We start from the raw sequence: 72,089 nt of genomic DNA on the forward strand, positions 1-72,089 counted from the left end.
GTACTATTTCTTCAAGTAGTTGGGAAAGGATGTACAAGATCTCCCTAGGAGTGGCTCATGGGATTGAATATCTCCATCAAGGTTGTGATATGCAAATTCTACATTTTGATATCAAGCCTCACAATGTTCTTTTGGATGAAGATTTTAATCCAAAAATTTCGGATTTTGGGCTAGCCAAACTCTATCCAACAAATGAGAATACTGTTCCTCTCACTGCTGCAAGGGGAACAATAAGATACATAGCTCCAGAACTGTTCTACAAAAGCATGGGAGGTGTCTCTCATAAGGCTGATGTTTATAGTTTTGGAATGTTGCTAACGGACATGGTAGGGAGAAGGAAGAATGTGAATCCCTTTGCAGATGCTTCGAGTCAATTTTACTTCCCATCATGGATATATGACAAACTAAATCAAGGAGAAGACATGGAAATGGAAGATGCAACAGAGTATGACAAAATAATAGCAAGAAAGTTGATCATAGTCGCATTATCTTGCATACAAATGAAACCTATTGATCGCCCTTCTATGAGCAAAGTCATTGAAATGTTAGAATCCCCCATGGAGCTTCTACAAATGCCACCAAGGCCTTCTCTAGCATCACCATTTGAAAGAGTGGAAGGCGGTCATACAATTATAGAGTCATCATCCATATCCGAATCATCAAGTAATTCATTGTCATACAATTCGGTGATTCAATCAAATTAAATATAATCCTTTAGATAGATTGTAATAAGATGAGAGATTAAATAAACATTATATTATTTTGGTAAAGTGCTTCAGTCCCACATCAGAAAACTACAAGAGTTATAAATGGTATTTATTATATTATCTTCTTTATCTCTTAAGTTAAATCGAAAAAGAGAGACATTCTACAGTGTATATGCGAGGACGACATAGCCGTCCAAGCACGCACGCGCACGCGCGGCGTGGGCAGTGGGCTGTAGAGGTGTTAGTAGCGTACACACGCACTTAGCACTTAGCATCGCATTGCAAGCGATCTGATCTGGTACGTTGATTTTTTGACATGATCAGATCCGTCGGATTAGAAGATCCTACGGTCACGTTTGATATGATATGACTATTGTAGTTCCATCTCTGGTTTAATCTGGACCGTTACATTGGATGAAAATCGATCTAATGGCTTAAATACAAAGTGAACAGATACATCTGTTCAGAAGAGGTGCTTCACTTCTATAAATTAGAAGTGCAGTGTTCAAACGAAATATCTCTCTCTCTCTTGCAATCAGTGTCTCTCAAAGAAATTCTGTGTTTCATTTTTTTTAATTGCTTTGTTGAGTCCTGAAGGTGATTTTTGTAGTGTGGGGGCAAATATCTCCTTTGAGATAGCTGGTACGCATTCAAAGCAGACTACAATTTCCTTCTTGATTTGATTTTTTCCAACATAATCTGCTATAAATTAATTATTTGGTTTCTAATGAAGGAATAATTTGCCTGTTGTAATCAAACAGAAAAAGCAATTCCCTTGATTATGTACATATGGGGATCGTAGGGAGATCATTTATGATCAAACTAAACCGGACCGTAGAGAAATGACTTGATTCTCATTTCATAGGTTTTCTTCCCGATTCAGTTTGGTTTAGAATCGAAATAACTGATGCTTCTAGACTGAATAAGAACTGATAAAACGGAACTGAATAGAAACCGGTGAAACCGAAGTTAATAAACTCAATTTTCTGTACTACCTTATGTTCAAAAAAGTGTTGGTTCTATTTCTAAGGGACTATATTTCTAAGGTGGCTTTTTATGATGTTAGAATGTGTAGTAAGAGAATTCACAATATATATTGCGATGGTAAGCTTTAGTTATTCTAAATTTATCTGTTATGCTCTCAAATTAGGTGTAAAAGGAATCAAATTAAAGGAGACAAGGGTGAAACCAAAAGTGAACCAGTACTATAAGCTGCATATAAACAGGATGTGGAACTAGATAATGAAAAACTGAATAGAAAATAGTAAAACCAGACCGAATACAATTCTACTTTTGGCTGATTCTTATCCTGTTTAATTTTGTTTTTGACCTTGTAAAAATATAAACCGGACCAAGTGACACTCTTATTCAAAAACATCAAAGACCCCGTTTGGATTGCACTAGGAAAACCAATCCAGGCAACGTATTAATAAATAATTGGCTAATTTTCAAGTCGTTGTCGATGACCTGTATTGGACCGGTCCGGATTAGACCGTACCGTGCCTGCAGTTTTATTCCCATTTCTTCTTCATGCTTATCTGCTACTTCTATCAACAACGATCTCACCAACAACGGTGAAACCCCTTAATAGGAGCTTTCAGATGTAATTGATTCCTTAATTTTCATTTTTCTTCAAAATATGCAATTTCATCTTTCGATTGAATAGTTTGTTGGGTTAGTTCTTCTGTTTGAAGATTCAAGTTCTTCCCAGTTTATCCGAGTAGTAGTAATTGATTTCATTGAAGGTTTTTTACTTTTGAAACATTTAGGCTATGTTTGGTATGCGTTCTTAGAAAGTATTGTGGGATTAGAATGCATTTTGGAACACCAAGAACACAGTTTGTTATGCATTCTCGTTCTACAATCTTGGAATGTTCTTAGGAACGGACTTCGTTCGGAAACGAGATACAGTCTTGGAATGTTCTTAGATGTATCTGGAGCCACGGCATCGGTTAGACGGAATGGCAGTGATTGTAATTGGCGCTTCTTCTGGTCTTGATCTTGAATTCTGCTTGGATCTTGCTAATGCTGGTTGCAACATCATCGCCTCTAATCATAAGAAAGACAGATTGGTGTCTCTCTGCAATTAGATGAATCAATTGATTTCAATTTGGAGTTCTTCATCTTTGGATTCCAATACTGAGCCTTGTCCCAATAGAGCTGTTGTTGTAGAGTTCGATGTGAGAGCCAAGGAACTTGAAATTGATGTGTATGTGCATAGAACCTACACTGGAGTTAGAGGTGATGGGTACCCCAAAATGTATAGATCAATATGGGGTTAGATGTATCATTTGAATTTTATTGGATTGCAGAAGTCTGACATTCCATCGAGTAGTGAAAATTTTGCCTACGAGTTGTTTGTTAAAATGTTTAAATAGCCTTTTGTTTCCAGTTTGTACCTTTATTGATCTTTTATACCGTATTGAATGTATATAGCACATAGTAGTAACCGCTATTAATCCATAAAATGATATTTGGGAAGAGCCTGAATGATGATAATTGTTTATCAAACCTGATTTTTAAGGAGCTAGCTTGGATTTCATGACTGCAAATTCCTTTATTTTGGTTCGAAGGTAGTTTGTTCAGTTGTTCGCTTGAGGGAGGAATGCATTTTTCTTTGTTTAATTATCTGTTTAAGGTGGTAACTCGCCCTCTTATACTCTGCATGCTTTGTTGAAAAAAGAGGAATCATTTGATCATATGGACGGTATATAAGGAGGCAGCAAGCTTGGTTTCCTAGTAAGGTTGGAATGTCTGCAGAACAGAAGTGTTGGGGTGATCATGTCATAGCATAAGATTGTCAATTCATATGTTCAAATTTTTATATTTTTATTTGTGAGATAAAGATGTCTAGGATTTTAACCGAAGAGATTTCACCAATGACGTATTTGATGAAATGGTTGCGTACTCTACAATCAAGAATGCATTTTAAACAAACATTTATCCAAACAATGTTCTCATTCTTAGTTAAGAAAACATTCTATATTATAAAAATGGGAGTACATTCTATATCAAGAATACATTATGGACTGTAAAAAATGCAATTTGCTAAACATTCTATTCTCAAATTCCTGGAATGCGGTTAAGAATGCAGCCTATTCTAGAATTCCCAGTCTCCAGCTCGAGCCACTTCGGATTCTCAATATTAACTGCCCTAAAACGAGTAGAGATTCACAAATGGATACTCAAGCCGATTTCATTCCTATTACCCTATTCTCCGAACTTTCTCTTGTACTGACGAGTTTCATTCCTATTAGTCTCTTTCCTTGTTCTCCTTCACCTCGTAGGATTTTTTCTTCTCTCCTCGCTCATCCATGACTTCGGATCTCTCTCTTGTGTAGGGTTGTACTTCGATTCATGCTATTTTGAGGTCTGATCCGATGGAAAGCAGTGGTCCCCTACGATTCTCTTACTTTGGAGTATTTAATTTTTTTACTAAGATGAGTACGAGATTATTCTTCTTGTGAAGCAATGGATTACGTTTGGTGAATAAGGGCTTGAAGAATCGTTAGGGATGGATTTGCTGACTCTCTCAAAATCAGTTTTTGTTTGAATTTCTCACAAAGAAACGAGAAAATAAAAGGAGTTGTTCTTCTCCCTTTCAAGTATTCAGTCACAGGATTCATGACTCACGATTATGTAGTTCAGCAGATAGTCTTTGTGAGGTTAGGGTACTCGACAAATTGGTGAAAAAGAAGACTAATTAAGTTGCCATGATATTCCTGAAGCTTTGGTTGTGACCTACGACTTGAGGGATCACCAATATTCCCCGACTGCAAAACTGAGAGAAGGCATTATTGAATTTTAAGACAATAGATTGAATGAATGAATTCACAATGAATATATTTTCAACTAAAAAACAAAATTAAATGGTGTTGATCAGATCAAGTTGCCTGGCTTTGATCCGATAAGGTTGCCAAGCTATAAAGATCGTGAAGATAAGATTAGGTTGGCAGATTGTGATTTTCTTGTTATGAAAGAAAATAATCCCTATATGGTAGGAGATAAATTAGTGATTCACAAGAACCATGATCACAACAATCGTGTTAATATAAGTCTCTATTGTAAAACCTATTTAAACTCAATGAACTCACCCTAAGACGATAAGCAAAACTAGGGTTTTCTTCATAGAGTAGGCAACAAGGGCCGAACCACGTTAACTTTATTTGCCATTTGTGTGTGTGAGAATTATGAACATGGTATCAGATATTCATTGAATCTACGAATGACAGAATTTTTTGAATCTGTATTCACATCCTTGCTCCTTTCCTAAAAGTTTTCTTGGTGCTTGGTGCGGTCTCCTTCTATGATCTCTTTGTGCTATGCATTCTCGGTGCTGAGGTGTGTGCTACAAGTGAGTGCTCTTGGTGTGTTGTTGTGCACTATTGTTGTACAATCTGGATTCCTCATACTGATTCGGTGCATCCTTGGTGTCATTGGTTGTACTTCGGTGCATTCTCTGTGCTATCGTTTTTGCTTCCTTTCTCAGATAAGTTTCTGTTTCACCTTCTCTTTTATTATCATGAGTGATTGAAGTACTGGTTCAGATGTTAATGGTAAAAACGGTGGGACTGAAATGCATAATCGTCTCACGTCTGTTTTGTTGAATGGTTTGAATTATCTACCGCGAGGTAGATCAAAATTGGGGTATGTTAATGGTCAAATAAAGGCCCTTGATAGTGGTAACACTAAATATGTTGAATGGCTTGCCACTGACAGCATGGTTATGTCATGGTTTTTTAATTCTATGGAACCCCAAATATATGAAATATTTGCATACGCTGAGACATCTAAATCCCTATGGGATCATTAAATGACATGTATGGCCATGCTGATAATGATGTCCGCATCTTAGATATCAAGCAAGCACCAAATCAAACTTTCACTGAACATTTTGGTAACCCAAAGAAAAAATGAGATAAATTTTGGCTGTATAAGCCACCTGCCCAATCTGTAGACACCTATACTCAGCGTGAAGAACAGGACAAAAATTTTCAACTATTTGTCAGCATTGGGCCTGAGTATGAAGACCTTAAAGGAAGATCTTATGAGTCCTATTCTTTCAAATTTTATTACTATTTGTGCCACCATACAGAGAGAAGAAACTAGACGCAGGGTAATGCACTCTGAATCCATAAGTGGAGGAGGAACTGTAGAAAACACTGCACATGTTGCCAATAGTAATTCTCACATTGACAATGGTGGGCGATCTCAGTCTACAAGAGGCAAGGAGATAGGACGTGGATCCGGTTCTCGTGTTCCTTATCATTGTAATAAGGATGGCCACACCAAAGATAGGTGCTGGATCTTGTTTTCACATCTTTGTCTCAACAAAGATAAAGGAGCAGAATCCACCAAAGATGCTGCATAAGCTAGTGTGACCGATTTCCAGGATTCTCAGGGAAAAATTGCACACCAACATCAACAACTCTTACAACATAACAGTACTTCCCAGCCAATTTCTGATTCCGGCAGTATTGTTCAGACATCTGGTAATACGTTTGCCCTCTCTGCATTATCTCAAAATTATTTTATTGTTGATTCAGGTGCCACAGATCACATGTGCTATTCTAAAAATTACCTGCTTGATATCATAATTGATCATACTCGACCTCCCATTACCGTGGCTAATGGCAATCGAGTAGCGGTTAAGGGAATTGAATTGAAAAACTTACAGTTTTTCTGCCATTACTGATGTCTTATTTGTTCCCTCTCTTGCATCAAATTTATTGTTTGTTAGTAACCTTACTAAAGACTTAAAGTGTAATGTCAATTTTTTGCCAAATAAGGTAATCTTTCAGGATAGAATCACTGAGAGGACGATTGGTGAAGGTCATTTTTATCAAGGGCTTTACTTGTTGGATCTGTCAGAAGGAGCCTTTGTTGCTCAACAAGATAAACTTGAGAAGGCTCACTTATGGCAATGACAAATGGGACATCCCTCTGATCAAGTGCCTCACACTATTAATGTAATGCCCCAAAACCCACCCTAAGAGTATGGGTCTGTAATGTATTTCTTGAGTAATGAGATGTGAAAGACATCATATACTCCGGCTAAAGTTGGAGGTAGTGCAAGTTGGTAAGTTACTAGTCCGACCCTCTGTAAAATCTCAAAAGGACCAATGAATCTAGGGCTAAGCTTCCCTTTCTTGCCAAAGCTTACTATGCCCTTCATTGGTGCAATCTTCAAAAAAACACTGTCTCCCACATTGAATTCCAACTCCTTCCTTTTTGTGTTGGCGTAACTCATTTGTCTGTCTTGTGCTGCCTTGATTCTTTTCTCTATGAGCTATGTCTTCCCCTGAGCTTCGTGTATCAATTTTGGTCCCATAACTTTTCGTTCACCAACCTCATTCCAGTGAAGAGGAGATCGGCATTTCCTGCCATATAATGCTTCATATGGGGCCATACCAATGGTCGCCAGAAAACTGTTGTTGTATGGAAATTCAACTAGAGGCAAGTGTTTCTCCCAGTTTCCTTTCAAGTCTAAAGCACAGGCTCTTGACATGTCTTCAAGTATCTGGATCACCCTCTCTGACTGTCCATCTGTCTATGGGTGAAAAGCTGTACTAATCTTTAGTCTTGTCCTCAAGGATTCATGTAGGCTCTTCCAAAATCTGGATATGAACCTTAGGTCTTTGTCTGACACTATTGACATTAGCACTCCATGAAGTTTGACTATCACATCAATATACAACTGACTCAACTTCTCCAAAGAATACTTCATAGAGTAAGCAATGAAATGTGCCAACTTGGTTAGACGGTCTACCACTACCAAAACTGAATCATGTCCCTTAGGGGTCTTCGGTAGTGTAGTGACAAAGTCCATGCTTATATGTTTCCATTTCCACTATGGAATTTTCAATCGATGCAACAATCTTGATGGTCTCTGATGCTCAGCTTTCACTTGTTGATAAATCAAACATTTTTCCACATACAGAGCAATTTCTCTATTTATATTGTTCCGCCAATAATGTTCCTTTAAATCCCGGTACATCTTGGTACCTCTCGGATGAATGGTGTAAGGAGAATAATGGGCCTCCTTCAAAATTAACTCCCTCAGCTTAGTGTCATCTGGTATACACAAGCGAGTGCCATACATCACAACTTTGTCCTCTATTAATTGGAACAATCTTTGTTTCCCTGCCTGGATTTCACCTCTGATCTTCACTATGTAAGGGTCTGTAGTCTGAGCTAATTCAATCTGGTCAATCAATGATGGTTGGATGGTGAATTTGGAAAATAATGCTGCAGGACAACTAACAATCAAATCTAGTTCCAGGCTCCTGATGTCCTCCTGAAGACGTATCTGCTCAGTCAAAATGACTGCTGTAAGTCCTTGTGATTTTCTGCTCAATGCATCTGCAACCACATTCGCCTTCCCTGGGTGGTAGTGAATGTCACTATCATAGTCCTTTATTAGCTCTAACCACCATCTCTGTCTCATATTTAGTTCTTTCTGGGTGAAGAAGTACTTCAAGCTCTTGTGATCTGTGTAAATCTCACACTTCTCACCATACAAGTAATGCCGCCAAATTTTGAGGAACAGCACCGCTGCCAATTCTAAATCATATGTGGGATAGTTCTTCTCATGATCTTTCAACTGCCTCAAAGCGTAGGCTACCACCCTACCATTTTGCATAAGCACGCAGCCCAAACCTTTGTCTAAAGCATCACTGTAAATAACCATCCCTCTAGTTCCTACTGGTATAGTTAATACTAGTGTCGTCATCAATCTGTGCTTCAGTTCTTAAAAAATTTTCTCGTATTCCTCTAACCAATTAAATTTCACACCCTTCCTGGTAAGTCTGGTTAAAGGTATAGCAATATTGGATAAGCCTTCAATAAATCTTCTGTAATAACCAACCAAGCCCAAAAAGCTTCTGATCTCAGACACTGTGGTCGGTCTGGCCCAATCTGTAATCGTCTTGACTTTAGTAGGATCAACTGAAATCCCACTAGATGATATAACATGACCTAGACATACAACTTGGTTAAGCCAAAAATCACACTTGCTCAACTTGGCATATAATTGCTTTTCTCTGAGTCTCTACAGTACAACCCTTAAATGTTCCTCATGATCTTCTTTATTCTTGGAATATATTAAGTTATCATCTATAAATACAATAACAAATTTATCCAAGAAGTCATGGAATACCCTATTCATCAAATCCATAAATGCAGCTGGTGCGTTAGTCAATCCAAATGGCATAACGACAAACTCAAAGTGGCCATAACGAGTTCTGAATGCAGTCTTTGGTATGTCTTCTCCTTTGATCTTTAACTGATGGTACCCAGATCTCAAGTCAATTTTAGAAAAGACACTTGCACCCTGCAACTGATCGAACAAGTCATTGATCCTGAGTAAAGGGTATCTGTTCTTGATGGCCACCTTGTTCAGTTCTCTATAGTCAATGCACAATCTCAAGGTTCCATCTTTTTTCTTAACAAGTGACACTGGTGCTCCCCAAGAAGACACACTAGGTCTGATATACCCTTTCTCTAATAACTCTTGTAGTTGGTCTTTCAACTTTTTCAGTTCTAATGGTGTCATTTAGTATGGTGCCTTAGAGATCAGCGCCGTACCAGGTTAGATCAATGGCAAACTCTAATTCCCTATCGGGTGGAAACCCAACAAGGTCATCAGGAAACACATCTGGGAAGTCTCTGACGATATGGATATCCTTCAATTGTTGCTCTTCATCCTTGAAATCAACTAGAGAAGCCAAAAAGCCATGGCAATCTTGAGCGAGTAACTTCCTTGCACGTACTGCTAATATCAAAGGGGATGCATGTTTACCCGTCCTCAACCCAATAAACTTGAATTCATTATCATCCTTAGGTCTAAAAACTATCTCCTTCTCATAGCATTATATTCTAGCATGAAAAGTAGATAACCAATCCATGCCAATTATGACATCAAAGTCTGCCATGTCAAGAAGAATTAAGTTTACTGGTATATCTCTACCCTCTATCTAAACCAAACAGGACTCGAAAATAGTGTTTGCAATCAAATTTTCTCCAGATGGTAAGGTCACCAATAGGGAAGGTCTTAACGGTTTAGGGTCAACACTAATCTTCTTAGAAAATGATTTAGATAGAAATGAATGTGTTGACCCGAGTCAAATAATACATTGACAGATATGGTGGAAAGGTTCAATGTTCCTGAAATATGTTCTAGGTTCTAGTTTTCATTTCCCAGTTCTGGATGCAATTCATCAATCAATCAAATTAATCATCAACTTATATAATAAATCAAGTCCTCAAAACTAGGCTTACCTGTAACCACTGTGGGTGAAGCCTCAGCATCCTCTATCGTCAGAGCAAAAACTCTAGGTCTTCTGTGCCTGGCCCACCTGTGCAGTCTGGTGTATCTACTTCTGTTGCTGCCTCAGGGGCTGCTGCTATCTCTGATGAGTAGGCTGCCCCTAGTAAGATGGCCTATGAAATGTCATTTGCAGCCTGGGTACCTGAGCAGTCTGGTTTTCATTTTGTGGCACATTCTGAGCTGGAGGTGTAGCACAATTTTTGGCTATATGGCCCTTTCCTCCATATCTAAAGCAATGCTCTACTCCCTGTCTGTATGGTCCACTATGGTACTTGCCACAATTCGGACAAGTAGTCTGAGGTGTTTGCTAATGTTACGTCTTCTGATGCCTTTGGGGTCTGTAATCTCTAGAGTGTTGTATCTCCATGAGCCTCTTCCCTTGTACCTTGCTAGTACTACCCTGAGTGGTGTCCCTCAGACTCTCCTCTAGGATAAGTGCTTTGTGTAGTACCTCAATATATGATCTCAACTCCAGTACTATGATCGCTCCCTTCAATTGGGGCTTTAATCCTCTCAAAAATTTCTTTACCTTTTTGGCATCAGTATCTATGTGGTCTGGTGCAAACCATGCCAATTCTTCAAATTTTTTTTTGTAAGCCATCACTGAGTCTGACCCCTGGGTCAAATGTAAGAATTCCACTTCTTTTCTCTCTCTTAGGCTTTCAGGGAAGTAGTTCTTGTAGAAAACCTCTACAAACCTTGCCCAAGTAATCACCGGGTTCTCAGCTATTAAAATCTGTTTGGTAGTCTTCCACTAGTTATAAGCTTCCTCCCTCAACATGAAAGTAGCACACATAACTTTTTGAGGATCTATGCATTCCATAACATAAAAAATTTTCTCCATCTCTTCAACCCAAACAGATGGCCATACAGGGTCGGGTCCCACTCCCTTGAAAGCAAGTGGCCCCAGCTTCTTAAATCGTTCCATGACCCTTCCAATCTAATCTTCTCTTCATGCATTTTGTTGAAGTTGTTGCATCTAATTACCTCCAGTTGCGGCCTGTTGCTGCAAAAAGTTCATAAATGTCATGAATGCTCCCATAAAATCTTGCTGAGTAACCCCAGCTGCCAAAGGTGGTGGTGGTGGTAGGGCATCTTGAAGTGCTGTAGCATTCTCAGCTGGTGGTGATGGAGGCGGTTGTCTATGGGGAGGCATTGTACCTAACAATAATAGGTGCACATTAGTTTGAAACATTAAATCATCTCCATACCAAAATTCTAATACATAGAAAGTCAAGACAAACTTTCCTAGGGTTAATAGTTCAATCCTAGGTGTAATGTCTCTAAGTTCTCAAAATCCTATGTCACCAGTTTCTATGTTTAAGATTAACTAAACCAATCTCCAATAATTCTCATGTGGTTTTATAGATCAAAGTTCAACCCCAAACCACTACTCTGATACCAAAGCTATAACGCCCCAAAACCCACCCTAGGAGTATGGGTCATCACCAAGATCGAAATACGGGTTATGATCGTGAACAATGATAAACCACCAATCATCTCAAAAGATCATCTCACATCATCAAGTCTTAGAATAAATACAACGGAAGTCTTAATTAATAATAAATCTCATTAGGATCTAAAAATCTATGGTTCAGTGTGCTGGTGGTACCACAAGTAAAGATAAAAGTAACTAATAAGTCTCTATTATAACCCTTGAAAATTCAAAACTAAAAATTAGTATCATCTTAAAACTCCAAATACTGCCAAATTTCAATCTATGCAAACTAAAATAAATAAGATGTCAACTGTTCTGTGCTTCTTCGTTATGAATGGTAACCCCTATTTTGTTGTTTCTGTGCCATGATAGGACATGATGAGAAGAGATGTACCCATCTGTTCGATGAAACACTCCAGCATATGCAGATGCACGATTGCAATGAGCACAACCAATGCAATGCCTTACCACAGGCCAAATGTCATGCAGACATCCGTGCAACTCCCCCGGATGAAAGGCTTCTCTGGAAAGCTACTGTTCTGTCCTGTGCTCAGAGGATGACACCTTCAAGCTCACCAAACTCGGAAGGGATGGCCACCAACTCCGGTAACATACAGGACATCATCGGAGAAGAAGATGATACTGGTCTCTCTGGGCTTAGCAGTGGGCCAATTGACATGCGGCCTGGCCGTACCAGGCTTACTCTGCCATTACCCTAGTTGGACGATGACAGAGCCGTGATAGGAGATTTGTCCCCCACCACGCAGAATTCCACTGAGAGGGGCCCCACAATGATAGCTCTTGCGTAGGGTTTGTCGACACCAGGGCTTCCTTCTAGTAATCAACCAACTCCTCACCTTTTGTCCCATTCTCTGGCCAATATGTTACCACTCCCTCTCCCTATCCCTGATTTCCTGCAAAAGTGCCCTGAACACTCTTCTGTAATCCTCTCTCTCCTAAACTATATGGCGGGTATTAACCTAACCAATCCGAAAGCTGATACCCATGGGGAGTCTCCCACTAACTTGGCACTTTGTGCCCCGTCACCACCTCAGAGCCCAACACCACCCCAAACCCAATATATGGCCCACCCCATCATTTGCAGCACCCCAGACCATTCATCTAGTACACCACACCCATATAGCCACTTCTCCGAATCCTTTGGACAGTAACAATGCTCCTACTCAACGGGCAACTACAACGGATGCTCAATTGTAGAACCCAACCAATCAGGCCCCTGAAACCTTTACACCTATGCCTTCTTGCCTCCATCTACAACCCTTTGTACCTCCTCCAGACACCTTAACTGCCTCCTCACGGGTTACCAGAAGCCAACGCCTATCTCAGTACCCCAAAGCCAACCATACGCTCACCATCTCGGTGCCTTCAAGGAAGCCGACAAAGGTTAAGAGGGCTCGCTATGGCAAGAAAACTACAGACACTCAGCAAATGCTGGAGACCTCAGCCAGTAAGGAATTTGCTGATGGTCATTTTTTACTACTTGGACCCATGGAGACTGGGGTTTATCAGTCCCACGGGGAATCATGAGGGTTCTCAGCTGGAACTATCAAGAGTTGGGGAGCCCTCGATCAGTTCGTGCACTGAAACAAATCTCCAAGTCGGAAAAACCAGACCTATTCTTTCTCGTAGAAACGAAAGCTCAGGAAACACGGATACAAGTGCTCCAGTGTCAATTGGGTTACGCCCACTATGTGGCTGTCAATGCGAATGGAGCACCAGGGGGTCTTGCTATTCTGTGGAGGGACAATATACAGGTAAAGATCCGGGTAGCTGATGATAGGATTATCGATGCCGAGGTTGTTTCTGATCAGGGTAATTTTTGGATCACCTGCGTCTATGGTGATCCAGTTAGAAGCAATAGACATATTGTCTGGAACCGTATCTGCTCTTATGGGGCTAGCCATTCTGATCCATGGATGTGCATCAGAGATTTCAACTCGTTCCTTGGGTGGCATGAGAAAGTTGGTGGTGTTCAGAGAGGGAACCATGACATTAGTCAATTTTGGGATATGCTCGATAAATGTGGGCTTATGGACCTTGGCTCCAAAGGGCCAGCGTTCACTTGGAACAATAGGAGATCAGGGTCTACCAACATCCGCATTAAGCTCGATCGAGCGGTCGCTAATGCAGTGTGCAGACTGTGTTTTGATAATGCTTCAGTGCAAATAAGGCCTACGTTTAGCTCTGACTACAATCCAGTGCTTGTGGACACTATTGGCAAAGTATATTATGGCATATGGCCTTTTCGGTTCGAAGCCATGTGGGCTCATGATCCAAGTTGCAAAAGCATCATTGCTCAGTCTTGGGGCTCCTAAGTTATCACTCCAGATCCTCACCCCTTCAGTCAAAAAGCTGGCTTCTGTAAGCAGGCACTCCAAACCTGGAATAAAAACGTATTTGGACATGTTCAAACCAAAATCCAGGACCTCAAACGGCGGTTAGAAGAACTTCAAGGCAGGCCTCAGACCTTGTTCAACTAAGAAGAGGAAAATGAACTACTTCAACAAATGGAGGAGCAACTCTTGAGGGAGGAAGTCTTGTGGCATCAAAAATCACATATAAAGTGGTTACGTTGTGGTGACCGCAACACCTCTTTTTTTCATGCTTCAATGGCACAGAAAAGGCACTGGAACCGCATTGTCAAGCGCAAAAATTCTAGAGAAGAGTGGTCCAACTCTAAGGAAGAATTACACTCAATCCTGCTATAGCACTTTAGTGAGACTATGTCCTCCCAAGGAATCGACCATGATGCCTTGCTTCAATGCCCCCAGCAATTCCTTCAGAGGTCAATGAGGCTCTTTGTGAGATCCCAACGATGGAAGAAATTTTGTCTGCTCTTTCAGCTATGGGCCCTTTGAAGTCCCCGGGCCCAAACGCTTTTCCCCCATTATTCTTTCAGAAATTTGGGGAGATTACTAAAGGTGATCTGGTTTAGTTCGTGACTGATTTCTTCACCACGGGGATCATCCCTAAGGAAGCAAACCGCACTTACATTTGTTTGATCCCCAAGGTCCCTAACCTGGAGTTGGCTGAGCAGTTTCGACCTATAAGTCTTTGTGGAGTGGCAGTAAAGGTTAGTTCAAAAATCTTTTCTAATCGGCTCAGAGGCTCCTTGCAAGGTATTATCTCCCCCCACCAAGGTGTTTTTGTCCCTGATAGATTGATTTTCGATAATGTTTTTATTGCACATGAGCTATTTCATTATATCAAGCATAAAAAAAAGGAAAAAATAGATTCTTGGGGTTGAAATTGGACATGAGGAAGGCTTATGATAGGTTAGAGTGGCCTTTTATCAAGGCTACCCTGGCTCGTATGGGCTTTTGTAACCATTGGGTAAGTCTTGTTATGGAATGCATATCCTTAGTTTCTTACATTTTGCTTGTAAATGGCATTGAGAGGGGTTCTTTTCTCCCAACAAGGGGTATCCGACAAGGAGACCCCCTCTCTCCCTATATTTTTATTCTATGTTCTCAGGTTCTCAGTTCCATCATCGGTGAAGCCGACCGCAGCAATCTCATCAAGGGGATCAGTGTTCATGGCAAGGCCCCTCACATCTCTCATTTGCTCTTTGCTGATGATTGTTTACTATTCTCAGAAGTTAAAAGCCAAGAGATTACTCATTTGAAAGCTTGCTTATTAGTGTACTGCAAAGCTAGTGGCCAGGAGGTAAATCTCAACAAATCTTGCATCTTCAGTCCAAACACCCCTGATGGATGTAGGAAACAGTTCTCTCGCATTCTTGGGGTAAAGTAAGGTGCGGGTCCTTCAAAGTATTTAGGCCTCCCCTCTGAGATTGGGGTGCACAAGGCGGAGATCTTTAGGGAGCTGGGAGAGAAGGTCTCTAAGCGAGTTCAGGGCTGGAAACAAAGGTTGTTATCCTCGGCTGGGCGAGAAACTCTCATCAAATCGGTGGCTAGCTCCATGTCTTGCTACGCGGCTTCTCACTTTGCACTTCCAGCTTCACATCATGATTCTATCTGGAAGACCCTCTCTAATTTTTATTGGGGGGGAAAAGGAGGAGGAACGAAAGCTTCATTGGATCTCTTGGACTCGCCTCTGCAGATTGAAAGAGAGAGGTGGTTTAGGCTTCAGGGATTTGACCCTTCACAGCCGTGCTATGCTAGCAAAGGTTACTTGGAGACTTTGGAACAACTCGGATACGCTATGGAGCAGGTTTATGCGGGCCATTTATTTCCCACGATCGAATTTTTTAGGAGCTAAGGAAGGAAACAAGGCGTCGTGGGTGTGGAAGTGTCAAACCCCGCACCCGATCGGTTGGACTTTTGATTAAAGGGCAGGAACCCCGACAGGTAACGGAACACCGTGGAGTATCACCCACCAATGAGATCAATGAGAAAACTTTGTACGGTTCCCTACATACTGTCAGAAGATGGATAGCAGACCCCTGCACTTGCACAGCTCATAGCATTATGTATGGCCTGGACCCCGGGTAATCTCTCTCCTCCCCATAATAATGGGACCCACCTCTGAAAAAGTGTGCAAAAACCTCTAAAGGGCATGTGGGAATAATACCCTGACCAAGGGTCAAACCTCTGTGCAAACCCCACTGAGATTCAGCTTGCCGAAATCTCTGGGCGATGGCACTGGGTGATGCAGAGAAGGCCCAGAGACATCGCCCAGTGAGTGAAATAGTATATTTTAATGGACTTTAATTGAGGGGACCACCCAACATAGACATGGGCACCCTCCATAGATAGAGGGGAGTCTGATGGACCACCTCATACCCCTAGTTCAGTGTGGACCACACCAGTGTGCCCAGAATCACTTAGAATCAGTTTAAAAACTCATTTTTAAAATGGGCCTTTATAGCCAAACAGGCCTCAGTGAGGGCTAGGCCTATAAATAGGAAGGTCTTGGGCTCATTTAGAGCCCTTAGCACTGTTGGAATCGTGAGGAGAGAAAGGAGAGAAAGAAGAGAGGAAGAGGAAGGAGAAAGGAAGAAGGAAGGAGGAGAGCAGCTCCTAGCACCTAGGCTTGATTTTCGTGGCATCCAAGCACATCTCAGGTATAAACATATATACATATACCTACTGCCTCCATCATACCTCTGTGTTTTACTTGATTTTAACTCTCTGGCAGCCCAGAATGGCTGGGAAGTGCTAGGAATGGCTCCAGTTCTTCCATGCAAGCATAGAGCATGGGAGATCTATAATTTTTATTAAATTTTATAATTCTGGTTTGCTGTTTGTGAGAGCCGAATCTGGTTGTGCATGGCTGCACTGCCCAGATCCACTGCTGGCTTGTTGTTTGGAAGCTTGGATGCAAGCTAAGGTTGCACAGACCTAACCCTAGGTAATTGCAGCCATAAACCACCATATTATATCTGTTTCCAGCCTTGCATGTGGCTGAAACTAAGATTCATGTTTGGGAAAACCCCTGTGGATCATCTGGGCAGCCTCTGGCAACCAAATGGTGGGCCTGATGGAGGATCCATTTGGGACCAAAATGGAGATCATCCCTAGGGCTACCTAACCCCCTAACATGCAAAGGGATCAGATTTGAACATTGCCTTTGAAGCCCAACCTTGGAAACTTAGCCCTTTGTCGATTTGAGGGCACTAGGTGACGCACCCAATGCCCAGAGACATCGCCCAGTGAAGGTTTTGTTGCTGTTCTTGAAATCTAACCTGGGAAATCTCACCCAATAGCCATGGGACAGTGTAGGAAGGTGGGAAATGACATAAATGCCCTTCCTCACATCTGCCCTTATGAAGGAAATGCTTTGGAACCCAAGTGGGCCCCGTAGGTGAAGGAAACCCTGCCTGTGGTTGGTCTTATAGCACAGACAAGCTATGGACAGCACTGGGAATCTAGTCTGACCTAGAATCAAGTACAGCCACTAATAATGACCATTTTACCCCCATGCCACTGACTCTGGATGATGCACCGGGACATGGACCTAAGGCCTAGTACAAGTCCCAGAGGATTCCAAGTGAGAACCAACTGAACAACTAGGTCAACCTAGTAAGCTTAGGTTAACCCTAGACCTACCAGAGATAGACTTGAAACCTAACATGACAATTTTTGATCTATAACTAGGATTTGATCCCGCGCTCGAGGTCAACAACCAGACTACTTTTGGAATTGAGTTTATGACCGAGGTCTTAGAACCCAACTCAGGTGAGTGAAGTGTTATCATATGTGTACATGTAATCTGTGATGTTGTGCCGGCAATTAAATTCAAATATTAATGCTGTGATTATTAAATTCAGTTCAATTATTCAAACTATTATACATTGATTGTCTGTTGATCAACTCTGTGAATTTTATCTGATGAATGTGTATGTTAGAATAGATGCCGTAGTCGGCTTGGAAATGAGGCCTATGGTAGCCCATAGTATGGGATGCGATTGACACCACCTGACTTATACGATGCCATATAGACATGGGGTTAGAGTTTCATCACCCATGCTACGCACCCTTACCAACAGGGGTTAAGGTGTTGGATGCCTGTGGGGGCGACCATATGTATATGAGAAAAAAGAAAAGAAGTGAAAAGAATGCCGGAATGGTGAATATGGGCTACGAGCCAGAAAAGAAAAGAAAAGAGAAAGGAAATGGATTGTCCCACGGGTTAATCACAGAGGGCTGGTTGGGCTGACCTTGGTGAACGAATGCGGGAGCTGACTGATCCTCTCCGACAACTCAATGGGTGTATCGTGGGAAGAGGTAACCAAGCCTACACTAGAGATACATGTATTGGGGATTGTAGTAGCACTGACCTGACTTAGTTGTATTACTAGGTGCCTAATAATAGACTGGACTTGCATATCATATAGGATCATGTGGATTGTGATTGCAAGTGCATGCATGATAATGTTTTGCTCACGAGCTCAGTGGGGCTCACACTCTGTTATACATGTTTTTTTCTTTAGATGATTTTGTAGATTGATGCCGCTGTGGCATGGAGGCTTACGAGGAGGAGAGCCTTGGTTATTATGATGATCTTGGTATGGACCCCGACAGAGGTCATGCCGATGATGCGTGCATTCTTGGTGGTCATTGATGAAGACCGTTGAAGAGTGCATTTGATGCTTTTTGTCTTGGGGACTCCTTTTTGTTCTGCCTAGGAGTTTATCCCTGTTTTGTTTAAGGTTCAGTTGTAGTTTTTCCAGTTTTCTTTTTTGGGGTTGAGTCTACTCACCCTGTATATTTACGTATGTAGTAACTTTAGCTTTGAACTTTATCAACTTTGTTTTTAAGTTATGGGTTGTGGGGAAATGTATCAAGACAAACTTATCTATGTATATATTATTATCATTTTCCATATTGCTACGCTTTCTATTTTGTTATTACAAATGTAGTATATCTGTAGCACTTTGATCTTGCCTTTGGTAAGGTGAATGAATGTGGTTCCATGAATGTATTAACTGCTTATAGATCCGTGGGATTTGGCGGATTGTCGTTACACAATTCGGATCACCTACCTAATCCTCCCAAGTGGTGGTTTGGGGTGTAATAGAGCTTGGTATCAGAGCGTGAGGCTCTTCTTACATTCATGGAATGCAGATTAGGGTTAATAAACTACCAAAATTAAAACAAGTAATAATTAAAGGCTACAAGGGAGGTAGATGTAATTAAATAAAAGTGCATAATTTTCATTAAATTAAAGGAAACTGGGGCTAAGCCACTACATAAGTTTTAATTGCATGAACTGCAATTCAATAATTACATAAGCTAAAAAAAAAAAAACAACACACTAAACTAAATACATCTCAAGGAAAGAAAAGTACATAAGCAAAGAAAAACAAAAAAAAAGACAGTCATAACCACGTAGCATGAACCAATAAGAGCTGATTAGGAACTACTTGGTAGGAGGTAAGTCGCTAGGAGGAGGTTGTGTCTGGCGGGAGTCAACCCTGTAGAATCTATCCCAAAAATCCAGACGCTACTCGACAGATCCCACCCTGCTCTCCAAGGAAGTAAAGCCCCGATCCATCCTAGTCGCCATATCTGAAAGCTGGGTACCGAGGCTCTGAAAATGTGTCATCATCTGCGTCCACTAGGATGGCACGGGAATCTGAGAACTGGTGGCACCCGTCACCTTATAGGCAGGTAAGTCAGTGTATCGAGTGTCAACACCCTCAAAGTCACCCTGACCCACATCCTCTGCACCAATATCCTGCCTCTCTCCGTGCATGCCCTCGATGTCACCCTTCTCTACTCCATGCATCTCCTCATCATTCACATCATCACCCTGCTCCTCCGCATCCAATCCCTCATCTCCCTGCTGCATCTCAATCTGCTCCTCACCCTCTGGTGGATCCTCTCCTGGCACCTTCATCTTTAATATGAAAGTCTTATCTATGGGCCTGGACCTTTCCTTCTCTATGTACTCCCCCTCCAAAGGAACCCCAAAGTACTGAAAGATAAGGGTAAGGAATTTCCCATAAGGAAGATTCCCATCACCAGGATTCTGCACATGATACAACATATCCTGGAGCAAAAGATATGGGAGGTTGATGACTGGACCCCCTCTGTCGGCTCCCAGGAGACAGTAAGTGATGTAGGCTCTCATCATGGATATGCTACCCCGATTCCCGCCCTTGGGGTAGATATTGTAGGTAACACACCTACTAATCACTCTAGCACTAGGCTTGTAGGAAGCCTCAGATTTAGGTGTGCTCTGTGACCCTGTCAGTGCTTTGAAGACTGTCCTCCTAGTCTCCAAAGAAAACATCTCCGAGATGTCCATGCGAGGTTTATAGTAACACCTCTCCCCAGTATTGGGCAAACTCAAAATCTCTGCTAGTGAAGCAGTAGTCAAATGTATGTCCACTCCCTTCACCCTACTCAATAGTCCAAACTCTTGTGCTCCAGATGGCACCAAGTTGCAATAGAAGTACAGAACCAAGTTGGGATAACAAGGCTCGTTAGGAGACAACATAGAAGCCTAACCTAGGGCATTGAACCTAGCATAGAGACTATAGTGGTGAAAGTCTTCTACCCAGACCACTCGGCCATTTACAATCTTTAGGGATTTAAAAATTTTCCAATCCCTAGAATGCTCGTACCTAGAAAAGAGGAACTAGTCGAACTCGGGCTCCTTCAAAGAAGAAGAATCGTCTCTTGCAACCAAATGGTGGGTTTGATGGAGGATCCATTTGGACCAAAATGGAGATCAGATTTGAACACTGCCTTTGAAGCCCAACCTTGGAAACTCAGCCCTTTGTCGATTTGAGGGCACTGGGTGATGCACCCAACAAACGCCTAGATACATCGCCCAGTGAAGGTTTTGCTGCTGTTTCTAAAATCTGACTTGGGAAATCTCACCCAATGGCCATGAGACAGTGTGGGAAGGTGGGAAATGACATAAATGCCCTTCCCCATAGCTGCCCTTATGAAGGAAATGCTTTCGAACCCAAGTGGGCCCCGCAGGTGAAGGAAACCCTGCCTGTGCTTGGTCCTACAGCACAAGCAAGCTATGGACAGCACTGGGAATCTAGTCTGACCTAGAATCAGGTACAACCACTGATAATGATCATTTTACCCCTGTGCCACTGACTCTGGATGATTCGCCAGGACATTGACCTAATGCCCAGTGCAAGTCCCAAAGGATTCCATGTGAGAACCAACTGAACAACCGGGTCAACCCAGTAAGCTTAGGTTAACCCTAGACCTACCAGAGATAGACTGGAAACCTAACATTACAATTTTTTATCTATAACTAGGATTTGATCCCGCACTCGAGGTCAACAACCAGACTGCTTTTGGAACTGAGTTTACGACCGAGGTCTTAGAACCCAACTCAGGTGAGTGAAGTGTTATCATGTGTACATGTAATCTGTGATGCTGTGCCGGCAATTAAATTCAAATATTAATGCTGTGATTATTAAATTCAGTTCAATTATTCAAACTATTATACATTGATTATCTGTTGATCAACTCTGTGAATTTTATTTGATGAATGTGTATGTTAGAATAGATGTCGTAGTCGGCTTGGAAATGAGGTCTATGGTAGCCCGTAGTATGGGATGCGGTTGACACCACCTGACTCATACGATGCCATATAGACATGGGGTTAGAGTTTTATCACCCGTGCTATGCACCCTTGCCAACAGAGGTTAAGGTGTTGGATGCCTGTTGGGGTGACCATATGTATATGAGAAAAGAGAAAAGAAGTGAAAAGAACACTGGAATGGTGAATATGGGCTACAAGCCAGAAAAGAAAAGAAAAGAGAAAGGAAATGGATTGTCCCACGGGTTAAAAATAGAGGGTTGGTCGGGCTGACCTTGGTGAACGAATGTGGGCACTGAATGGTCCTCTCCGGCAACTCAATGGGTGTATCGCGGGAAGATGTAACCAAGTCTACACCAAGGATACATGTATTGGGGATTGTAGTAGCACTGACCTGACTTAGTTGTATTACTAGGTGCCTAATAATAAACTGGACTTGCATATCATATAGGATCATGTGGATTGTGATTGCAAGTGCATGCATGATAATGTTTTGCTCACGAGCTCAGTGGGGCTCACACTCTGTTATACATGTTTTTTTCTTTAGATGATTTTGTAGATTGATGCCGCTGTGGCATGGAGGCTCATTACGAGGAGGAGAGCCCTGGTTATTATGATGATCTTGGTATGGACCCCGGCAGAGGTCGTACCTATGATGCGTGCATTCTCAGTGGTCATTGATGAAGACCGTTGAAGAGTGCATTTGATGCTTTTTATCTTGGGGACTCCTTTTTGTTCTGCCTAGGAGTTTGTCCCCGTTCTGTTTAAGGTTTAGTTGTAGTTTTTCCTGTTTTCTTTTTTGGGGTTGAGTCTACTCACCCTGTATATTTACGTACATAGTAACTTTAGCTTTGAACTTTATCAGCTTTGTTCTTAAGTTATGGGTTGTGGGGAAATGTATCAAGACAAACTTATCTATGGATATATTATCATCATTTCCTGTATCGCTACGCTTTCTATTTTGTTATTGCAAATGTAGTATATCTGTAGCACTCTGATCTTACATTTGGTAAGGTGAATGAATGTGGTTCCATGAATGTATTAACTGCTTCTAGATACGTGGGATTTGGCGGGTTGTCGTTACACAATTTGGGTCACCTACCTAATCCTCTAAGGGGGTGGTTTGGGGTGTGACAGGAAGAGTATCCTCGTGGGTAGGCAAGCTTTGGAGAGTGGTCTTTTAAGGATCATTGGGGATGGGGCTGAGGTTGACATCTTGCACTCTAATTGGATCCCCACAGCTCCCAATTTCAAGATTCAAAGCTGGAAACCCCTGAGATGTCAGTACCATAAGGTTCAAGACCTGATTAATCCTGAGCATAGAACATGGAAGACTGAAGTGCTTGACCAGTTGTTTACTCAAGCTGAGAAATAAGCCATTTTGGAGATTAAACTTAGTATGTTCCCTCGAGCAGATCACTTATGTTGGGGAGCCGAGAAGCATGGGATCTTCTCCGTCAAGTCGGCTTACCGTTTACTATCCAATCTTAGGGATCAAGTGCAACTGCGTGCCTCTTTGTCTAGAAGCCATAGCTGGGAGGAGATACCCCCATCAGTCTGGAAACGAATATGGGGCTATAAGACTCTGCCTAAGATTAAGTCCTTCTTATGGAAATGTTGTGCCCAGGGTGTTCCTACAAGAGATAATCTCACTAAGAGGCAAATCCATGTTGACCCAGGTTGTATTCGATGTGGAGGATCAGCGGAGACCATTGATCACTTACTGCTTGACTGCCCTTTTGCTAGAGCCACCTGGTTCGACAGTAATCTGTCCTTCATAGTGCCTTCCCATACTTCGCTCAAGCTCTCTCACATTCTATGGATTTGGAAGGAGTATAACTTCCCTTCCAAGAAGGATGAAGAGGAAACGTTGGCTTTGTTCTTTTTCGTCTGCTGGTATCTGTGGTTGGCGCGTAATGAATTAGTGTTTCACCAGAATGCCCAGGAAGCACAAGATGTTTTCCTTCGTGCTCACCGGGCTTTTGCAGAATTCCAGCAGGCTAGTTGGGCTGTGACTCCACCTGAGCCCACCAACACTCCAACTGTTCAACCACAGGTCCCTCCCCCTCCAGGAGCTCTGAAGCTTAACTACGATTTCTCTGCTACTCAAAATTCCAAGGGAGTTATAGGCTTCATCATCAGAACTGCGGAAGGAACCCCCATAATGGGTGTTTCGGAACCAGTTACTTCTCCTTCAATTTTATGGGGCGAGGCCCAAGCAGTTCTCAGTGGTCTTCAAGCATGTGTGGATGCTCATTTAGACAATATTATGTTGGAAACGGATAATGCCACACTGGCATGTATCATTAATGACCCATCCACCCCCATTCCCCTTGACTTGATTGGAATGGTGGATGACATTAGAGTTGTCTTAACCCGGTTCTCTAATTGTACTATGTCTTACATCCCTAGGGAGTTGTATCATGTTGCCGATTCTCTAGCCAGGAAGGCCCTGTCTCAAGCAAGAAAGACAGTTTGGCCCATATCCACTCCTTGGCTCCTCGATGGTTGTAATATGGATGTCTGCGCTCCTCTTGCCTTTCTCTTCAATAAAATGGCTACTTACCAAAAAAAAAAAAAATGCTAAATCAAAGTCTTGTGTGGTGCTCTCATGGTGGAGGAGGAAAAAGGCATGTGTGGTGCTCTAAAAAATATGGCTAGCGTTGGTCATACTAGTGCCATACCACCTTTGGATGGAACGAAATAGGTAGAGGTTCGAGAATGTGCAACGCAATCAAACAGCAGTGTTAAAAGGTATTTGGAAGGACTTAATCGATGTTTCAACTTTGGAACCAGTGCAAATATCTACGGTGGCTAACCTACTGCTATCAAGGAAACTTTCTCTCAAGGTTAATCGACAACCTCGAAGGCTGATTACCGAACTTTTTTGGCAGCCTCTAGCTCAGGGATGGGTCAAACTTAACATAGATGGGTGCTCTCTTGGAAATCCAGGGCGATTAGGAGTTGGAGGAATTCTAAGAGATCACAATGGGCGATCTAGATGCTGCTTCGCTTATTACATAGGTGTAGGATCAAACTTCAGGGCGGAAATTGAGGGTCTGCTCAATGGCATACAACAGGCGATACGGCTGCAGGTGAAGTATTTGTGGATTGAAAGCGATTCGGCTGCGTTGGTGAGTTATGTGGACAATAATTCGCTTCCTTGGGAATTTCAGCAGAGATGGAGGTTTTACAGTGGCTACCTTGCAAAGGTGGTGTGGAGGATAACCCATTGTTTCTGAGAGATTAATGGGATAGCAGATATGTTAGCGAAGAGGGCTGCTTTAACAAGGATATCTAGTACAAGGATGTCACGTTTTAAAGCCCACAACAAGGGATGCAAGTTTAAACCTGATGCCTGAGCGTGCCCTGACACCCCCTTGAGCCCGAACAGGACCTGGCTTGAGATAGCTTGGCCCTAGGGTGGATTAGGTTTAGGAATTTCTGGCCCTGAGTTAAGGCCTGGCTAGTCCGGGTTAGGGTTGAGGCTTCGAACCGAGCTCGGCTCGGCTCAACTCGACTCCGTCTCCTTCATGTTATTTCTTCTCATTCTTTCATTTTTTTTTCTTTTGGGTAAATGACACTTAAGGTCCCTGACGTTTCAAGAAATTACAGTTAAGGTTCTCAACGTTTCAAATATTATGTTTGGGATGCCTAAAATCTAGATAACCCTGAACTAGTTAATTAAGTTTTTTTTTTTTTTATTTCCATTTTTTACCTTTATACATCAAATTAAACCTACCTTCCCTATAAACCTCTCACACACACAATCCACACTTACCAAAAAAAAAAAAACTCTACTCCCACCTCTCATCTTCCTCGAATCCACAACTCCCTCCCCCATCTCCCACCTCTCTCATCCCTTGTTCCCGCTCCCTCTCCCACCTTTCACCTCTCATCTCTTGTTCACGCTCCATCTCCCGCCTCTCTCAATTAATTGTTATTGCAATTTTTGGATCTTTCATTTTAAGCAACATTGTCATTGCATCTATTCCTCTTGGCAATTTAATAATTCATCATCTAAAAAATCCAATTTGAATATATGCAGGACACTATAGAGACCTGAGCAAAGCAAGATGGGTGTTTGGAGTTTTGAGTAATAGACTTTTTGTTTTGGTTGAACTTGATAATATTATCACAAATAATTATATAGAAGCAAAAGCTAGAGGGCTTCTACAAAGCTTAATTTTTGTTATTTCTCATGGATACTCTGATTTACTGATTTCCAAGAACAAATTCTGTTTACTCCTTTTTTTCCCCATTTTCAGATACTCGTTTAGCCAAGTAATTTTTGTTTTGCTTTTCTTAGCCCACATGTAATGTCTACCACATTTTTCTCTAGACTCCAAAATAGTTTCATGACTCATCAATCTTTCCATGTTTAAATTATTCTTTAATCACCATGATCATAAGCATCACTTTTTTTTTTCTTTTTTTTTGGTAAATACTATAAGCATCACTTCAACATCCAGCAAAACATTATTTAAGATACAGCTTTAAATTCTCAAGTCAGAATTAGTAAATCTTGATACATGGATTTTTTTTTTTAATTAAATTTCTTGAGAGAAAAAATTGTTAAAAAAAAAATCAAATGGTAGTGGATGTTTCTTACGCCTTATATTCATAGAGACTTTTCCCTTCTCAAAATTATCAATTTAGAGCTGCCTACCTTATGGGTCTAGAAAAAATTGATTATTAAGAAATTAGAACATTTTTCTAGAATTTATGAAGGTATGTCTTGTCTCATGTTGGAAATTTTGTTACCTTAGCTGGATCTCATAAGGCTTATATATTTGTGTGCTCTATGTGAATACATTGTTTTTATAATATTATGGGTGGCCTAATTCAATTTTGGGATAATGGCATATTATGTAATTATCTTAAATAAACTTACGATGTAAAATAAATAAAAAACAAACATGGGAAATTTTACATGGAAATTTTTCGGCATAAAATCTTACTTATGAAAATTTTACATTGAAACAAATAGAGCGTCAAGAAAAAGATGGTTAATTGGTGAGGTTTTATCCCCTCCAGTTCCCTGCACGGCCAGTTCTCCAGTTCCTCCAACAAGGGGGCTGGAATGACCACCCTACCCTTGCCCAAACACTCTACTTGGGTGGGGTCCACCACCCCCTATTAGAGGAACTAGGGAACTGGGCCGGGTAGGGAACTGGAGGAGATAATTTTCTGAGAATAAATGCCACAAATAGTATAAAGTAGGAGACGATGCCCTTCTGAATGAAGGTTGGAGCTTCACTGTTTAGAAATTGTTTCCTCATGGGTAAGCACCGAATTAAGAATCTGTGGTGCTTGGTGGTGTGTTCATTGGCCATATGCCATCTCTGCAGAGAATCACCCTGTCCTCTAGGCATGGCAAAAGAGAAAGGCATGTCTCTCCACAACCAAGTTCACCGAATGAAACCAAAATCAGTAGAAAGTTGGTTTATAAATTATATGGGCTCATGTTCTCTGTGCCGTAGTGCAGGCTGTGCCCAGACACATGTGCCTGCCACTCAGGGGGCAGGGTGGTCATGGCACCCACCCCCATGTGTCTGGGCGCAACCTGCGCCCCCGGCACAGAGAACATTTTTCCAAATTATATAAAGGAGTTCCGGAATTGGGATGTGAGAAAGGTAGGAAGGGGATGAAGGGGGCGGGGAAGGAAAGAGAAAAAATGAAGGGGGTAAGAAAACTGCTTGATAGATGTCAGAAGAAGGGGAGTCTTTGGAGAAGGAGGCGGTGGTGCTTGTCAGCGAGATGTAGAGAGGAAGGGAAGCTCCGTCATGGGCGGTGGTTGAGGAGGTTTCAATTCTGAAACAAAGATGGCAAGGGGGAGGGGAGGAGAATGGGTACGAAATGACAAAAATGACCTCATTAAAAATGCTGCAAGTGATATGACCAAGGGAACAAAGTCAATCTATCTACTCCTTTTGAAGTGCCAGTCTACTTTGATATGCTTTGTTTTGTCAGGTTGAGCAATGCTTATAACTATTCTGTTATCACAGCAGAGCCGCATAAGTCCTTCAATGTCAAACCCCAACTATTGGATCAATCGTCTCAAATATACCTAGTTTTGTATAAAATTCTGCAATCCTAACAGTCGATCTTTTGAGTATTGGCATGTGGTTTGTGTATTTAACAATGTCAAAAAAGAGAAAAGGTGTTACAAGTGTATGTTGTAACTGCCAGTTTGGATACAAACAGTTTAATCTCATTTATTTAGAAGTAATATGGTGCGAATTGCAAACCGAAATTGTTTATTGAAATCAAATCGAATCGTTTCAATCAAAAGTTCAAAACCAGAAAATTGTTTATTAAACAGTTCAATTTTGGTATTAAGAAATGAAGCAATTTATTAAATGGTTCAATCTTGGTTTTAAGTGAAACCGTTTAACCACCGGTTTTGAACTGACTAAAACCTATTAGACCCAGTATGCTATTGAACCAATTATCATACTAAACTGATAAAAAAAAACAATAATTGGTTTATCTTTGCATTCTACATATACTCTCAAAATGTTTTTGCAGTTGATTGAAATTAAGTAAATTACTTTAAATTGTTTTATTTCTCAAGTCACAATTTGAGCAAAACTAGCTGAATTGCAGGGACAAAATCCTATTAAAAGGATAGTATAATTCAATCAAATGAGTTGGAGTTGCCACTAAAAAGTTTTTACAGGACAAAAAAAATCCAAAACTCAATATGTATGTCAAGGGGATAGAAACTCTAGATTTTATCAAGTAGTAGCAAAATCTAATCTCCTATATAATAGGTTATTGAAAATGAACGCTAACCGGTCATGTGGTTCTTGCACCCAAACGTAAGATCACACAAAATTACCACTCAGCCCCCAATGAACTAAAAAATCACATTCAGTCAGATGCTCCTGCAATCACTCTTATTGGCCCATGCACTGGTTCAGATGCTTCACGACTAGATAGATCTTTTGCCCAATAGGTTATTAGACATCAAGAATGCAGAATTGCAGATGATAGAGTGATAGACTAGTGACTGAAAGGCCTTATAAATTGCAATATTGCTTTCTCAACATCTTTGACAAATATATACTTCTCACAACCAATTGGTCCCATAAGTACCTGAATCTCTATTTACTCCAGTAATTATCTCTGAAGATAATTATGTACTCACATCTACAACATCTCATGAGGAGATCAGAGAGAGATGGTCTTCAACCTCTGAAGTCCTTTCAAAGCGCCCGATTGTGATAGCTTACCAACCTTCTTCTATCATATAACGGATTTTATCATCCATCTAGTTACAAATTTCTTTGGAAGGAAAAAAAAAATATATTAGGCGAGTTAATCGTATTCTTCTAACTCGAGGCTAAAAATTAAAAAATAAATGTTTCAGAAAAGGGAGATTCCCCAGTGATAACCATGTGAGATTTTCAGCAGTTACTGTCCCTTGTATGTATAACTATTGAATGTTCACCTACCTCAGTTGCAGTATATCAGGGGAAACAGAGACCATTAAATCAAACCATCATCAGCATCTGCAAGGAAACGGAGAAGTTCCAATTTAGTCACTCTGGGTCATTTACATGGCCAAACAGCTCATTCCAATGATCTGAAGCTTCTTCAGGTGTCCGAAAAGTCCAGATGTGAGGTTTAGTTTTCTCACGAGTTTCCAAAATTTCCTGAGAAAAGCAAAAAGTCATACTGTTAAGAAAGAATTACGCATCAACTGTAAATGACGAGGACCAATAAAAAACTGCAAATATGAAATCATAGCAACAAAACATAAGGGAAGGAGAGCACAATTAAGGGAAATGTGATGATGCAGATATATAGCAGCCTCACCGAAATACTCAAACCTGCGTCAACCTTCTTTCTGTTCTCCTCTCCTTTAGACTATGTTTGTATGCAAGAAAAGAAAAGGTGAAGAGAAAAAAACATAACGAGACAAAAATCATAATGATGTAATGATTGATTTATGTGTCCATCTCTCCTCAAATTCAAATTTTTTATTATCTTATTTTTTCTATTCTTTTCTTATCTTGAGATCCAAACATTAGCTTAATATATCTGTCCCATATTTTAAGCAAGAAGAATCTGCATCTTACCAGGGTCGGTCAAAATGGCCAAGTCAGATAATTCAAATCAAAAGCAAAACTCTTAAATTGCTGTGTCATGACCATGTATAATGGGATTACCCAGTGGCAAAACCAAACATTTCCATGGCATACTTAATAAGTTGGTACAATTCCTTTTGCAATATATTACCATAAACCTGGGTTTGCATCTTCATCAACTAACCTACCAGCCCCCAAAATGCTCACCTAATAAGAAAGACGCTTGTCCCTGACATCTTAAAATAGAGAAGTGTTTGCCACGGCAGAATTCAGAAAATGAACTGCCCTTATTGTACAGAACACAAATCTAATACATGCAGCAAGTTGCCCACCATACTCTTTGCCTTGCTCCCATTACCAGCCTATTGGATGATCGAGGTATACATCTTCCTTAAGTTCTGTTTTGGGATTTTCTCCTTTGAATTCCCTTGGATGCATTACCCACAATCATAATAGGGGATTTTCACTCCCTTGCCCACTTCACCAACATCCCAAAAGGCATATTAGTTATCCTTCAAAGATATTTGGATCCCTGCTATGAGACTAAGGTTCTGCTTGTTTGTAGCTTACCTTTACAGCAAAAAAATTCTGGCAAAGTCAAATCATCATCATCATTGTTACTATCTTTCCCACACTCCAACATGACAAAGAAACATATTTGGGCATGGTTGACCGAGGAAAAGAATCCAGCCATATGACCGGGGGGGTCCAAGGGTGGCACTTGTATCATGGACCTAGATGCCAGCATTATTTTTGGAAGGCTTAAACTTAGTGTCACAAAGCATTGTGAATTGACGCCTGTAACAAAGACAACATACACCCCTCACACTCAAAATATCCTCAGCCTCACCCCTTGCCAACGATTCCCTTCTTCAATTTTTCAACCCCATCTCTGCAACTATGGTGGGGGATGAACTATGGGCAGCAAGCAACTCTAGTCCCGACGACCAGTGACTTGTCTGAAGCTCCAATGCCAGCAATATTTCGTTTCTAGAAGTTCCCTCCTCCCCCCTATCACCATCAAGTATCTCACCCTTTTTTACTTGTCTCCAACAAACTGATGTAGCCCTGATGATGAGTATATAATGTCCACTTCACTTTCTCCCTCCCTTCCAATGTCTTTCTCAAGCAACGACTCTTTTCCAAATGCACTCTTTCCAAAACGTTTACAACGAATCTTTTCCAACAGCTATTTCTCTTACCCTAGGATTTGAATCTGAAAAAAATTGGGAAAATTGCCAAAAACCTGAGTGAAACGTATTGAAATTGGAAAAATATTTATGTTTCCACAGGGATAAAAATAACTTCACGAGTCGAGTTTCAGAAATTAACTTCATCTACAATGTCCTTTGCTTTCATGGACTATCAGATTGCTGCTGACTGACATAATTCCAATCTGTAAATAATTTCTTTGTCCCTTCCAGTTCCATTGCTTCTTATTGCTTTGCTTCCTTGTCACCTTCTTTAAAAATTCCAGAAGTAGCATTCTCAGAATCAACAAATACAATCCTGGATTTTGAATTTGTTCTTTTAGCCACTTCAGCAAAAAGCCTATTCATAGAGCTTGCCCTTTATTTTTTCCAGGTAATAAGAAGAAGGCTTCCAGGTTTGTGAAATAGACAGTTTAAATTGAGAAATCTAAAAAACTGGACAATTCAAATCTGTATGCAACATAAGGCATGTCACAAATCGTTGTTAGACTGGTCAACCCTTTTTCAAGAACAATATTAGAAAAAAAAAAAACTGGAAGTTGTTTTCCAAATTTTTGTATTACAGTCAGTAAAATAATTTCTTATCTCTTTAGGCCTATATAATTTCCTTTTGCTTTTAAGACAGTTCTTGTAAAATATTTCATTGAATCAACTAAAGCCTAAGTCAGCATAAAACACATTAGGCGTAGGAGGATCTCCGTTGGCAAAACCATCAAAATAGAAAATATCTTGATGATACAAACACAAAAAGAAGTGGATCAAAAGTAAGTATAGAAAAGATTTTGATGATACAAACACGAAAAGAAGTGGATCAAAAGTACTTAGCCTAACATACTAGGTGGTCCCATTATGGAGGCAAAAATAAACATGTTGCATGAACCTCAATATGACAAATAGAATCAGTTATTACTCACCTTCATCTCAGAAGATCGTTTTGTTTTCAGACTCAAACAGTCAAATAGAGCATTCCACTTCTCAGAACAGTTGTCAAGTACTCCAAGCCTGTAATATTGCTGCATCTGGTGAACTGGAGCTGACAAGACATGAATTTCCTTCAGTTCAACAGCCTAATGCTAAATACAAAAGTATAAACAAATATGAAAATATATTCATGTAATTAAAACATCACCTAAAAATTAATTCAACTCAACTTTGTTCAGGAGTCAAAAAAAATCAGCTAGAAATTAAGTCAGCTCAACTTTGTTCAAAGAGTGAAAAAGGACGGGAGAATGATAACAAGAAAGTTACACAGCAGGTTAGAGCTGAAGTAGTAAGCTAATGCTTAATCAGAGAAATTTTAAGATTCCAGTATCACACATCAATTATACATGTGTATCTCTTTTTTGTTTTCTCTTCTGTTTATCATTTTTGATTGGTACAAAACAAAGTGCAACTTATCAAGCCTACTATGAAATTTTACTCTAAATCACTCCACTACTTGTAGCCCATTTCTTCCATTTGGAAGTCATCAAATCTTTGGTAATGCAGGCTCAATCCAGTTGACGAGGTCAAACTTCAGAGGTTGCAAGTAATGAATCCATATTAGGAGACATTTTTGAAGAGGATTGATGTGAAGCCAATTAGTATCAAATTCCATAATACAAAAACACATATTTCTGTCCAATAAATTAAACTACCATTTCTTCCATACATCTTCTTTTCTTTGGTTTCTCGATAAATCAAAAATGTTTTCTAATAAAGAAAGAAAAGACCCCCAAATCTTTACAAGGTCCAAATGGACTAGACAAAAATATGCTGGAACCCTAGGTGGGTTGTCTTCCATATCCTCAATTTGTCTATCTTCTTTTCTCTTCTTTATTCTCTATTTTATCCTTATTTCTTATAATAATTCCTAAATGGGTATTCTTTTCCAGCTATTATATTGAATCAGATTGTTCTGACTCTAAATTCTGAAAACCTTATTTCCAAATCCTAGAAACTCTATTCCTTAAACTCCAATGGAAACTACAGATCCAACTATTGTCAACATTTGATCACCTAACAAAATAAAAACCAAAAAGTAAATGCCCCAATTCAAGCCCTTAGAAAATCTTCATCATTTCCCACCACCTTTTCATTTTGGTACAGTCTTACAGCAGCATTTTATCCAAGGCCTTAAAGAGACTCCTTAACTTATCAAAACCCCTAGTACACAATAAGTCTCTAAATTATTAAATTTGAAATTCCATCTAAGTTAGGGATCCAATTAAACCAAGAACTTCCCAATAATAAAAAGAGATTGCCAAGGGAAAAGCTTTTAACCACCTCTGATTTTTTTTTTTTTTTTTTTTTTTTTGGGGGGGGGGTGGGATAACATATGCACATTGGTTCTTCACTTCCAATAAGACCTCTAAACTCCCTCCAGCCAACACCTTCAGCCTATATAGTGACTCTTATTCTTTGATCTTCCAGCCCATTTGGTCAAATATTCAAGTGCAATAAGATCAATGCCACTAACAGTTTGCCCATTACACCACATTCAGCATTTATGAAACGTTCCCTGTTCCATAAATTCTTGAACAAGCAAGGTTTAAGATTCAAAAAGAGACAACTCATTCAATTAAGATTGTTTTCCTACCATGGGAACCCCTGGAGAGGGAAGGGGCAGAAGGTTGTATAAATAAAAGATAAAAAGGAAAAGTTTTTTTTCATGTTTTTTGGGTGCAAATAGAAAGGAAAAGTTCAAAACAGTAATATTCAAAAGGGTGAACGCAGGTAACAAAACGAAAAGCAGAGGATTCTAAGCATTTAGAGATGAATCAAACCGAGTTTCATGGTAGAGAAGGCAAGTGTGCGTACAATAGCAAAACGAGAGAGCATCGAAGCAAATGGTGCAGGATAAGCGCGATCCAGAACTGGAGGACTCTGACTTTTTACCCATTGATCTTTGAGAAGAAAGCCCCTGTATCAAGCTTCTGTTAATTTGTGTGTCCACGTCACAATTCCTACTTATTTGAGCAGAACCAATCAAGAAAAATCCTCCCTCTCTCTCAGATTAATTTGCAAAGGACTGCGATCATGAGCAGTGTCAACAAATCTCACTTATAATCAACTGGAACGATCGCTCTTCAAGAAATTGGAATGTAGCAGAAGAGTAGTGAGCTATCGATCGCCCCTTCTCCCTCCCCCTCTCCCACGCAGTCGCGCGGAATGGAAAACAATCAACGGAATATATTAATGGGAGAATTTCCTCAAATTTGGATTTCTGGATGGTTGCCCGAATTTCCATCCTTTTCCAATCCTCTCCCTCTTTTTTCTTTTCAATTACCACATTACCCTTTTTACCGAAAAATTGAGCTAAATGCATGGATCTTTATCACGTCCCTGCCCGGTCCAATTCCCCAATTCCTCTAATAAGGGGGGAGTTGAATGACCACCTTATCCCTACCCAAACACTCTACCTAGGTGGGGTCCGTCACCCCCTATTAGAGGAACTGGGGAACTGGGCCGGGCAGAAAACTGGAGGAGATAATTTTGCCTTTAAACTGGAACAGTGGACAATAGTCAAAAACCCATTTTGAATGTTCACGTACATGAACAACTCATAGTCGTCCAGATGGAACATTCCCACGGAATAGATTCTATTTGAACAGTTGTGAGTTGTTCACGAGCACTCACATATGTGAAATTCCCTGCACTTTCAAAAATGTACTCTGGCTCCGTTTGTTTCAGCGTAAAATAGGTGAAAACTAAAATTTTGTAATCAAATTTAATTTTTCGCTATTTGTTTTGCTCTTTGTAAAATTTATAACAAGGAAAATTTTAACAGAATTCATACATTCTCCGTTTGTTTCGGCATGAAAAATTTTACATGTTGAAAAGTTTTCCAATGTTTGTTTTTCTTCAGGTAAAATTTTATGTCGAAACAATCGAAGCTCCAAAAAGGAAGCAGAAAAATTTTACTCTCTAATAAACGAATTTTCACTCGACTGGAGAAAATAAAGTTTTTGTCCCATCGTTCACGATCACGATAGAGTCCTTCACAAGTTCTTTCTAAGGACCACCTGCAACTCCATTTCGTGCTTCTTTTGCGATCAATGGAGAAGATCATCATCTGTTCAATTCAACTGATGTACATCTCGGCCTTTGGGCATCCCGAGCTTCCTGAGGATCCCCTGCAACTCTAGGGGCAGAGATAGAGTTGTTGTCGTCCTTGTCAAACACATTAAAGGCCTCCATCAGATCTCCCTCCTCCTGTGACGACGATGATTCATGGGTACTGGAGTGCCACTCCAAATGCAATTGATGGTTGATTAGCGGATTTCGTCGGATTGTGGGGGCTGCAGTACTTCTTTGCTTCTCACACTCTTACGAAAAACATCTTTCCTACCATTATTCTCCCCGTTTTAATCTTTCCACCTTTTGTAAATTAGGGGAGTTGTGGCAGAAAATTTTCTTGGCACAAGGGCGGCACGATGCATGCGACCAAGTAGTGTTCTCTTTCCCAATAAAATATTGTAAATTATCATAATCAAATGCGGGGTATGACATAACTCAATGGTAAAAACAAATTCAACTAAAAAAAAATGATTAAGACCCTAGGCTAGGGATGATATGATGGAAAATGAAAAGTGTCAGAATGAAAATGTAATTTAAGAGCCAAATTTATGAAAGTGCCCCTCTAGAGGGCCAACATGTGTACAAAGGCATAAAATCACATTTAAATGTTACAAATGCTGGAAACATGACTAAATAACATTAGAGCCATGCATGTGAATTATTAAGAATACTTACAAGGCAAAAACGTGCAGAGTGGTTAAAAATACAAAAATGCCCTTATTAGGGGAAAAATGCAAATATGCATGAAAACCTGATGAAAATGCAAATGTATGCTTGAAACATGTCTATAAAGGTTAATTAGCATATTCAAAGAGAATGATAAGAGCCTTCCGGAGCCCAAAACATGATTTGATCGTAAATGACCAAAATACCCCTAAAGAGAAAAATGGTAATACTGTCGGGATGTGTAATTTTAAGTCATTTCTGGAACTTCAAATGATATTAAACATCCAAAAATGACCAAATGTGCCAAGTTATGGTGGTGGAAAGTCATCTTGGGATTGCACTTGTTAAATTACCAAAATGGCCCCGAAGAGCAAGAGTGCCTTTTTATGCATGGCTGACATATGATGATCATGTATGCACATAGAAATTTTCTAAAATTACTTGAAACAAAATGGAATGCATGAAAAATATTTTTTATGATATTTTTTTAATTTTATCATGTTTTTGAGATTTTCATTTATAAAATTATCATTACCCCTAGAATGATTAATAAGGTAGGGAAAATATTTTTAATCACAAGGGAGGGCATATGATTAATAAGGTAGACCACAATCTCAAAGGCAAAATGTTAATAAGTTTGAAGCACAGAACTTTGGCCAAGTAAAGTGAGTCGTGTGTCTACAATGTGGCGATGACGCAGTTCAATAAAGCCTTGTTGCTAATGGGTGTGAGTATAGGCTAACTGATGAGCGATTCCTAGGTAAACAAAATATTAAGGAAGAGTACGAAACTCGCCCTAGTCAGTTTGGACTGACCTAATTTTTCGATTAAAATAGCGCTCAACTAAAGTCTAAAAATGTCTGCTTCGCCGAAGAAGCCTTTTACGAAATGGCTTTGAAACCAGATGTTGCCATCTAAAATTGGTTTTTTTACTTGGCAAGTGCTTTGCGGCTCGATCTCAACGGATGTTGTAATTATGGCGATGGGCATTCCCCTTGTTTCTAAATGCTTATTTTGTGGATCTCCTGTCCGGGAGTCGGCAACATACTGTTTGGTGGTAAGAGGAACGACTAACAGGGTATGGGTTTTTTTCTCAAAACTGGTTGACATAGAACTGGTGCCCACCCAGGATGTGAGATGTAGAGTTTTGTTCTGGCAAGGTCATGCTCATGGAAGGGGTCTCGGTGGTGTGATCATTGTTTTGCTTTCCTTTTTTGTTGTTTGGGAATTGTGGAAAGAGAGGAACAATCGTAGGCATGGGGAAAGAGCACATTCGGCCAGTCACATTGTGGAGGTAATCTGTAATTGGGTGAGAGAGGTTCCTTTTTTTCCTGCATTTCGTAAGCATTCAAATCCCCAGGACTCTATGATTCTCCAATTTTTTGGGATTGCTCAAAAATTGATTGTCCGACGTCCTCCTATCCCCGTGTTCTGGTGCTCTCCTTTCACTATGGTGGAGCTCAATATCGATGGTGCTTGCAGGGGAAATCCGTGGGAGGGTGGTAGTGGGGGGCATAATCAGAGACAAGAATGGTCATGTAATTGCTGCTTTCGCTAATCACTATGGTGCTTGTACAAATAACATTGGAGAACTGAGAGCGTTGAGGGATGGTTTGAGCCTTTGTGCAAATTTGGGGTTTGTGGGAACTCATGTTAACTCTGACTCGGAGGTGACTATCAAGTGTGTATAAAAAAGAAGGTATAGTCTTTGGAAGGGTTGGTATTGGTTCCAGGAGATTATGGATCTCATCGAGTCTATTAGGCCGTTGATCTCCTTCACCTATGGAGAGGGGAACAGGGCAGTAGACTGACTGGCCAATTTAGCTTGTGATTTGACATCTGATAATTATTTTTGTGGGGAGATGAATCTCCCTCTGGAGCTTCGGCGGATTACCAGACACGATTTTTCCTGTGTTAAGGAAATAGGTTTTTTGCTTGGGGTTGCTTGTAAGGGCTGTGAGCTTTTCTTGAATACGATGGTTTAATATCTGTTCGATTGGGGTAAGGCTGGTATGTCCCTCCCCTTGTATTCTTTCATACTCTTTGATTGATCTTTTAATAAAATCGTAGGGGTTGGCCAGGGTCCCAGATAATTTTTGGGTTAAAAAAAAAGTTTAAACATTTGAAAATAAAAAAGCACTGAGGAGATAGTACCAAATATATTTAGTATAGTCATCAACAAAAATAACAAAATACCAATGGCCATCAATTGAAGAATAAAAAAAAGGTCCCGAAACATCTGAAAAAAATAACAACTATGTATATGAGTTTCTTGTAAAGATAAACGGCTTGCCTTGCCCAATTGGTAGGAAAGATAAAGAGAACACTTTTGAAAAGAACTACAAGGTAAACTATGTGTGTGGATAATTTTATGCAACACTTGGTCCTGAGAGCAAGGTATGCCTAGTTTTTTGATCCTTCATAAGAATAAAGGTTGAAATTCAAAAAGGCCGCTATTATCACTTGCAAACTATTGAACAAAAATTAAGGATTTTGTAATAGATGGAACATCCAAAATTTTTGATAAATTAAAAGAACGGGATTGAGAAAATAGAACTATAGAACCAATATTAGAAATTGACAACCCCTTACCATTACCAACTTGGAACTGATCCGGACCAATTTATGCCTTCAACGAGGAGAAATGATGAAGATCAGGATTCACATAATCTGTTGCTCCACTGTCTGGAAACCAGGTGGTGGAGTTGGAAGGATATATGGGTTGGATGTGGTATAATTGGCCATCAGGTAAGGGTGTGGTGGCGGGTAAGAGGGGTATAAGGGGGTGGGGGACGGGTGTGTATGATAGACAGTGGATGGCGGGTAGGAGGCAAGGTTAGGGTTTTGTTGACAGTAGACCCTCTTGATGATAAGACCTAAAACCCTAGATTTGGGTAATAGTTCTAACTAAAATTGCATGGTATAGCCCCATAATACACATATTTGAGCCATGAAACCAAAGCCCCAAGCCTAGGATTCAATATGAACCTATAAATGTAAAAAGGTAGATGCATTCGGGTGAAAATGGTAGGAGCAGCCCAGGTGCCTTCCTACCTTTTCAGACATGCCTTCGTACCTTTTTCTCTCTGCCTAAAAACGGTAGAAAGAAAATGGTAGAAACAAAATGGTAGGAAGAAAATGGTAGGAACAACCCAGAAGCCTTCCTACCGTTTTCAAAAATTGTTCTTACCATTTTTCTGACCTTTACCCACTGTTTTGACCATAACGTGGTCGATACACACTCAATCGATGTGATTAAAATTGCGTTGTAAACTAGACTTGAAGAGATACATTTCATATGAAGATACCTTTAGCCAAATCTAAGGGGAAGACCCTTTAAGTTGGGTTCAAAGATGACTAATGTGCATTGACAACTTTACCACAATCGAATTTACTTCAGTGACCTTGCCTACTTCGACAATGTTTAAGAAGGGGTTTTGAGGGATTTTAATAAGGTTTATCTATAACTATCAATACCTTTTAAAAAATATTAAATTAGGTAACTACAACCGTCCGGAGGAGCCGTACGGGTACACGCAAGAATTGGAATTTTGATTGAATCATCGATTTGAAGAACAAGGCGAAGAATTCGGATAACCGACCCTATTTTGGAATGTTATATATCTCGTTGTGTGATTGCCATACATGTATCTATTTGTTTAATGGTCTAGAGTGTATGACTAATAATGCCTATTTTGTTAAAGATAATTTGGTAAATTCTTCCATGTTTAATGTAGATGCTAGGATGTATTTTATATTCGAATTACTATTGTGATGAGATTTTGAATGAGAACATAGTTGTGTGACGAGACTGAGAATGCGAATGTGATTGAATGATGAGATGGACATGTGTGATGAGAATGGTTATGGTTATATATGTTGAGATTGAATATGGTTATGTGTGTTGAGAACGGATATGGCCATGTGTTGGAATATGAGAATATGTGGTGAATGCAAAATATGTGAGATTGATGTGATCCAAGTGCCGTAGTGTGTGCCGGACTTGGGATCTGAGATATGAGAATGTGTGATGAGTACGAGATGTGTGAGATTGATGTGATCTAGGTGCCGTAGTGTGCACCGGATTTGGGATAAGAGATTGGAAATAACTATATGTGCACGTGTAAACTAGAGGGGGCGAGAGGATCGTGAGCTAAATGTGGAGGGACTATGGACTCAACCTCTGGCCTATACGTATGCATGCACCTTTACTCATTTAGAACCATATGGTTAGGATCACACTTCCCCAGTGCTACACCCCTTACCAATAGGGGGTAAGGTGTTGGGTAACCGGTGGTGACTTCCGACGGACTGGGGTACTATTCTCAACAGATTGGTTCTGTAGTGGGCGTCGGGACTGGGTGAGAGCTAGGGTTATATCGAGGGCTTGCCGTACAGGACGTACACGTGTATGGCAAGCTTCCAACCGCAACTGGGGTTGACATCGCTGGATAGGCCATCCGAGTGTGAGAGATAGAGGGTCGGGGATGCTACCTAGGGTGTTGCAGTAGCACTAGACCCGACTTAGGCATTTCTTTGGTAGGTGGATAATGTGCACGTGTAAGTTAGAGGGCGTGAGAGGATAGCGAGCCCGATGTGGAGGGACTATGGACTCGACCTCTGGCCTACGTGTGTACGTATCTTAATATGCATTAGATGTATGCTAGTTGGGATGACACTATACCCGATGCTATGACCCTTGCCAACAGGGGTTTATGTGTTGGATAATCCCCCACGAGGACACCAGTGTGTACCGATTGAGGTGCTGGGAGAGACGATTCCTACGCGAGGACCAGAACTGTGGCAGTGGGGTTATCTTTGGGGGTTTGTTGGGTTAACCAGTGTGTACCGATTGAGGTGCTGGGACCGGTGAGTCCGATCGAGGTTCGGGACCGGCAGGCTCCCTATGCAACTCGGGTTTGAAATCGCCGGATAGGCCATCCGCGTGTGAGAGGTGGAGGGCTGGGGATGCTACCTAGGGTGTTGGAGTAGCACTAGACCAGACTTAGGCATTTGTTTGTCAGGTGGATAATAACAAAATTGAACTCATGTGGCATTACTGTAAATCAGACCTGATGGACGAATTATCCTGGTGGTATGGGACACTGTGGGATTCGTTTATCATGTTTGGTTTGCAACCTTGTGATTGCATTTATAAATGTTGCAGCCATTTGCATAATTCGATTTACTCATTGGGCTCATTCCTCATGGAAACCTCTTTTTAGATGATGATGAAGGTATGATGGAGTTGGTCGGCTCAGTGTATGATGTCCCTGAGGGCATTAGCGATGGTGAAGTCCCAAGGTTAGGGAGCATGGATCGGATTGCTACTGCGAGGCTTGCTACCAGGGGGAGTAGTAGCTTAGGCAGTGGGTCGCATTTTTATACTTTATGTTTTGCTACATTGATACCTTGTCACCTTATTATTTAGATTCCCGTTATGAGTGAGGTGTTATCGAAATATTATGTAATACATAAGTCCTGATGGGAATGATCTATAATTGTTGACATCTTGATGTGATGAAATGATAACTTTGAATAAACTGCCACAGTCAATATATTTATGTTATCACATAGTCTCTGCTACTCTGATTATGATTATTTATATTTCAACTGGTCGTTTGAATTAACACATGTGGTGTGGATGAGTTAGCTTAAATACTACATCAGTGATCCTGGTGGGTGTGTGGAGCGTATTTGTAAGCTCTGGTCATAGATTCCAATGGTACAAGAATCTGGGCGTGACACTTTTAATCTCATCCTGGGAATTGATGGGTGCTTAGAATGTTAGTCTGATGGTCGCTCCTTCATGGTTGTTTAGGTTTGTAGAAGATTGTGATGTAGTTATGGAAGCTGCTCCATGGTGGTAAAATGGCTAGCTTCTTCATGTGCTTCTTGTTACTCCAGACATCGAATACCATTTTAACTCTAGTTTGGAAATCTTACCAATTTGGGTTCATATATTGAAAATATCAAATTCCTATTTTTTCTAATCAATCTCTATTAAAGCTTTTTCGGTGAACCTCGGCTTTCTCTGATAATCAATAGTGCACAATGAAAGGGTTGCTTTCTAACACTTATGTGTCTCACATATATATTGTACTTGATAGCAATACCGAAAAACAAAACCAGAGAGAATCAAAAGATTTTTAACCCTATCCAGTTCATCTCTTTCCATCAAAGTAGTTGCTTATTTGGATAGGAAACTACACCATGTACTAGCAACTCCCATTATGCTGATGTAGTAATTGGACCACATAACCTCCCTACTACTATGATGTTGAGGGCTTTTTTTTCATTTTTCTTTCAGGGACAGTTATCAGATCGGGTTTTTACCCGATCCATGTGCCCACTTGGGCAACTGTGGACCCAATAGAGACGTTTAGAGTTACTTGGAGAAGGGGGCACTTCAAGTCCCCTATATGTACTCAAACATGTAATAGAGGGAGGGGGGAATAGGTTGAGGATATAAGGGACCTACAACCACTCCCCCAAAACGTGCGAACTCTCCCTCTCTCTCAAAAAATCTTGCAAGTCTCCATCTTCCATACTCTGTGTGTGCATTTCTAGAGCATCCATCACTGCTCTGGGATTTGGACTATGGAAGATTGCATCTGTTGCTATCACCTATCGAGTTAGACTGTACGTGTTCTCTCCGTCCATTGACTGTTGAGTAAGAATGTCTCGATCTGTCTCCACTGTGTTTTTCAGAACACCGTTAAGGTAATCCTAAACGTTGTCCATTATTTAATAGTGACAAACAATAGATATTTAAAAAGATGATTATGTAAAAGCTTGTATCAATGTATGTTTATTCTACCATGAAACCTCAATGGTGAACATTATAGCTATAGATAGGACTCCAAACAACCCCCCCCCCAAAAAAAAAACAAAAAAAAAGAAAAAAAAAAGAGAGAATAGGATATATAGCTATAGATAGAATAAATTCAAGACCATTCATCATCAATTTCAAAGCTTCTTAAACATACTGGTTGAAATGAGTGATGGGTAGAAGTTCAGCCATGCTACTTAACTTACACAGATATCAAAGAGAACAACATATTGTGCACACCCTTATTCAGAGATGATTGGTAACTTCGTACAGAGAGGTCTTTTACTATTACCTACATTAGTGTTTGAAGGCGTTGTAGACTCAAAAGGATTGGGTGGCATGATCAAGCTCTCTCTGTCTCCTTCCAACATATGAACCACTACTTTCATTGAAGGACGATCAACTAGGTACCATTGGATACACCAAAGAGCCACAATTGTTAGCTTCTTAGCAATGCTAGCATCTCCATCTTCATCTATCCTGATTTCCAACTCTTTCCCATGGCTCAGATGATTATAGATCCATTGGGAGAAGTACACTTGGCTAGTGTTCTCTACAGTGTTGTCAATGTTCTTTCTCCCACCAACCATTTCAAGCAACATTATTCCAAAACTATAAGCATCTGATTTATGAGAAACATGACCAAAGTTCCTAGAAAACACTTCAGGGGCAATATATCCTATTGTCCCTCTTGCTGCAGTCATGGAGATGGCACTCTCGTCCTTGGAAAATAACTTTGCAAGACCAAAATCAGAGATCTTAGGATTGAAGTTTTCATCTAATAAGATATTATGAGGTTTATGTTACGTGCTAGAGAGAGGGGGGAGTGGCCACGTGCATGAGGGAGGAGATAACTTCCATGGTTAGTGGGTGAAGTCATTATTTTATGTATGAGGTCATCATTTTAGGTGGGTTGCTATGTTATTTTATGTAGGCTTTCACTGTATGTAGGTAGTTATAGAGTATGGGTTGCTATTTTGAGGGATGGAGAGCAATATGTGGGCTGTTATAGGGGAGAGGTAGTGAGGTGTCATGAGTAGGTGGAGTTGGTTATGTACACAGATAAATAGTATTGATTCGTTGAATGAAGGAGATGGGAATTAACCAAAACTACTCTTGAGTAGAGAGGTCAGGCTTCCTCGATTAAGCCACTTTGTCTTGATTAATATTCTTCTTCCTGTTTAAATTCTTCTCTTCACTATAGGTGGGAAGAAACGATCCCCCTCGTATATACCAGTTTAATATCGAAATGATGAATACGTAGATCACACCCTTGATGAAGGTATTCTATTCCTTTTACTATGCCAATAGCTATATCTTGAAGTTTCTCCCAACCAAGGACTGCTCTCTTAGTATCTCTTGAAAAGATGAACTTCTCTAGTGACTCATTTGGCAAAAATTCATAGACAAGAGCTCGTCTATATCCATCTGTGCAGAAACCAACTAGGCGAACCACATTTATGTGATGAATCATACCAATGGTGCCAACTTCATTAATGAAGTCCTCTCCAACTCCGGTGGAATTGTTAAGGACCTTAACAGCAACTAGAATTTCATTGGAAAGCTTTCCTTTGTACACACTACCATAACCTCCTTGTCTAAGTTTTTCCTTAAATTGATTTGTAATCCTCTTAATGTCAGCAAATGTGTACCTTGAGGGCTTGAGGGATTTGTAGTCATCTAAGAACTTTAGAATCCTCACTTGGTTTTCTTTTCAATTTTATCTGATTTGTAGTCACGGTATTTTTTTATGGACATCATTGTTGCCACAACAAAAAGAAAGGTACCGGTGGGTACGCCTGTAATGAAAACCTAAAAATTAATAAGCAACAAAGTAGAATTTTACAGTAACACATGAATCTTATTAAAGCTGAATATGTATGTGGCTTTACCTGTAAGCACTTTCTTCGCAGATGCACCTGGGAAAGAAAAATAAAAAAAATAAACAAAAAACCGAAAGGAATCAACAGATAACACCTTCACTAATTTTAAAAACCCTAATAATAATTAAGTGAACTAAAAAGTTATAATCTTATTTTTTATCTCTTATTTATTCTAAAAGTTATTTAATGCAGGCCATTTCACATGGATTTAAAAATGGCCTAATAATAAGTCACTTTCAATTATATTTAAAAAACCCTTTTGCACCCATGATTTAATAATTTTTGAGAATAAAATAAGAGACAAAAAAGTAAGTTTACAATCATGTTGTAACCAACCTTGATCACAAAAAGATTTTGAGAGAGAAAGAGAGAGAGAGATGGTGTTACCATAGATATAACAATTTTTTTGCTAAAAGATCATTTAGATTTAGGAAAGGTTAAAAAAAAAAAATATACACCTTGATGATACAAAATAGAGAACCAAACAAATAAACATCAATAAGAAGCAAAGTCAAAATTCGCACCTACAGCATGACCATCACAATAAAACGACCAGCCATACACTAGAATTTAATAGCAAATCCTAAAACAAAATCTTCCCAGAACATCGATCCAGCTCTTTAAATATATTTATAGTATATATTACAATTATATGCTACAAATAATCTTAAATATAACAAATCTTCCTTTTATCCTTGTATATTTGTTCCTCTGAATAAATTTATTTTCACCAAAAAAAAAAAAAAAAATTCCTTGCATTTATGCATATATATGTTACATACAGTAATTAACAGATTTTTTTTTGGTAAACTACAGAATTGACAGGTTAATTGTGTATGTGTGTGCAAAAGTAAAACTAAAATAACGTCATAATAATAATAAAGGAAAATTTCACGGACACCCTCTTAAAGTATCTAATATCTCAGAAATTTACCATATTTGGTCAAAATGTCATAGACACCCCCTATTATTATGAATTTTTTTCAATTTAGTCCACTCTGTTAGTCCCTGCAGTTAAGTGTCTGTTAACTCTTTTTAAATGAAGAAATTACCTTTACCACAGTGAAATCCCTATAATACCCTTAATGATGAATTAAAGATGTTAGAAGTTAGTTTTAAAAAAACAATTTTGCCCTTGTTTTTTATCCAATACTTTTTTTGTATTCCTTTTTTCTGCCCTTTTCTTCTCCTTCTTCTCCTTCTGCTGTTTCTTCCGCCGCGGCCACCACCACCACCGCCACTCCCTCCAGCCCTCCTTCTCTTGCTCCCCTGCAACCCCGCCACCACCGTTTCTTTCTGCTCCACCGCTGCAACCTCCAAATACAAACCATTCGTCCTGAGGTGTGCCATTTGTGGACTAGGAGTTCTCGCTGCCGCTCTTCTGGCTTCAGATTCACAGGTCAGGGTGATCTTCGTATTTTCTTCATTGAAAAAATAAGAAGACGTGTTCTTTCGTTAGTGTTGGTATTCTTGGTTTCAGGTGGTCAGCCATTGCAACTCACTTGCCTGCGGGATCTCTTCTGAGCCAGGGAAGAACCACTGAACCGCCATCTTCTCTTCTTCTTCTTCTCTATCGCACCATCTCCTCTTTCATTTCACCTTTGCTGAAACTCATTCGCCATCCGCTTTTCTCTCTTTCCCCTTTTTATACTTTTCATTTAACCCAATCTCCAACACCCTATTCTCTCTTCTCCATCTAAATACCCATCTCCGAGAAATAAATTTTCTCTTCTTGCTCGGGTTCGAAAGCAGAACAGATAATGAATCCCAATAAAGAATTATTGGAACACCCATCTCAAGAAAAGGTTGGCAAAGATGGGAATCGATCCCGTGACCATAAACCCAAGAGTGATACTTCTCTATATCTTTTCTTTTTTGCCCTTTTTGTTTCTCCAGCGGTGATGTTCACAGGATTTTGGCGGGCTCGAGGTTCAGGGGATTCAAGGCGGTAGAAGTGGGTTTTCAAAGGGTTCAAGAGCCTCGCGATGGAAGTTCTGGTGTGGGGGCCTCGCATCTTTGGGCAGTTTTCCGCTTTCGGTCATGTCTGAAGAGTAAGGTACCCTCTACGAACCCTTCCAGCATGAAACCTAAGCAGTTTGACGCTTTGGGCCTCTTCTTTTTCTTAGAATAATAAACAGGAAGTTCTGTACAAAATCCAGAATCATGTTTATGATTTGGTTCAGAGATGGAGAGGGGGAGGTGTCGGAGACGGAGAATGAGAGGGATAGGGAAAGGAGAGTGAAATTACAAGGACAAAAAAAAAATCTGAAGTAGTATTGCCGCTGGTAATGGTCGCTGGAGCCGGAGTAGATGATGGCCGCCCAAAATAGATTTGCAGCAGTTCTCCAGTGAAAATATGTAAAAAGAGGGAAGAAGATGAAATGACATTTTTGTTTTTTTATTTAAATAACTAAAGGGTAAAATAAATATTTAGGGAATAAGATGAAATGAGAATTTTGTCTTTTTATTTAAGTAACTAAGGGGTAAAATGGATATTTTACTTTTGAATACTAACTGTGCTTAACGTTTGAGGTGTCTGCGACATTTTGGCCAATAGTAAGTTTCTGAGATATTGGATACATTTAAAATGACTAATATACCATTATTCTCAATTTTTTTCTTTTTATTAATTTTACTCATAAATCAAATTTAATGGGACCCACCATCCCTCCTTCTTCTTCTTCTTCTTCTCTGCAATCCCACTGGCCCCACCACAGCTACAACTCAATCGGCGCAACCTAACAGATCCAAGATCAGCCATAATATATGAAGAGGCAACAATTTTTCATGGTGAGAGTCCCACTAGAGTACAGAATGCCAATCGGAGTGCTTGTGGTGTAAACATTGGATGAATTGAAAACTAATTCTTGATTGTTCCTAAACATGTACTTTCCATTCTTTGAGACTAGTGTTGTGCCATCGATGGTAGTTGGATAGTTGAAGCTGCTCCAATTACCAAACACCAAGTTATCATCTTCGCCGATGACTAGTTTAGTCTGTTTAGGATCTCCGAAAGCCGTCGGCTGCCACAGATTGTTTCCGGTTGAATGGTTGAGTTGGAGAATGCCGGCGGGTGTGATGACAAGACAGGAAGATTGGTTTACTGGTGAAGTGCTAGTGCCATTAAGTGACCAGATAATGGTTTTGTCTAGGCCTTTTAGGAACCAAATGGCGCAGATGTAAAGATCTGGAGAGGTGGGTAATGGTCGAAATCCAGCAGCAAAGGTTGAGTTAGGGATACAAGGGTTTGATTCATGGATGGTGACCATGGCAAGTCGGAGGTGGAAAAGGAAGAGAGCTTCTGTTCTTGTTGTTGTTGTTGGTCTGTTAATGGTGAGACGTAACAGAATAGAAGGGAGAAGAGGATGAGAAAGGAGAGAGACAACATGGCCACTGGTTTCTTCATTCTCTCTTTCTTAAGACTGAAGAATTACAACTGGAATTTGGGATATATAAGCCGTTGATTGAGCAGAAAACCGTTGACTTCAGAAAGAAGTCCTGCCAAATCTATGGGCAAGTTCTTTGTTGCCTTGACCTTTTCATCAGATTGGACCGAGGACTGAGACCAAAAAACCGCCAGTCATGGGTGTTTTTTTGGTGGAAATATGGTGAGAGTGAAGGGGAAAAAATTTGGTTGCAGGCATGTTCCTACTGCCCCAATCGTAGGCGCAAATCTGAAATAATCCATTTCACCTTTCGGTTCACAAATACCAGAAACATAGCGAACAATTATCAACTCTAATTGGTTTTTTTTTTTCCGGTAATATCAACACTAATTGGTAGGAACCTTCAATTCCTCCAATTCCTCTAATAGGGATGACTGGGACAAAGGTTGCAACGGTGGCGGGGTGGTGGTTGAAGAACAAGAAAGAAGAAGAGGAAGAAATAGTGGTGGATTCTACCTTTTTATGTTAGAAAAATTAAAAATATATTAATTGATATTTAAAATATATTATTTAACACCGTTCACTCACCATCCATTTAGGAGGTCTGGTTATATACTTAAAAAAAATACAGGGAGTCATTCTATATTTTACATAAACCTTAGGAGGTGGCACTGTAATTTTCCCTAAAAAAAAACCCAGCTTACAGAATACAGAGACAGTAGATTAAGGTTCAAACCAAGCACGTCTGGTAATTTCAAGTATGAAGGCAATCAATCGAAGATTAGGGTTTCCATGAAACCGAAATTAAAATCAAATCCATGAGGGAGAGCGAGAGCATAATACATACCCAATGCTGGTGGTGAAGGAGATTGGAGGGGAATAAAGCATTCAGTTTCATAAGGTCCACTTGTGTCAGTGTTCTTCATTCTGCAATATCCTCTCTTTGCTTCACAAACTCCACACGATGGTTGAGACCAACTCAGTTGAAGATAAAAGCATGTGGCATTAATTTCAGAAATTTCATACATAAAACTTGCGTTTGAAGAATAAGAGAGTGTCTTAATTGTTTTGCAAAACGACAAGGGAATGCTTGATAGAGGTAGATATGAGTCGAAGACATAAACTTGGTGCCCAGGGACGCCAAGGTAGGAAATATGGGGTCCATAGCCATGAGTATCCCGTTCTGGATTTGTTGTTGAACAATTGAAGAAAGTGACGACACTATACGGATCATACTCATAAGCTTGTTGAGATCCTCCATCAAGAAAGGGAGAAGCAGATAAATTGATATGAAGAAGCCTTTGAGGATGGCAGCCATGTGGGTCGTATATACCCAGAGTCTGAGATGCATAGTTTATGTTCCTTACAAAGAACGAACCCGAAAATGGAAGCTCCAGCAGAGTTTCGTTGGTGGCAGTACAAGACACGGCGAAGCCGGAGCCAGGATAGCCACAGTGCTCGGGCTGCCGGCCCTCTATCCAGAAAGGAAATCGAATATCAGGACCGGTATTGCCGCACCGGATTGATGGTAAATTGCAGTCATTTGTTTGGTTTGGAGATGAGGAGATGGCTATGGTCAAGAAGAGGAAGAAGAAGGAGACGAAGAAGAAGACCAAAGAAGTCTGCCTTGAGTAGTTCTTGCTCATCTCTGGATTGCTCTCCTTAGTCCACAGATTATTATGATACATGATTGGAATTGGACTTAAATTCACAAATTTTTTTTCTTGTGAATATGTTTTCAAGTTGGCTGATTTTTAGTTTTCTTGCTGGTGGGCCTTGAGTTGCTCTCAGGCTTGAATGGTACATTATGACTCTTCTTAAGCCACACAGTGGCTGGAGCTTCACGCACTGAAAAGTGAATTATTTTTCATGATTGTGACTTGTGAGGTCAATATTCTTCGTCTTCTCGTTACTTAATTTTCATGTTATGGTTGTGGCTTAGTAGAGTGGTCGAGGGAGAAGAAGAAAAAGTAGGAAAGAGATTCGATTATAAGGATTGTGAGAAGATTTTTAGCTGTAAGAATGATGCAGTGAATGTGCTCTATAGCCATAATGAGAGAGGAGTTTAGTCTCATATCGATCGGGTAGTGTGCAGTGTCAGTTTTTATGGGTTTAAGATCACTTTAAGGTTAATGGGGGGTATACTAGTCCTTTCCATTCTGGGTTGGACAAGGATTTGAATTTTGTATTATAAATAAATACAAGATTGGATCCCTGCAGTCACTGAAAACTATAAAAGCCCCACTGGTTTAATGAAATAAGAATTAATTGAATTTTTGTCATGATTTTTCTTTTTAAAAAAAAAGGCAAAAACAGAATTGATTTTGGCCAACCGGAAGAAGGTTTTCTGGTCAATTCTCGGCCAGTATTTAGTCATCGAACGCTGACAAACTTTTTTCCAGGCGTTGGGCTGGGCGGTGGTGGTGGTCTATTACACCCTCCGTGATTTCTATTCCATAGAACCCTAATAGGGCTTAAATTCGTAAAACGCAAAATTTAAAGATGAAGTAGGAATATTCCAAATAGAATATTCTAGATGATTGCTATCATTTTTTAGAATAGAAAAAGAAAAAAAAAAGTAACACAAGAGCGTCAAAAGGTTAACGTTTTAGTTTTGAACTTCTTTCCTGTAAAGTTTTAGGTTCTCTATTTTCCAAAAAAAAAACAGGCAAGTGACATGACCTTGACCCCCATCAATCGAGTGGGTAGAGTGCGGTAGTTTGGTTTATGACCTTGGAAGGATCTCTCCATGCACCCTGAAACTCAGATTTTTGGATTGACGTTATTAAGTGGTATTAGAGCATGGGTTGAATATATAGGTTTCTTGTAGGTTGTAGCTACTAAGAATTTTTATCAACTCAAGTGTGATGCACTGGACAGTGCACACACTAACATTGCACCACACTTCATAGGATGAAAATCCAGCTACCAATGGTAAATTTACAATTTTTTTTTTCTTCGAACGAGAACGGGTGGGTCGTTTTGGGTTATTTGGGGGCATTTCTGTACTTCTTTGGGTTTGGGATGTTCTAAAATGTGTCCTTATCTCTTATTAGACGTGTAGATGTCAGGTTGACTGATTTTGGGTTATCTGGGGGCATTTCTATACTTCTTTGGGTTTGGGATGTTCTAAAATGTGTCATTATCTCTTATTAGACGTGTAGATGTCAGGTTGACTGATTTTTAGTTTTCTTGCTGATGGGGGCCCTCAGTTGCTCCATTGACAACAATTGAGGCTAGAGCTTCATGCACTGAATAGTGAATTATTTTTCATGGTTGTGAGTCAATATTCTTTGTCTTCGTCCTAGTGAATCCTCTTATTCTTCGCCCCTTCGTTACTTAGTTTTCATGGTTATGGTTGTGACTTAGTTATTCAAGAGTTTAGAGTGGTGGGAGGAAAATAAGAAAAGCCAGGACAAAAAGAATCGGTGATAAGGATTGTGATAAGATCTCTGTAAGAATGATGCAGTGAATCAGCTCTATGGTCAGGAATGAGGGGAGTAGAGTCCCACATCAGTCGATTGGGTAGTGTGCGGTAGTTTGGTTTATGACCTTGGAATTAAGGGTCTCTCCATGCACCCTGAAACTCTAATTTTTGGATTGACGTCATTATGTGGTATTAGAGCATGGGTTGAATATATAGGTTTCTTGTAGGCTGTAGCTACCAAGAATTTTTATCAACTCAAGTGTCTAGAGTGGTGGGCGGAAAATAAGAAAAGCCGGGAGAAAGAGAATCGGTGATAAGGATTGTGATAAGATCTTTGTAAGAATGATGCAGTGAATCAGCTATATGGTCAGGAATGAGAGGAGTAGAGTCCCACATCAGCCGATTGGGTAGTGTGCGGTAGTTTGGTTTATGACCTTGGAATTAAGGGTCTCTCCATGCACCCTGAAACTCTAATTTTGGATTGACGTCATTATGTGGTATTAGAGCATGGGTTGAATATATAGGTTTCTTGTAGGCTGTAGCTACCAAGAATTTTTATCAACTCAAGTGTCTAGAGTGGTGGGCGGAAAATAAGAAAAGCCGGGAGAAAGAGAATCGGTGATAAGGATTGTGATAAGATCTTTGTAAGAATGATGCAGTGAATCAGCTATATGGTCAGGAATGAGAGGAGTAGAGTCCCACATCAGTCGATTGGGTAGTGTGCGGTAGTTTGGTTTATGACCTTGGAAGGGTCTCTCCATGCACCCTGAAACTCGAATCTTTTGATTGACGTCATCATGTGGTATTAGAGCATGGGTTAAATATATAGGTTTCTTGTAGGCTGTAGCTACCAAGGATTTTTATCAACTCAAGTGCGATGCACTAGACAGTGCACACATTGTCCATTGCACCACACTTCCTCATAGGATGAAAATCCAGCTACCAATGGTAAATTTACAATTTTTTTTTCTTGTTAATATGTTTTCAGGTTGACTGATTTTTAGTTTTCTTGCTGATGGGGGCCCTCAGTTGCTCCATTGACAACAACTGAGGCTGGAGCTTCATGCACTGAATAGTGAATTATTTTTCGTGGTTGTGAGTCAACATTCTTCGTCTTTGTCCTAGTGGCTCCTCTTATTCTTCGCCCTTTCGTTACTTAGTTTTCATGGTTATGGTTGTGACTTAGTTATTCAAGAGTGAAGAGTGGTGGGCGGAAAATAAGAAAAAGCCAGGAGAAAGAGAATCGGTGATAAGGATTGTGATAAGATCTCTGTAAGAATGATGCAGTGAATCAGCTCTATGGTCAGGAATGAGGGGAGTGGAGTCCCACATCAGTCAATTGGGTAGTGTGCGGTAGTTTGGTTTATGACCTTGGAAGGGTCTCTCCATGCACCCTGAAACTCGGGTTTTTGGATTGACGTCATTAAGTGGTATTAGAGCATGGGTTGAATATATAGGTTTCTTGTAGGCTGTAGCTACCAAGAATTTTTATCAACTCAAGTACGATGCACTGGACAGTGCACACACTGTCCATTGCACCACACTTCAGAGGATGAAAATCTAGCTACCAATGGTAAAGTAATCCACCGTCTCTTACAAAACGGGTTTGTAAGAAGTCACAGTAGGAATCAATGCACATATTAACTTTTTTTTTTTTTTGATAGGTACCTATTTTATGAAAAGCTTTCTTTCATCTAAAAAAAGGCAAGACAATGCTACCTAGTCACGTGGCCGGCGTGGAATCTAACTCCTCTTAGGTTCCCTACCCGGTCAGGTTCGTAGGTTCCTCTCATGGGGGGCCGGAAATGACGACTGCACCCCTTGCCCGAACACACTGCCCAGGTGGGATGAGGCCGTCATTTCCGCCTTCCCTATAAGAGGAACCTACAAACTTGATCGGGCAGGGAACCTGAGAGGAGAAAAATTCGTCGGCGTGACCCCTTCGTAAATGGCGGCCAATGAGATAGTGTACGAAAGCATCTATAGGGCGGGCATTTTTTCCTTTCATGGCGGGGCGGTCATTTGCGCCCCCTATGTCAGGGCGTGGGTGGTACATTCCCCTACAAGAAACATTTCTCCTAAAATGACATAGCAAGTTTTCCCACACCAATAGTCAAGGAAGGATCCTTCACCACTTTTTTAGTATCTGTCATATCTAGATCATTAAATTTAGGCCATTGGATGTGAGCACGTGTACTTTCATGAGATGCGATATAATTATATTCTATATAACATGTATACATTATTTTTATGTATGGATATACCTTACATATTATTGCAAAAAATAAAGAAAATACCATAAGATTGTACAATCCTAAATACAATATGGAATCTAACATAGGGAAATATTCCCAACCATTATTGGTTCTTGGTGGCCGGAATGAGGAAGCAGCAACACATAGTGAAAAAAAGTTTGCAGCCATCAGTGATCGAAGAGAGATAACAATGTCGTGGAGGAGAGAGAAGGAGAGGTGATGAGATTTTCAGGGGAGGTACAAAAGCGAGAATAAGAAGAACGACATGAACTGGTCAATCATGACATAGGTGGAATAGGATGTGAAATTTGAATGTGAATGTCTATATATATCCGAACTTGAATGTATGTCTCTATAATACATAAGCAGTGAATCATGATATCAATGCAAAAATGATTTGGAATTGTGGTTTTATAGATCTTCGATTAATGTTGTATGTTTTGTAATGTTCTCATCATGTATGGGCTAGCACCCAATCATTGTATAGGTATAGGTTAATGGAAGGGGGTTGATTGATGGTTTTAGTTGGATGGAGTCTGTAGACGCTAAATTTTGTTAACTCCCCCCCCCCACCGGCGATGACGACAATAGGACGTGGATTGACATTGTATCTCTTTCAATAAGGACTTACCCCCACAACCGCCAAGCCTTCCCCTCCATGACCCCGATAAGGTTCAGATAAATGACTTTGAGTGCAAAACACTTGATATTAGCTAGTGGTGCAGACGTAGTGTTAGAAAAGGCTGCTAGAAATTCCCCTAGCACCCAAACATGGATCACTACCTATACATTAGATAGTGCTCGGAAATACAAATCCAACAGTATATTGCATAGAAAAATCCAACATCCGGATACGAATCGGCACCCAAAACTGGACCTAGGGCGTTCAAGGATCAATAAAGTATCCTCGGATCCATGGAAGGGATCCATGGCCGTTGACCCTAAATGGGGGTCCAAAATGAATTAACCAACCTTACAAACAGCAGAATGCAAATAAGCACAAATATACACACCCCACCCATTTGAGGTGGGACTAAACCCCACCACGGGGGCAAGCCATATCTATTTTGGTTACTTTAACTTCGCTTCCCTTTAATTCCCTTGCAACCAAATGCCCTTCCCCCCCCCCCCCCCCCCCCCCCCAAAAAAAAAAAAAAAAAAAAAAAAAAAAACAAAAACAACAAAAACAATAGCATGGGGTGGGATAAGGGTTTTTTTTTTTGTTTTTTTGATGACAGGGATAGGGGGTTTGTTGCTAATCATAATCATGTCTTTTAAACTAAATGTTTTTAAGGAGTCTTAGCTGAAACGAAATGAAGCATACAACTTGGGGCCCAAGTTGATCACTCTTAACACCTTCTCGATGCTATTTCTTTGGCTGAGACCCAGTTAGCAGGAAAGTTCTTGCACAGGAAGAATTTTCCATTTGCTACGCTTTTGTAAGTGAGAATTTAGGCTATGTTTGGTTGGCAAGAAATGGATAGAAAAGAAAAAATTAAAATTTTTTTTGAATTTGAGAGGAGTGAGACACATAAATCAATCATTGTGCCATCATGACTCTTTTCTTTTCTTTTCATTTCTTGAAACTAAACCAGGAAAGTGAATGCTTACTGGTAGTGTGGTTCCTGTGTCCACACACAGGAGCATGTGGACACAGGAGCATGTGAAAAGACCGTTCAACTCCAATGACATTGAAAATCCCCTCCAAACCAATGCTTTTGTGTGCACTCTCATTGGCCCTCGCACTGGTGCAGGGGCTACACGATCGGTTACCGTCCTTTTGCCCAAGAGTTTATTATAAAAGGCCATGCTGATTGAAACAAAAGAACTTTCATTCTCCCAGTACTGCCTTTTTCTTTTGTTTTTTTTTTGGAAATCCTTTTACTAATTGCTAGCCTAACTGACCCAATTTAACCAGTTTCTATATTTGAATGGCTGAAACATTTTCGTACCTTGATTTTGTAGGTGTTTTGGAATATTTTTGGGCCATGTTTTTGGGTAAGACTTGCACTTAATTTTTTTTTTCATTTTAATTTCTAATATAAAGAATATTTTCTTTGTTCCTTTCTTTTCAATGACTCACTTCTTTTCCTTTGTGATTTTTCCAAATTGCAGGATTCGGTATCATTGGGATTATAGGTAAGGCGTGATACTGTTTCTTTTGATGATGTGAATCTCTAGCTGTGTATTCTTATAGACTGGTGGGGGTAGCAAGGGACGGGGATGACAAAAAGCTGAGGCCAGAAGAACCCTTAAATATTTTGCAGTGTCTTGTTTAATGATTGAGTTTCTGATCATCCTATATTTTCTGCCTTTGTCCAACCACACCCATTCTGTTAAGGGATGGACTTGGTATTACTTTTGATTTGCTAATCTGATATTCTCTTTGTCTAGGAAGCTTCTTGGTGCTTAGAACCACATTGGGATATATATGTTTCTCCATATTCTTGATCTATTATATGCTGCGACGACGAAGGCATCTCTCCTTGGATACTAACATTGAAGAATTCCTACAAGAGCATAACAACCTATTGCTAATCCAGTACTCATATTCAGATATTAAGAAGATGACTAAACATTTCAGAGACAAACTTGGTCAGGGAGGTTTTGGGTCTGTTTATAAAGGAAAGCTTCGCAGTGGCAACCTTGTTGCGATCAAGATGTTAGCAAATTCTAAAGGTAATGGTCAAGACTTTATGAATGAAGTCGGTACCATTGGGAGGATTCATCATGTCAATGTGGTGCGACTTATCGGATTTTGCTTCGAGGGATCAAAAAGGGCTCTAGTGTATGACTTCATGCCAAATGGGTCCTTAGACAAGTACATCTTCACTCAAGAACAAAAGGGTACTATTTCTTCAAGTAGTTGGGAAAGGATGTACAAGATCTCCCTAGGAGTGGCTCATGGGATTGAATATCTCCATCAAGGTTGTGATATGCAAATTCTACATTTTGATATCAAGCCTCACAATGTTCTTTTGGATGAAGATTTTAATCCAAAAATTTCGGATTTTGGGCTAGCCAAACTCTATCCAACAAATGAGAATACTGTTCCTCTCACTGCTGCAAGGGGAACAATAGGATACATAGCTCCAGAACTGTTCTACAAAAGCATGGGAGGTGTCTCTCATAAGGCTGATGTTTATAGTTTTGGAATGTTGCTAATGGACATGGTAGGGAGAAGGAAGAATGTGAATCCCTTTGCAGATGCTTCGAGTCAATTTTACTTCCCATCATGGATATATGACAAACTAAATCAAGGAGAAGACATGGAAATGGAAGATGCAACAGAGTATGACAAAATAATAGCAAGAAAGTTGATCATAGTCACATTATCTTGCATACAAATGAAACCTGTTGATCGCCCTTCCATGAGCAAAGTCATAGAAATGCTAGAATCCCCCACGGAGCTTCTACAAATGCCACCAAGGCCTTTTTTAGCATCACCATCTGAAAGAGTGGAAGAAGGTCATACAATTATAGAGTCATCACCCATATCCGAATCATCAAGTTATTCATTGTCATACAATTCCATGATTCAATCAAATTAAATGTAATCTGCTATAAATTAGTTATTTGGTTTCTAATTAAGGAATAGTTTGCCTGTTGTAATCAAACAGAATTAGCAATTCCCTTGATTATGTACATAGGGGGATCTTAGGGAGATCATTTATGATCAAACTAAACCGGACCGTAGAGAAATGACTTGATTCTCATTTCATATGTTTTCTTCCCGGTTCAGTTTGGTTTAGAATCAAAATAACTGATGCTTCTAGTAAGAACAGATAAAATGGGACTAAATAAAAACCCGTAAAACCGAAGTGAATAAACTCAATTTTCTGTACTACCTTACGTTCAAGACAGTGTTGGTTTTGTTTCTAAGGGACTATATTTCTCAGGTTGCCTTTTATGATGTTAGAATGTGTAGTAAGAGAATTCACAGTATATATTGCGATGGTAAGCTTTAGTTATTCTAAATTTATCTGTTATGCTCTCAAATTAGGTGCAAAAGGAATCAAATTAAAGGAGACAAGGGTGAAACCAAAAGTGAACCAGTACTATAAGCTGCATATAAACAGGATGTGGAACTAGATAATGAAAAACTGAATAGAAAATAGTAAAACCAGACCGAATACAAAATGATTCTAATTTTAGCAGATTATTATCCTATTTAATTTTGTTTTTGAGCTTGTAAAAATATAAACCGAACCAAGTGACACTCTTAGTCAAAACATCAAAGACCCCGTTTGGATTGCACTAGGAAAACCAATCCAGGCAACGTATTAATAAATAATTGGCTAATTTTCAAGTCGTTGTCGATGACCTGTATTGGACCAGTCCGGATTAGACCGTACCGTGCCTGCAGTTTTATTCCCATTTCTTCTTCATGCTTATCTGCTACTTCTATCAACAACGATCTCACCAACAACGGTGAAACCCCTTAATAGGAGCTTTCAGATGTAATTGATTCCTTAATTTTCATTTTTCTTCAAAATATGCAATTTCATCTTTCGATTGAATAGTTTGTTGGGTTAGTTCTTCTGTTTGAAGATTCAAGTTCTTCCCAATTTATCCGAGTAGTGGTAATTGATTCCATTGAAGGTTTTTAACTTTTGAAACATTTAGGTTGTGTTTGGTATGCGTTCTTAGAAAGTATTGTGGGATTAGAATGCATTCTGGAACACCAAGAACACAGTTTGTTATGCATTCTCGTTCTACAATCTTGGAATATTCTTAGGAACGGGACTTCGTTCTAAAACGAGATACAATCTTGGAATGTTCTTAGATGTATCTGGAGCCATGGCGTCGGTTAGATGGAAAGGCAGCGATGGTTATTGGCGCTTCTTCTGGTCTTGATCTTGAATTCTGCTTGGATCTTGCTAAAGCTGGTTGCAGCATCATCGTCTCTAATCAGAGGAAAGACAGATTGGTGTCTCTCTGCAATGAGATGAATCAATTGATTTCAATTTTGAGTTCTTCATCTTTGGATTCTAATTCTGAGCCTTGTCCCAATAGAGCTGTTGTTGTAGAGTTCAATGTGAGAGCCAAGGAACTTGAAATTGATGTGTATGTGCATAGAACCTACACTGGAGTTAGAGGTGATGGGTACCCCAAAATGTGTAGATCAATATGGGGTTAGATGTATCATTTGAATTTTATTGGATTGCAGAAGTCTGACATTCCATCGAGTAGTGAAAATTTTGCCTAAGAGTTGTTTGTTAAAATGTTTAAATAGCCTTTTGTTTCCAGTTTGTACCTTTCTTGATCTTTTATACCGTAGTGAATGTATATAGAACATAGTAGTAACCTCTATTAATCCATATAATGATATTTGGGAAGAGCCTGAATGATGATAATTGTTTATCAAACCTGATTTTTAAGGAGCTGGCTTGGATTTCATGACTGCAAATTCCTTTATTTTGGTTAGAAGGTAGTTTGTTCAGTTGTTTGCTTGAGGGAGGAATGCATTTTTCTTTGTTTAATTATCTGTTTAAGAGGTGGTAACTCGCCCTCTTATACTCTGCATGCTTTGTTGGTTTCCAATTGAAAAAAAGAGGAATCATTTGATCATATGGACGGTATATAAGGAGGTAGCAAGCTTGGTTTGCCAGTAAGGTTGGAACGTCTGCACAATAGAAGCGTTGGGGTGATCATGTCATAGCATAAGATCGTCAATTCATACGTTCAAATTTTTGTATTTTTATTTGTGAGATAGTGATGTCTAGGATTTTAACCGAAGAGATTTCACCAATGACGTATTTGATGAAATGGTTGCGTATTCTACAATCAAGAATGCATTTTAAAAAAACATTTATCCAAACAAAGTTCTCATTCTAAGTTAAGAAAACATTTTATAATATAAGAATGGGAATAAATTCTATATCAAGAATACATTCTAGACTGTAAAAAAATGCTATTTGGTAAGCATTCCATTCTCAAATTTCTGGAATGCGGTTAAGAATGCAGCCTATTCTGGAATTCCCATTCTCCAGCTCAAGCCACTCCTCCGGATTCTCAATATTAACCGCCCTGAGAAGAGAAGAGATTCACAAATGGACACTCAAGCCGGTTTCATTCTTGTTGCCTTGTTCTCAAAACTTTCTCTTGTACCAACTAGTTTCACTCCTATTAGTCTCTTTCATTGTTCTCCTTCATCTCGTAGGATTTTTTCTTCTCTCCTTGCTCATCCATGACTTCGGATCTCTCTCCTGTGCAGGGTTGTACTTCGATTGATGCTATTTTGAGGTCTGATCCAATGGAAAGCTGGGGTCCCTTGCGATTCTCTTACTTTGGAGTGTGTAATTTGTTTACTAAGATGAGTACAAGATTATTCTTCTTGTGAAGCAATGGATTGCGTTTGGTGAATAAGGGCTTGAAGAATCGTTAGGGATGGATTTGCTGACTCTCTCAAAATCAGTTTTTGTTTGAATTTCTCACAAATAAATGAGAAAATAAAAGGGGTTGTTCTTCTCCCTTTCAAGTATTCAGTCGCAGGATTCATGACTCACGACTGTGTAGTTCAGCAGATAGTCTTTGTGAGGTTAGGGTACTCGACAAATTGGTGAAAAAGAAGACTAATTAAGTAGCCATGATAATTTTGAAGCTTTGGCTATGACCTACGACTTGAGGGATCACCAATATTCCCCGATTGCAAAACTAAGAGAAGGGATGATTGAATTTTAAGACAATAGATTGAACAAATGAATTCGCAATGAAAATATTTTCAACTCAAAAACAAAATCAAATGGTGCTGATTAGATCAAGTCGCCAGGCTTTGATCCGATAAGGTTGCCAAGCTGTGAAGATCTTGCAGATAAGATTAGGTTGGCAGATTGTGCTTTTCTTCTTATGAAAGAAAATAATCCCTATATGCTAGGAGATAAATTAGTGGTTCAAAAGAACCGTGATCACAACAATCGTGTTAATATAGGTCTCTATTGTAAACCTTATTTAAACTCAATGAACTCACCCCAAAACGATAAATAAAACTGGGTTTTCTTTATGAAGTAGGCAACAGTGGCCGAACCATGCACGTTAACTTGATTTTCCGTTTGTGTGTGAGAATTATGAACAAGCTATCAGAGCTTCATTGAATCTGCGAATGACGAAATTTTTTGAATCTGTATTCATATCCTTGCTCCTTTCCTAAAAGTTTTGTTGGTGCTCTGTGGGGTCTACTTCTATGATCTCTTTGTGCTATGCATTCTTGGTGCTGAGGTGTGTGCTACAAGTGAGTGCTCTTGGTGTGCTGTTGTGCACTAATGTTGTACAATTTGGATTTCTCATACTGATTCGGTGCATCCTTGGTGTCATTGGTTATACTTCGGTGCATTCTCTGTGTCATCGTGTTTGCTTCCTTTCTCAGATAAGTTTTTGTTTCACCTTTTATTTTATTATCATGGGTGATTCAAGTACTGGTTCTAATGTTACTGGTAAAAATGGTGGGACTGAAATGCATAATCGTCTCACGTCTCTTTTGGTGAATGGTTTGAATTATCTATCCTGGTCTCGAGCTGATTCCATAGCTCTTGGAGGTAGATCAAAATTGGGGTATGTTAATGGCTAAATAAAGGCCCCTAATAATGGTGATACTAAATATGCTGAATGGCTTGCCACTAACAGCATGGTTATGCCATGGCTTTTTAATTCTATGGAACCCCAAATATATGAAATATTTACATACTCTATGACGTCTAAATCCCTATGGGATCATTAAAAGACATGTATGGCCATGCCTATAATGCTGCCCGCATCTTAGATATCAAGCAAGCACCAAATCAAACTTCCACTGAACATTTTAGTAACCTAAAGAAAAAATGGGATGAATTTTGGCTGTATAGGCCACCTACCCAATCTATAGACACCTATACTCAATGTGAAGAACAGGATAAAATTTTCCAACTATTGGCCGACATTGGGCTAGAGTATAAAGGCCTTAAAGGTAGATTCCTATGAGTCCTATTCTTCCAAATTTTATTACTATTTGTGACACCATGCAGAGAGAAGAAAATAGACGTAGGGTAATGCACTCTGAATTCATAAGTGGAGGAGGAACTATAGAAAACACTTCATATGTTGCCAATAGTAATTCTCACACTGACAATGGTGGGCTATCTCCGTCTACAAGAGGCAGGGGGATAGGACGTGGATTCGATTCTCGTGTTCCTTATCATTGTGATCATTGTAATAAGGATGGTCACACCAAAGACAGTTGTTGGATCTTGTTTCCAAATCTTCGTCTCAACAAAGACAAAGCGGCAGAATCTACCAAAGATGTTGCACAAGCTAGTGTGACTGATTTTCAGGATTCTCTGGGAAAAATTGCACACCAACTTCAACAAACTCATACAACATAACAGTACTTCCCAGCCAATTTCTGTTATGCTATTATTCTAAACCAAACTGAGTAAAGAAAAGAAAAAGATCAAAGCTACTTGAAACATAATCATGTTTTTTCTTTAGATATACAACTTAGTATCTTAGTATGTTTATAATCTATAGAAGTATTATAAAAAAAAAAAAGGGGAAAGAAAGAAAGATAAAAAGGGAACCTAAAAGGTAAGTGGTTGTTTCTTAGATTCCATGAATTGAGTGGGAGATAGAGATGAGATACCCTTTCAATAGAATAATAGCTTACATCTTTTAACCTTTCAAATGATTCTTTCTATAGAATAATAGCTTACATCTTTTAACCTTCCATGAGCAAAGTCATTGAAATGTTAGAATCCCCCACGGAGCTTCTACAAATGCCGCCAAAGCCTTTTCTAGCATCACCACTTGAAAGAGTGGAAGATGGTCATACAATTATTGAGTCATCACCCATAACCGACTCATCAAGTTATTCATTGTTATACAATTCGATGATTCAATCAAATTAAATGTAGTCTGCTATAAATTAGTTATTTGGTTTCTAATTAAGGAATAGTTTGCCTGTATAGGGTTGTACTTCGATTCATGCTATTTTGAGGTCTAATCCGATGGAAAGCAGTGGTCCCCGGCGATTCTCTTACTTTGGAGTGTGTAATTTTTTTTCTAAGATGAGTATGAGATTATTCTTCTTGTGAAGCATTGGATTGCATTTGGTGAATAAGGGCTTGAAGAATCATTAGGGATGGATTTGCCAACTCTCTCAAAATCAGTTTTTGTTTGAGTTTCTCACAAAGAAACGAGAAAATAAAAGGGGTTGTTCTTCTCCCTTTCAAGTATTCAGTCACAGGATTCATGACTCACAACTGTGTAGTTCACCAGATAGTCTTTGTGAGGTTAGGGTACTCGACAAATTGGTGAAAAAGAAGACTAATTAAGTTGCCATGATATTTCTGAAGCTTTGGTTGTGACCTACGACTTGAGGGATCACCAATATTCCCCGACTGCAAAACTGAGAGAAGGGATTACTGAATTTTAAGACAATAGATTGAACGAATGAATTCACAATGAATATATTTTCAACTCAAAAATAAAATCAAATGGTGTTGATCAGATCAAGTTGTTAGGCTTTCATCTGATAAGGTTGCCAAGCTGTGAAGATCGTGAAGATAAGATTAGGTTGGCAGATTGTGATTTTTTTGTTATGAAAGAAAATAATCCCTATATGGTAGGAGATAAATTAGTGATTCACAAGAACCATGATCACAACAATCGTGTTAATATAGGTCTCTATTGTAAAACCTATTAAACTCAATGAACTCACCTCTTCATAGAGTAGGCAACAATGGCCAAACCACGTTAACTTTATTTGTCGTTTGTATGTGTGAGAATTATGAACATGGTATCAGAGCTTCGTCGAATCTGTGAATGACGAAATTTTTTGAATCTGTATTCACATCCTTACTCCTTCCCTAAAATTTTTCTTGGTGCTCAGTGCGGTCTCCTTCTATGATCTCTTTGTGCTATTTATTCTCGGTGCTGAGGTGAGTGCTACAAGTGAGTGCTCTTGGTGTGCTGTTGTGCACTATTGTTGTACAATCTGGATTCCTCATACTGATTCAGTGCATCCTTGGTGTCATTGGTTGTACTTTGGTGCATTCTCTGTGCCATCGTGTTTGCTTCCTTTCTCAAATAAGTTTCTGTTTCACCTTCTCTTTTATTATCATGAGTGGTTCAAGTACTGGTTCAGATGTTAATGGTAAAAATGGTGGGGCTGAATTGCATAATCGTCTCACGTGTCTTTTGTTAAATGGTTTGAATTATCTACCCTGGTCTCGAGCTGATTCCATAGCTCTTGGAGGTAGATCAAAATTGGGGTATGTTAATGGCTAAATAAAGGCCCCTGATAGTGGTGACACTAAATATGTTGAATGGCTTGCCACTGACAGCATGGTTATGTCATGGCTTTTTAATTCTATGGAACCCCAAATATATGAAATATTTGCATACGCTGAGACATCTAAATCCCTGTGGGATCATTAAATGACATGTATGGCCATGTCGATAATGCTGCCCGCATCGTAGATATCAAGCAAGCACCAAATCAAACTTTCACTGAACATTTTGGTAACCTAAAGAAAAAATGGGATGAATTTTGGCTGTATAGGCCACCTGCCTAATCTGTAGACACCTATACTCAGCGTGAAGAACAGGATAAAATTTTCCAACTATTGGTCAGCTTTGAGCCTGAGTATGAAGACCTTAAAGGAAGATTCTTATGAGTCCTATTCTTTTAAATTTTATTACTATTTGTGCGATCATACAGAGAGAAGAAACTAGACGTAGGGTAATACACTCTGAATCCATAAGTGGAGGAGGAACTGTAGAAAACACTGCACATGTTGCCAATAGTAATTCTCACATTGACAATGGTGGGCGATCTTACTCTATAAGAGGCAAGGAGATAGGACGTGGATCTGGTTCTTGTGTTTCTTATCATTGTAATAAGGATGGTCACACCAAAGACAGGTGCTGGATCTTGTTTCCACATCTTCGTCTCAACAAAGTTAAGGGGCAAAATCCACCAAAGATGTTGCACAAGCTAGTGTGACCGATTTCCAGGATTCTCTGGGAAAAATTGCACACCAACATCAACAATTCTTTCAACATAACAGTACTTTCCAGCCAATTTTTTATTCCAGCAGTATTGTTCAGACATCTGGTAATACATTTGCCCTCTCTACGTTGTCTCAAAATTATTTTATTGTTGATTCGGGTGCCACAGATCACATGTGCTATTCTAAAAATTACCTGTTTGATATCATAACTGATCATACTCGACCTCCCATTACCGTGGCCAATAGCAATCGAGTAGTGGTTGAGGGAATTGGAAAACTTATAGTTTTTCTGCCATTACTGATGTCTTATTCGTTCCCTCGAGCTCTTGCATCAAATTTATTGTCTGTTAGTAACCTTACTAAAGATTAAAGTGTAATGTCAATTTTTTGCCAAATAAGGTAATCTTTCAGGACAGAATCACTAGGAGGACGATTGGTGAAGGTTGTTTTTATCAAGGGCTTTACTTGTTGGATCTGTCAAAAGGAGCGTTTGTTTCTCAACAAGATAAACTTGAGAAGGCTCATTTATGGCATTAACAAATGGGGCATCCCTCTGATCAAGTGCCTTGCACTATTAATGTAACGCCCCAAAACCCACCCTAGGAGTATGGGTCTACAATGTATTTCTTGAGTAATGAGATGTGAAAGACATCATGTACTCTGGCTAAAGTTGGAGGTAGTGCAAGTTGGTAAGCTATTGGTCCGACCCTCTACAAAATCTCAAACGGACCAATGAATCTAGGGCTAAGTTTTCCTTTCTTGTTAAAGCTTACTACGCCCTTCATTGGTGCAATCTTCAAGAAAACATTGTCTCCCACATTGAATTCCAACTCCTTCCTTTTTGTGTCGGTGTGGATCTTCTGTCTGTCGTGTGTTGCCTTGATTCTTTTCTGTATGAGCTGTATCTTCTCCTGAGCTTCTTGTATCAATTCTGGTCCCATAACTTTTCGTTCACCAACCTCATTCCAGTGAAGAGGAGATCGGCATTTCTTGCCATATAATGCTTCGTATGGGGCCATACCAATGGTCGCTTGGAAACTGTTGTTGTGTGCAAATTCAACTAGAGGCAAGTGTTTCTCTCAGTTTCCTTTCAAGTCTAGAGCACAGGCTCTCAACATGTCTTCAAGTATCTGGATCACCCTCTCTTTTTGTCCATCTGTCTATGGGTGAAAAGCTGTACTAAACTTCAGTCTTGTCCTCAAGCCTTCATGTAGGCTCTTCTAAAATCTGGACGTGAACCTTGGGTCTCAGTCTGACACTATTGAAACTAGCACTCTATGAAGTTTGACTATCACATCAATATACAACTGACTCAACTTCTCCAAAGAATACTTCATAGAGTAAGCAATATAATTTGCCGACTTGGTTAGACGATCTACCACTACCCAAACTGAATCATGTCCCTTAGGGGTCTTCGGCAGTGCAGTGACAAAGTCCATACTTATATGTTCCCATTTCCACTATGGAATTTTCAATCGATGCAACAATCCTGATGGTCTCTGATGCTCAGCTTTCACTTACTGATAAATCAAACATTTTTCCACATACAGAGCAATTTCTCTCTATATATTGTTCTGCCAATAATGTTCCTTTAGATCCCAGTACATCTTGGTACCGCCCTGATGAATGGTGTAAGGAGAATAATGGGTCTCCTTCAAAATTAACTCCCTCAGCTTAATGTTATCTGGTATACACAAGCGAGTGCCATACATCACAACTTCGCCCTCTGTTAATTGGAACAGTGTTTGTTTCCCTGCCTGGATTTCACCTCTGATCTTCACCATGTAAGGGTCTATAGTCTGAGCTAATTTAATCTGGTCAATCAATGATGGTTGGATAGTCAATTTGGAAAATAATGTTGCAGGGCAACTGACAATCAAATCTAGTTCCAGGCTCTTGATGTCCTCCTGAAGACGTATCTATTCAGTCAAAATGGCTGCTATAAGTCCTTGTGATTTTCTGCTCAATGCATCCGCAACCACATTTGCCTTCCCTGGGTGGTAGTGAATGTCACTATCATAGTCCTTTATTAGCTCTAACCACCATCTTTGTATCATATTTAGTTCTTTCTGGGTGAAGAAATACTTCAAGCTCTTGTGATCTGTGTAAATCTCACACTTCTCACCATACAAGTAATGCCGCCAAAATTTGAGTGCAAACACCACCGCTGTCAGTTCTAAATCATGTGTGGGATAGTTCTTCTCATGATCTTTCAACTGCCTCAAAGCTTAGGCTACAACCTTACCATGTTGCATAAGCACGCAACCCAAACCTTTGTGTGAAGCATCACTGTAAATAACCATCCCTCTAGTTCCTACTAGTATAGTCAATACTAATGTCGTCACCAATCTATGCTTCAATTCTTGGAAAATTTTCTCGTATTCCTTTGACCAATTAAATTTCACACCCTTCCTGGTAAGTCCAGTTAAAGGTATAGCAATATTGGAGAAGCCTTCAATAAATCTTCTGTAATAACCAGCCAAGCCTAAAAAGCTTCTGATCTCAGTCACTGTGGTCGGTCTGGCCCAATCTATAACCGTCTTGACTTTAGTAGGATCAACTGAAATCCCACTAGATGATATAACATGACCCAAAAATACAACCTGGTCAAGCCAAAAATCACACTTGCTCAACTTGGCATATAATTTCTTTTCTCTGAGTCTCTACAGTACAACCCTTAAATGTTCCTCATGATGTTCTTTATTCTTGGAATATATTAAGATATCATCTATAAATACAATAACAAATTTATCCAAGAAGTCATGGAATACCCTATTCATCAAATCCATAAATGCAGCTGGTGCATTAGTCAATCCAAATGGCATAACGACAAACTCATAGCGGCCCTAACGAGTTCTGAATGCAGTTTTTGGTATGTCTTCTCCTTTGATCTTTAACTGGTGGTACCCAGATCTCAAGTTAATTTTAGAAAAGACACTCGCACCCTGCAACTGATCGAACAAGTCATCGATCCTAAGTAAAGGGTATCTGTTCTTGATGGTCACCTTGTTCAATTCTCTATAGTCAATGCGCAATCTTAAGGTTCCATCCTTTTTCTTAACAAATAACACTGGTGCTCCCTAAGGAGACACACTAGGTCTGATATACCCTTTCTCTAATAACTCTTGCAATTGGTCTTTCAACTCTTTCAGTTCTAATGGTGCTATTTAGTATGGTGCTTTAGAGATCAGCGCCATACCAAGTGCTAGATCAATGGCAAACTCCAATTCCCTATCGGGTGGTAACCCAACAAGGTCATCGAGAAACACATCTGGGAAGTCTCTAACGATATGGATATCCTTCAACTGCTGCTCTTCATCCTTGAAATCAACTAGAGAAGCCAAAAAGCCATGGCAACCTTGAGCGAGTAACCTCCTTGCACGTACTGCTAATATCAAAGGGATGCATGTTTACCCGTCCTCAACCCAATAAACTTGAATTCATTATCATCCTTAGGTCTAAAAACTATCTCCTTCTCATAGCACTGTATTCTAGCATGAAAAGTAGATAACCAATCCATGCCAGTATGACATCAAAGTCTGCCATGTCAAGAAGAATTAAGTTTACTGGCATATCTCTACCCTCTATCTGAACCAAACAAAACTCAAAAACAGTGTTTACAATCAAATTTTCTCCAGATGGTAAGGTCACCAATAGGGAGGGTCTTAACGGTTTAGGGTCAACACTAATCTTCTTAGAAAATGATTTAGATAGAAAGGAGTGTGTTGACCCGAGTCAAATAATACATTGACAGATATGGTGGAAATGTTCAGTGTACCTAAAATATGTTCTAGGTTTTAGTTTTCATTTTCCAGTTTTGGATGCAATTCATCAATCAATCAAATTAATCATCAATTTATACAATAAATCAAGTCCTCAAATGTAGGCTTACTTGTAACCACTGTGGGTGACGCCTCAGCATCCTCTGTCGTCAGAGCAAAAACTCTAGCCTAGGTCTTTTGTGCATGCCCGCCTGCGCAGTCTGGTGTATCTGCTTCTGTTGTTGCCTCAGGGGCTACTGCTGTCTCTGATGAGTAGGCTGCCCCTAGTAAGATGGCCTATGAAATATCATTTGCAGCATGGGTGCCTGAGCAGTCTGCTTTTCATTTTGTGGCACATTCTGAGCTGGAGGTGTAGCACAATTTTTTGCTATATGGCCTTTTCCTCTATATCTAAAGCAATGATCTGCTCCCTGTCTGCATGATCCATTATGGTACTTCCCACAATTTTGACAAGTAGTCTGAGATGTTTGCTCGTGATGCGTCTTCTGATGCCTTTAGGGTCTGTCATCCCTAGAGTGTTGTATCTCCATGAGCCTCTTCCTTTGTACCTTGCTAGTACTACCCTGAGTGGTGTCCCTTAGACTCTCCTCTAGGATAAGTGCTTTGTGTAGTACCTCAATATATGATTTCAACTCCAGTACTATGATCGCTCCCTTCAATTGGGGCTTTAACCCTCTCAAAAATTTCTTTGCCTTTTTGGCATTCGTATCGATGTGGTCTGGTGCAAACTATGGCAATTCTTCAAATTTCTTTTTGTAAGCCATCACTGAGTCTAACCCCTGGGTCAAATGTAAAAATTCAACTTCTTTTCTCTCTCTTAGGCTTTCAGGGAAGTAGTTCTTGTAGAAAACCTCTACAAACCTTGCCCAAGTAATCACCAGGTTCTCAGCTATTAAAATCTGTTTGGTAGTCTTCCACCTGTTATAAGCTTCCTCCCTCAACATGAAAGTAGCACACATAACTTTTTGAGGATCTATGCATTCCATCACATCAAAAATCTTCTCCATCTCTTCAACCCAAACAGATGGCCATCTAGGGTCGGGTCCCACTCCCTTGAAAGCAAGTGGCCCCAGCTTATTAAATCGTTCTATGACCCTTCTAGTCTAATCTGCTCTTCGTGCATTTTGTTGAAACTGTTGCGTCTAATTACCTCCAGTTGTGGCCTGTTGCTACAAAAAGTTCATAAATGTTATGAATGCTCCCATAAAATCTTGCTGAGTAACCCCAGCTGCCAAAGGTGGTGGTGGTGGTAGGGCATCTTGAGGTGATGTAGCATTCTCAGCTAGTGGTGGTGGAGGCGGTTGTCTACGGGGAGGCATTGGACCTACCAATAATAGGTACACATTAGTTCGAAATATTAAATCATCTCCATGCCAAAATTCTAATACATACAAAGTCAAGACAAACTTCCCAAGGGTTAATAGTTCAATCCTAGGTGTAATGTCTCTAAGTTCTCAAAATCCTATCTCACCAGTTTCTAAGTTCAAGATTAACTAAACCAATCTCCAATAATTCTCATGTGATTTTATAGATCAAAGTTCAACCCCAAACCACTGCTCTGATACCAAAGCTATAACGCCCCAAAACCCACCCTAGGAGTATGGGTCATCCCGATAACCAAGATCGAAATACGGGTTATGATCGTGAACAATGATAAACCATCAATCATCTGAAAAGATCATTTCATATTATCAAGTCTTAGAATAAATACAGCGGAAGTCTTAATTAATAATAAATCTCATTAGGATCTAAAAATCTATGGTTCAGTGAGCTGGTGGCACCACAAGTAAAGATAAAAGTAACTACTATGCAAATACTGTCATCCAAAAGTCTTTATTACAACCCTTGAAAATTCAAAACTAAAAATTAGTATCATCTTAAAACTCCAAATACTGTCAAATTTCAATCTATGCAAACTAAAATGAATAAGATCATCAATGCTAAATCAATGTCTTGTGTGGTGCTCTCATGGCGGAGGAGGAAAAAGGCATGTGTGGTGCTCTAAAAAATATGGCCAGCGTTGGTCATACTAGTGCCATACCACATTTGGATGGAATGAAATAGGCGGAGGTTCGAGACTGTGCAACGCAATCAAACAGCAGTGTTAAAAGGTATTTGGAAGGACTTAATTGATGTTTCAACTTTGGAACCGGTGCAAATATCTACGGTGGCTGACCTACTGCTATCAAGGAAGCTTTCTCTCAAGGTTAATCGACAGCCTTGAAGGCTGATTACCTAAATTTTTTGGCAGCTTCCAGCTCAGGGATGGGTCAAACTTAACATAGATGGGTGCTCTATTAGAAATCCAGGGCGATCAGGAGCTGGAGGAATTCTAAGAGATCATAATGGGCGATCTAGATGCTGCTTCTCTTATTGCATAGGTGTGGGATCAAACTTCAGGGCGGAAATTGAGGGTCTACTCAATGGCATGCAACAGGCGATACGACTGCAGGTGGAGTATTTGTGGATTGAAAGCGATTCGACTGCGTTGGTGAGTTGTGTGGACAATAATTCTCTTCCTTAGGAATTTCAGCAGAGATGGAGGTTTTACAGTGGCTATCTTGCAAAGGTGGTGTGGAAGATAACCCATTGTTTCAGAGAGATTAATGGGGTAGCAGATATGTAAGCGAAGAGGACTGCTTTAACAAGGATATCTAGTACAAGGATATCACATTTTAAAGCCCACAACAAGGGGTGCAAGTTTTAACCTGATGCCTGAGCGTGCCCGGACACCCCCTTGAGCCCGAACAGGACCTGGCTTGAGATATCTTTGCCCTAGGGTGGATTAGGTTTAGGAATTTCTGGCCCTGAGTTAAGGCCTGGCTGGTCCGGGTTAGGGTTGAGGCTTCGAACCGAGCTCGGCTCGGCTCAACTTGACCCTGTCTTCTTCACGTTATTTCTTCTCATTCTTTCATTTTTTTTTTCTTTCGGGTAAATAATACTTAAGGTCCCTGACGTTTCAAGAAATTACAGTTAAGGTTCTCAACATTTCAAATATTATGTTTGGGATGCCTAAATCTAGATAACCCTGAACTAGTTAATTAAGTTTTTTTTTTTTATTTCCAGTTTTTGCCTTTATACATCAAATTAAACCTACCTTCCCTATTAACCTCTCACACGCACAATCCCCACTTGCCAAAAAAAAAAAAACCTCTACTCCCACCTCTCATCTTCCTCGAATACACAACTCCCACCCCCATCTCCCACCTCTCTCATCCCCTGTTCCCGCCCCCCTCTCCCACCTTTCACCTCTCATCCCTTGTTCATGCTCCATCTCCCGCCTCTCTCAATTAATTGTTATTGCAATTTTTGGATCTTGCATTTTAAGCAACATTGTCATTGCATCTATTCCTCTTGGTAATTTAATAATTCATGATCTAAAAAATCCAATTTGAATATATGCAAGACACTATAGAGAGTTGAGCAAAGCAAGATGGGGGCTTCTACAAAGCGTAATTTTTGTTATTTCTCATGGATACTCTGATTTGCTGATTTCCAAAGACAAATTCTGTTTACTCCTTTTTTTCCCCATTTCAGATACTCGTTTAGCCAAATAATTTTTGTTTTGCTTTTCTGAGCTCACATGTAATGTCTACCACATTTTTCTCTAGACTCCAAATTAGTTTTATGACTCATCAATCTTTCCATGTTTAAATTATTCTTTAATCACCATGATCATAAGCATCACTTCTTTTTTTTAGGTAAATACCATATGCATCACTTCAACACCCAGCAAAAGCACAATTCAGTTCCTCATGCATATAGGACATTATTTAAGATACAACTTTAAATTCTCAAGTCAAAATTAGTAAATCTTGATAAATGATCAAAGCATTTACCAACGTTAAGCTTTGTTTGATATAGATTATAATTTTCAAAAGAGAATGGGCTCTCTGAACATGAGGTGTGGGTAATAACTATATACATGGATTTTTTTTAATTAAATATCTTGAGAGAAAAAATTGTTAAAAAAAAAAATCAAATGGGAGTGGATGTTTCTTACACCTTATATTCATAGAGTCTTTTCTCTTCTCA

The 72,089-nt window shown here is 39.8% G+C and overlaps 4 protein-coding genes and 2 pseudogenes across 4 annotated transcripts; 4 read left to right on the forward strand and 2 right to left on the reverse strand.

Moving 5' to 3' along the window:
* LOC122644926 overlaps window positions 1–704 on the forward strand; it is a 1,098-nt pseudogene extending 394 nt beyond the window's left edge.
* Window positions 705–13,017: 12,313 nt separating this feature from the next.
* Window positions 13,018–13,809, forward strand: LOC122644928. Its single transcript, XM_043838291.1, has one exon. It carries the CDS (start codon window positions 13,018–13,020, stop codon window positions 13,807–13,809), a length of 792 nt encoding a protein of 263 aa, XP_043694226.1.
* A 9,062-nt stretch (window positions 13,810–22,871) lies between these two features.
* LOC122644929 lies at window positions 22,872–24,714 on the forward strand. Its single transcript, XM_043838292.1, has 2 exons — window positions 22,872–23,772; window positions 24,425–24,714. The coding sequence occupies exons 1-2, from the start codon at window positions 22,872–22,874 to the stop codon at window positions 24,712–24,714; spliced, it is 1,191 nt and encodes a 396-aa protein (XP_043694227.1).
* A 4,173-nt stretch (window positions 24,715–28,887) lies between these two features.
* Window positions 28,888–33,750, reverse strand: LOC122646903. Its single transcript, XM_043840538.1, has 3 exons — window positions 33,579–33,750; window positions 31,694–31,812; window positions 28,888–29,133 (listed from the first exon to the last, which is right to left on the reverse strand). Exons 1-3 carry the CDS (start codon window positions 33,658–33,660, stop codon window positions 29,020–29,022), a joined length of 315 nt encoding a protein of 104 aa, XP_043696473.1. The 5' UTR covers window positions 33,661–33,750; the 3' UTR covers window positions 28,888–29,019.
* Window positions 33,751–42,484: 8,734 nt separating this feature from the next.
* On the reverse strand, window positions 42,485–45,770 carry LOC122644930 (annotated as a pseudogene).
* Window positions 45,771–55,684: 9,914 nt separating this feature from the next.
* Window positions 55,685–56,909, forward strand: LOC122646902 (rust resistance kinase Lr10-like). Its single transcript, XM_043840537.1, has one exon. It carries the CDS (start codon window positions 55,747–55,749, stop codon window positions 56,836–56,838), a length of 1,092 nt encoding a protein of 363 aa, XP_043696472.1. The 5' UTR covers window positions 55,685–55,746; the 3' UTR covers window positions 56,839–56,909.
* Window positions 56,910–72,089: the final 15,180 nt, after the last annotated feature.

This window comes from Telopea speciosissima, chromosome 11, assembly GCF_018873765.1.
Source record: "Telopea speciosissima isolate NSW1024214 ecotype Mountain lineage chromosome 11, Tspe_v1, whole genome shotgun sequence".
Classification (NCBI taxonomy): Eukaryota; Viridiplantae; Streptophyta; class Magnoliopsida; order Proteales; family Proteaceae; genus Telopea; species Telopea speciosissima.

Coding starts and splice junctions, on each gene's coding strand:
- LOC122644928 (XM_043838291.1), top strand. CDS start 13,018: ATGAGGGTTCTCAGCTGGAACTATCAAGAGTTGGGGAGCCCTCGATCA.
- LOC122644929 (XM_043838292.1), top strand. CDS start 22,872: ATGTTCCCTCGAGCAGATCACTTATGTTGGGGAGCCGAGAAGCATGGG. Junction 23,773..24,424: donor GGATAATGCCACACTGGCAT/GTATCATTAATG, acceptor TTGGAAATCCAG/GGCGATTAGGAGTTGGAGGA.
- LOC122646903 (XM_043840538.1), bottom strand. CDS start 33,660: ATGGGTAAAAAGTCAGAGTCCTCCAGTTCTGGATCGCGCTTATCCTGC. Junction 31,813..33,578: donor TGCTCTCTCGTTTTGCTATT/GTACGCACACTT, acceptor ATGTCTTGTCAG/CTCCAGTTCACCAGATGCAG. Junction 29,134..31,693: donor AACGATCTTCTGAGATGAAG/GTGAGTAATAAC, acceptor TGCTTTTCTCAG/GAAATTTTGGAAACTCGTGA.
- LOC122646902 (XM_043840537.1), top strand. CDS start 55,747: ATGCTGCGACGACGAAGGCATCTCTCCTTGGATACTAACATTGAAGAA.